This window comes from Elephas maximus, chromosome 19 (assembly GCF_024166365.1).
Source record: "Elephas maximus indicus isolate mEleMax1 chromosome 19, mEleMax1 primary haplotype, whole genome shotgun sequence".
NCBI classification, from domain to species: Eukaryota; Metazoa; Chordata; class Mammalia; order Proboscidea; family Elephantidae; genus Elephas; species Elephas maximus.
This window is the reverse complement of record NC_064837.1, coordinates 47,865,975-47,936,202: the sequence shown is the minus strand read 5'-3', so window position 1 is coordinate 47,936,202 and position 70,228 is coordinate 47,865,975. Positions and strand designations below refer to the sequence as shown.

General features: G+C 39.8%; 3 protein-coding genes across 3 annotated transcripts; all 3 read left to right on the top strand.

The window, feature by feature from the left end:
- Window positions 1–21,979: 21,979 nt before the first annotated feature.
- Window positions 21,980–26,141, top strand: KRT10 (keratin 10). Its single transcript, XM_049861350.1, has 8 exons — window positions 21,980–22,558; window positions 23,289–23,371; window positions 23,733–23,889; window positions 23,978–24,139; window positions 24,241–24,366; window positions 24,704–24,921; window positions 25,223–25,470; window positions 25,787–26,141. Exons 1-8 carry the CDS (start codon window positions 21,980–21,982, stop codon window positions 25,888–25,890), a joined length of 1,677 nt encoding a protein of 558 aa, XP_049717307.1. The 3' UTR covers window positions 25,891–26,141.
- Window positions 26,142–41,490: 15,349 nt separating this feature from the next.
- KRT28 (keratin 28) lies at window positions 41,491–52,106 on the top strand. The gene is made up of 8 exons (XM_049858825.1): window positions 41,491–41,904; window positions 42,717–42,799; window positions 43,332–43,488; window positions 45,970–46,131; window positions 46,214–46,339; window positions 49,840–50,057; window positions 50,926–50,981; window positions 51,964–52,106. Exons 1-8 carry the CDS (start codon window positions 41,491–41,493, stop codon window positions 52,104–52,106), a joined length of 1,359 nt encoding a protein of 452 aa, XP_049714782.1.
- An 8,630-nt stretch (window positions 52,107–60,736) lies between these two features.
- On the top strand, window positions 60,737–65,632 carry LOC126061940 (keratin, type I cytoskeletal 27). Its single transcript, XM_049858823.1, has 9 exons — window positions 60,737–60,801; window positions 60,832–61,210; window positions 61,682–61,764; window positions 62,159–62,315; window positions 62,578–62,739; window positions 62,840–62,965; window positions 64,366–64,583; window positions 65,198–65,247; window positions 65,365–65,632. The coding sequence occupies exons 1-9, from the start codon at window positions 60,737–60,739 to the stop codon at window positions 65,505–65,507; spliced, it is 1,383 nt and encodes a 460-aa protein (XP_049714780.1). The 3' UTR covers window positions 65,508–65,632.
- The last annotated feature ends 4,596 nt before the right edge of the window (window positions 65,633–70,228 follow it).

The following is a 70,228-nucleotide window of genomic DNA, read 5'->3' as shown; positions in this document are numbered from 1 at the left end:
TTCCATTACAAATGTGTTCAAGACACCTGAGCTACCCTGAAACCATTATGTTACTAATGATGATTAAATTTAAATAATTTCTGTAAATTTATTAGGAAAACAAAGAACCCCATGCTGTATTATATCTCTGAAAGTAATACTACGCTGGAAATTGATGCAATGGGTAAAACGCGGTTAGCATGCATTCCTAAAAAATAGTCCTTGAGCTAATACTAGAAACACACACACACACACAAAGAGGTCAAATCAATAATACTACAGATTTAGAAGTGATCCAAGTAATAGCAACTTAGGTAATAATGGAAGTGAAAACCTTGTCATCTAAGTTGAATGAATGTGTGACCCTTTAGCTTGTGAAACAAAAGATTTAGGGGGACAGGATAACTCTTCAAATATCCAAAAGACTGTCAATCAGAAAAACTATGTTCTGTGAGCAGAATAAACGCTATATTCTGGGTGGCAGATTTCAGTTCAATCTAAAGTCCAATTTTTTAATAACTAGAGCATCTCAAAAATGGAACACTTTGTGATACAATGAGCTTCCCGTCACTAAAAATATCCCAGTAGAGATGGGAGGTATTTGTGTAAGGCAGTTCTGCTTGGTGTTAAATATTTAACAAGAGAAGCAAGAAGGGAACTAACATTTGTGAGTATCTACCACGTGCAAGACATTTTTTACATGTTATCCCGGTAGATAGTCTTAAACTTCTGAGTTGGATACTATTTTTTATATGACAATACTAAGGCTCAGAGAGGTTAAGTAACTTACCACACATATAGTAAGCGGTAGATCTGGGATTTGAAACCTGGTGATGATCTCTAAAGTCCTTTGCAAATTGTATGCTGGTTGAAGCCATAACAGTATATGTGTCAGTGGCCTAGATAATTCCATTCTGGTCACTTCTGTTAATTTCTGTCTGGTAGTGTTTCTATCAGAGTATCTAGAAACTTTTGATCAAAGAGAATGTTGTTAGCCTTCTTCATGACAACAAACTAAAAATAGAAGCCATCCTACAGGTCCTTCCAGCTGAAATTCTGTAAATTTTCTGTACTTAGAATTTCTAACAACCCAAAGAGCTTCAGCTCACACGGGTCCAGTCTAGGCAACTGGTTGTGGCTTCTGGGTCAATGTTACCGAGAAAAATTCTGCTTCAGCAGGAAGGCGCATCATTGTCAATCTGTACTGTCTGCCATGGGTACAGGACAGGAGAGTGGCAGCAAGGATGTCTTGTGTTTGTCATCTCTAATATACACATTTCCCAAAACTATTTTTCCTTTTTCTTTTATCAGTTCTTGAGTGGATACAAGCTCCATATTGTTTTACTAACTAATCGTGGAAGGTAGTGCTTACTGCTATTGTTCCTAAAACCACTACTGGAGGATATGGAAATATACAATGAGGCAAGCAGAAGGCTGCCCTTAAGGCTGATTGCCAAGGATGATTCTGTTTTTGTTTCGTTTTATTTTTTAAAATATAAATTAGAATTACTTTGGAAAAAGTACCATAGTTTAGAATCTGTTTCTCAGCATTGCAGGTCCAGAAACTGAACTTTAACAGTATACCCAGAGGTAACCCAACACTCAACAACAGATTTAGGATCATTATATTATATTCACACAATGCAGGGTATATTATATTCATACAATACATAAATACAGATTTATGATCATTATATTATCTTCACACAATACTTGCTCATTAACAATAAGGGACATTTCTTCCCAAATGTTCAAGACCTCGTTCCAGAACACCCACTTTCCTGCTATTGAGGTACCTGGAAAGGTGGTTTAGGAATCAGTAAGTTGCTGCATAAGCACAGCTTTCAAGCAGAGGTCATTGGATAGACTTGAAGGACATTTCCTCCACATCCTACCAAGACCGTGAAATGTCTTTGTCCCACACTAGACAACTCCCTCCCCTCTCTAGTGACTGGATTGACCATTGATAAATTCAGCACCTCTCTCCCCAAAATGAAGCCAAAGGCAGCTTCCACGAATCCCTTTTTAATCTGAATCCCCTGCAGACCACACTCCCTATCCAGTTGTTTGGCCTGGGACATAAATTATATGTTGGTTTGATTAGTTCAGTTAGGAAGGCAACTATAGTTCCTTCACTTCTCAAATTCATAGTGACACCTCACTGTCACATCCAGACTTGTACCTGTAACTACCTCTTTCAAGTATCGGAGGGAAGCCCCCGGGTTCACAATGCATAAGGATGAGGTTCATCATTTTAAAAGTGCAAGGACAATGATACATACGTTCCAGACTCAATGCACATTCCACCACACTAACTCTTCTAAAATGTAGAATTTTAGTCATTTTTTAAAATGCATCACATGTCTACTCTTTATTATAAGTCCCTTATGATGAAGTTTAAATTAATCATCCAACAGGTGGGTCTCCTACATCACTAATTGAGAGTTCACTGTGTTTTGGGTTACAATTATTTCTGATTTCTCTCTCCTTCCAGTAACCTAACTTAGCTGTCTCACTCCTTGGCTCCCTGAGTGTTCTTTTGTTTCCCAGAAGGAAATGTATCCTAAGTACCTCTAAAGAGTTCCAAAAGTCTGATCCTTGCCTCTGTTTTCAAGCGTGTTCTACACCCAATAATCTTGTCTTCACTCCACCCTTGCTTCCCTCCTCATCGTTCTTTTTGTTATTTTACGCCCACTCGGAATGCTGCAGCAATGCAAGACACAGATGGCCTCATTCCATCCCCACCCTCTCCTTCCCTAATGACTGACAGTCTGGCTTCTGTGCACTAAACTGTCCAGAAAATTCTTGCTTCCATGTCTCCAAGGATCTTGTGGCCAATACCATGGGCATTTTTTCCAGACCTCATCCTCCCTGATCTCTCTGCAGAATTTGAAACTTGAGAACTAGAAAAACCTCCTTCTGGAAACTCCTATGGGTGAATCATCCATGCAGCAATCCATGCTGCAATTTCCTGAGACTTTTCTAGCCTACCAGATCACTCCTTATTCACTCCCTTTACTGGATACTTTTCCTCTCTACCTAGCTTAACTTGGAGGGTTTCCTCAATTTTTGGTCTTGGCCTTCTCCCCTTTTCTTTTCTCTCCCATAATATTCAGTTGTTCTCAAGGCTTTAACTCTCACCTCAGTATGGATGTTTCCTGGCCTTTAGCTCTCTCCTAAATTATTATATCAATTTCAATGTTCCCTTTAATTTGAAACTGTTTCGAGCAAATGGTCATGCTACATTATTCAAAAACTATAAAGACTGAGACTATATATATACTTCAGCTAGTGGTTTTGAGAGAATTCGGGTTCCAAAAGACAACAGTACTAATAGGGTCTACTCAAAATCGAAAACAACCAAATTGGAAAGCTACTCTGCTACTCTTGACATCTCTGTAGACTTTGACACCGCCAGCAACTCCCATCCTCTTGGAATTCTCTTCCTTGGTTTTCTCGAAACTTCTGTCTCCTGGTTCTTTTTTCTTTGAGCATTACCTCTCAAGCTCTTTTGCCTCTCCTTAAATGTTACAGTTCCTTGGTCTTTTATTTTTGGTCCTCATCTCTATCCATTCTCCCTGGGAAATCTCACCCAGTCTCATGGCTGCTCTTTGCGAGTAACTTCTAAAACCACACCTCTAGTTACAATTTCTCTCCTAAATTCCAGACCTACATTTACAACTGCCTATGGCAGTTCTATAATGCCTATAGGGTCAGTATGAGCCAGAACTGACTAGAAGGCAAAGGGTTTGGTTTGGTTTGGGTATGTAATATCTACACCTGGATGTTCACGGGTACCTCAACCCCAATCTTCCCTAACCTGCATTCATTATCTTTCCTACAAAGCCTGCACCATCACATTTAATGGCATTCTCCCAATTACAAAGTTAGAAATTTCCTATAATCCTAGACTCCTCCCTGTCCATTAATCTGTGGCCAATCAACAGTCAAGTGCCACTATTTCTATTGTCTTTGCTTCTCCTTCTTACTACCCCACTGCTACTTTCTTAAAGTTCTCATTGTCTCTTCCCCTGCCCCCAGACTTTTGCAAATCCTTGTATCTCGTGTTCCTGCCTCTATTTCCCTCCTATCTCCTGAACGAGACTTATTTCTCTCCAATGTATCTAGTACACTACCAAAAAAGTTAGCTCTCTAAAATTAAGATCATGTCCATCCTCTGTTATGAAGCCTTCAATGTTCTACTCCCTGACTAAGGGACCAAGTCCGAATTCCTTAGAAAAGTTTAAAGGCCCTTCCCCATTTGGCCCCAAACTAGTTTTTCAGTCTTATTCCTTGGCACTCACTTTCATAAACTATGCTCCAGCCAAACCAAACTTTTCACGTTCCTCAAATATGTCATGTAAATGTTTGTTGTTGCTGTTGTTAGGTGCAGTCGAGTCAGTTCTGAGTCATAGCAACCCTGTGTACAACAGAATGATCATTGCTACGCTTGAGACCATTGTTGCAGCAATTGCGTCAATCCATCTTTTTGGGGAGCATTCCTCTCTTTTGCTGACCCTCTACTTTACCAAGCATGGTCTTCCTTATTCATTGTCCAGCTTTCACATGTAAATGAGGTAATTGAAAATACCTTGGCTTGGGTCAGATGCACCTTAGTCTTCAAGGTGGCATCTTTGCTTTTTTAACACTTTAAAGAGATCTTTTGCAGCAGATTTGCCCAACGCAATGTGTCTTTTGATTTCTTGGCTGCTGCTTCCATGGACGTTGATTGTGGATCCAAGTAAAATGAAATCCTTGACAACTTCAATCTTTTCTCCATTTATCAGTTCATTTGTGGGAATTTTTGTTTTCCTTATGTTGAGGTATAATTCATATTAAAGGCTGTTGTCTTTGATTTTCATCAATAAGTGCTTCAAGTCCTCTTCGTTTTCAGCAAGCAAGGTTGTGTCCTCTGCACATCACAGGTTGTTAATGAGTCTTTCTCCAATTCTGATGCCATGTTCTTCATAGAGTCCAGCTTCTCAAATTATTTGCTAGCACACAGACTAAGTATCCTGAAAGGATACAACCCTAATACACACCTTTCCTGATTTTAAACTACACAGTATCCCCTTGTCCTATTGGAACGGTTGTCTCTTGACCTATCCAGAGGTTCCTCATGAGCATAACTGAGTGTTCTAGAATTCCTATCATTTGAAAAGTTATTCATGATTTGTTATAACCCACACAGTTGAATGCCTTTGGATACTCAATAAAACACAGGTAAACTTCTGGTGTTCTCTGCTTTCAGCCAAGATCCATCTCACATTAGCAACGATATCTCTTATTCCATGTCCTCTTCTAAATCCACCTTGAATTTCTGGCAGTTCCCCATCAATGTACTGCTGCAACAGTTTTCCATTATCTTCAGCAAAATTTTACTTTTGTATCATATTAATGATATTATTAGATAATTTTGACATTCTGTTGGATCACCTTTCTTTGGAATGGGCATAAATATGGATCTTTTCCAGTCGGTTGGCTAGGTAGCTGTCTTCCAAATTTCTTGGCATAGATGAGTGAGTACCTCCAGTGCTGCAGTCCTTTGTTGAAACATCTCAATTGGTATTCCATCAACTCCTGGAGTCTTGTTTTTTGCCAATGCCTTTAGTGCAGCTTGGACTTCTTCCTTCAATACCGTCGGTTCTTGATCATATCTTACCTCCTGAAATGGTTGAATGTCGACCAATTCTTTTTGGTACAATGACACTGTGTATTCCTTTCATCTTCTTTTGATGCTTCTTGCCTCGTTCAATATTTTGCCTATAGAATCCTTCAGTACTGCAGTTCGAGGCTTGGATTTTCTCTTCAGTTCTTTAAGCTTGAGAAATGCCAAGTGTGTTCTGTCCTTTTGGTTTTCTACGTCTAGGCCTTTGCAAGTTTCATTATAAAACTTTGTCTTCTCAAGCTGCCCTTTGAAATCTTCTGATCAGCTCTTTGACTTCATCATTTCTTCTATTTGCTTTACCCAGAACCACCCAGTGCCATCGAGTCTACTCGCTTTAGCTGCTCTATATTCAAAAGCAAGTTTCAGAGTCTCTTCTGACATCCATTTTGATCTTTTCTTTCTTTCCTGTTCTTTTAATTACCTTTTCTTTCCCCATGTATGATGTCATTCCACAAGTCATCTGGTCTTTTGTCATTAATGTTCAATGCATCAAATCTATTCTTGAGATGGTCTCTAAACTCAGGTGGGATATACTCTAGGTTGTATTTTGGCTCTTGTGGACTTGTTTTAATTTTCTTCAGCTTCAACTTGAGCTTGCATATGAGCAGTTGATGGTCTGTTGCACAGTTGGCCCCGGCCTTGCTTTGACTGCTGATTTTGAGCTTCTCCATGGTTGCTTTTCACAGATGGAGTCAGTCTGATTCCTGTGTATTCCATCTGGTGAGGTCAATGTGTATGGTTGCCATTTATGTTGTTAAAAAAAATGTATTTGCAATGAATAAATCATTGTTCTTACAAAATTCTATTATGCAATCTCCAGAGTTGTTTCTATCACCAAGGCCGTATTTTCCAACTACAGATCCTTCTTCTTTGTTTCCAACTTTCACATTCCAAGCACCAGTAATTATCAATGCATCTTAATTGCATGTTTGATCAATTCAGACTGCAGAAGTTGGCAAAAATCTTCATTTTCTTCATCTTTGGCATTAGTGGCTGGTGCATAAATTTGAATAATAGTCATATTAACTGGTCTTTCTTGTAGGCATATGGGTATTATCCTATCACCGACAGCATTGTACTTTAGGATAGCTCTCAAAATGTTCTTTTTGACAACGAATGCCACATCATTCCTCTTCATGTTGTCATTCCTGGCATAGTAGACCATCTGATTCAAAATAGCCAGTATCAGTCCATTTCAGCTCACTAATGCCTAGGATATCGATCTGTATGGGTTCCATTTTATTTTTGACAACTTCCAATTTTCCTAGATTCACACTTCGTACATTCCACATTCCAATTTTTAATGGATGTTTGCAGCTGTTTCTTCTCATGTTGAGTCATGTCACATCAGCAATGGAAGGTTCCAAAAGCTTTATTCTATCCACGTCATTAAGGCTGACTCACTTTAAGGAGGCAGCTCTTCCCCAATCATATTTTGAGTGCCTTCCAACGTTTGGGGCTAAACTTCCAGCACTATATCAGACAAGGTTCCACTGAAATTCATAAGGTTTTCACCAGCTAATTTTTTTCAGAGGTAGACTGCCAGGTCCTTCTCCCTAATCTGTCTTAGTGTGGAAGCTCAGCTGAAACCTGTCCACTATGGGTGACCCTGCTGGTTTTTGAAATACCAGTGTCATAGCTTTCACCATCACAGCAACATGCAAGGCACTCACCTGTCAGTCTGTGGTACCATGGTGGCTTGTGTGTTGCACGTTGCTCCATGTATATTTACACCTCCTATACACATGCAAGTCCCTCTAACTAGAATTTTCTTCCCTACCCAAAGAATTCCCATTCATTCCTTAAAACCCTTTCATGATTGCTGGGATATATGGTTGCCCACCCACTTTTTCCATCTCTCAGGTTCATTGGGAAGCTGTTTTGCCACTAATAGCTGCATACTGCTGCAAAGCAGGGCCTTTATAACTGTTTGAAATTTTAAAAAAATGGATGTGAGCTGCAAATTACTGTTTCTACAGGGTGTTGTGTGAGGTGTGTGTATTTTTGGTAGGAAACAGAAATTTTAATTTTTCTTCAAGACACTATATGTCCCTCTGAACTATAGGGGGCACCTGTGGGCAGGATTAGTGGGACAATGTATGACCCTCAGGACTAGAAGGGTAGGGTTGTTGGTGGGGGCAAAAAATAAAAATCCATACTACCTACCAAAAATTCAACAATACTCAATGATTCAGCAATACTTTCATTAATAAAAATGCATGGTTATCAACAAAAAACTCAAAAGCAGAAAAAAATTGGGTCTTGAAAGGGTTAAGAAGCCATTCATTTGTCATTTCCCTAAGTCCTCCAGTGACTGGTTTCCTTTTCTTGGTGTTTCATGTTCTTTATATAAACCTGCGTTATCAAATTTTTCATCTTATTTTGTAATTATTTGGTCTTGTCCCCTAGCTTTTCTCCCCTAAGATATGCCTTCCTTGAGGACAAGGACTGGATCTTATATATCTTTGTATCCTCAGGGCTCAGTAAAATTTCTGAAATATAATACGCATTATATATACATATGTGACCACTATGTGAAAATGGAGACGTGAGAGCCAAGTGATCCTTCCCTACGGAAGGTGAAGGGGGAAAAAATCTCAGAAACAAACAAAAAAAGAGCCCTCTTTATCTATAATTGAGTTTAAAGTCAAGTTGTAGCCATTGAAAGAACACAGAAAATCTTCTCCCCAAAATTTTTACCACCACAGCACCTGAAATTCACTTGTATAAAAGATGCATTTTTAAAATGTAAATAGCTGCAGTAATACCTTTCCACCCCACCCACCTTTATCAGTAAGTCACACCTTAGACTGAATGAGACTGATGAGATTGTTATCACCCTAGTACCTATTTGGGGTTATTCCTACAGCAGGCTGAGAGGTTTCAGGAGCTAAAGAGGAGGAAGTAGGGATATGGAGCACTTCAAGGGAGGACAAGCTAAACTCAGATTAGGGTACCAGGGAGCAACTTCAGAGCACAGGATAGCTGGGGTGGGAGCATGCTGCAGAGAGGAGGAGGTGAGCAAAACAAAGATCCAAATTCAGTGATAGAAACTTTGAAAGGTACAGGTTCCTCTACTCCTCCCCCAGAGACAAACACCCTCTCTCACACCCTCTTAGCAAGAGCAGCCCCAACTCTGACACAGGCTTGGCTCTTCAGAGGAACCGCTCACCTTCCACTGTTACTTACTCTTGTTACCTCTTGTAACCTAACTATTGTTTCCACCCACTGCCCACATTATCCTGCCTTGCATCTAATGAGAAGCCAAGGAAGAGAAGGGTGAACTGGTTTCTATAGTCCCAAAACGTGAGGCTGCCACAGAGGATTAGATCTCATCTTATTCTTCTACCGGATCCCACGTAAGATGTTCCCTTTCCTCCTACCTCACCTGCAGCAGTGAGCAGGCTTTCTGAGAGGAAGATTGGAAGAAACAAGCCCAGAAAGTTTCTGTAGGGCAAACATAACATGTATCTGGGAGCACTTTCCATCCTGTAAAACCTACAGCAATACACCTTAAAGAAAACTGAAGCCGAGGCCTGTCTATGAGGATGTCCCACCACTGTCTCCAAGAACGTAATTCAGTGCCTGCACTTCTAAAGCACTCTTTCTCCTGACTTCCCTATTCTGCCAACAGACCACCACTCTCCTGGTCACTCAGACAACTCTGATAAGTCGGTCTTGTCCACTTCAATATCCAATCAATAATCAAATAATTATTATTATTCTTTCAATTGGCTTTTTCTTTTTATTTCCACAACTGCATAGCCAGGCACTGTAACATTCTCCTCACTGATTTGCTCTCAGTCTCTCCCCAAACAAATTAGAACACCTTCATCAGGCTAATCTTCCCAAAGCAATGCTTTTCTTAAGGCATGGCCTTACTCAAAAGCAATCAGGAGCTCACACTGCTTACCAGTGGTTCTCAATACATTTTTCTTTCTAACGTGGCTCTAGGATACAAACATTCCCGATAATAACAATGTACCTGCTGGGATCCTTGGGAGAAGTGGATTCCGAATCTCAGGGTGGGAGTGTTAAGTTGTGTGTAATCTGAGAAACTTCCAATGTGATAAGTAGAACAATAGAGGCACATACAGAATGCTATAAACCAAAAACCAAGCCATTGCTGTCGAGTGGATTCACTCAAATTAAGGTAAGTCAAGGAGAGTTTAATAAAAGGACTATTTACAAAGGTGTGGGTATGGTGTAGGGAAGCCACCAAAGGTGGCTATTATCACCCCTGTGCCCAAAAGGACAAAGGAAGGTAACTTGGATAGAGAAGAAATCATACGAAGAAGGCCACGATGAGAGGAACCACGACCTTCAATGAAAGACCACAGCCAAGGTGTAGAGCAGGCCAGGGGAATAAATACCCCAAACTCATTCTTCTTCATCCCTCCAATTTCCTGATAGGGTCTTCAGCAGGCAAGCATAATGGAGGTCAGATGGCAAGGTTATCCTCCTGAAACAGAGAACAGGATAGAGAGGGGTGAAAAGTGAATCCGGAGGGACAAACGGCTTTGTACTATCAGCACTCAGTCTACATTTGTTGAATTAGATTATTACTGCTACATGTATGCAGACAATTAAATTCTAGGCTCTTATCTCATTTTTTTATCTCATTACATTAGTTCTCAAGTAGCTATCTAATGTTCTCATTGACAGGTTTTCTTGACACAGGCAAGTTTCTCTCTGTTACTGAAATATATACACTAAGGTTAAAAAAATTTAAAAAAAAAGTCCTAAATCTAACTTCCCAATAATCCACATCTCCTCTTGAAACCTTGACTAAAGCTGAGACACCCTCTGTCTTCCCAGGCACTTCTCCCCTCATCATTTGAGGGGTTCTTTAACATATCTGCACCTGTCACCCTCTCCATCCTGTGCACTAAGTATAACAAAATTATGTGCCCTTGGGGCCATGGGGGGCCAACATAGAAAATGAAAAACAATCCCCATGATGTAAGCATGGGGCGCTGCAGACTGAGATGGAGATCACAGCATAAGAGAACGCGGTGTCAGAGCTTCTGCTTGTAGGTATTTTGGATTTGGGGCATAGCCTAGGAGTCAAGGAAGGAAGGACAAGTGGCACAGAGAAAGTCTGAAGGGGAGGTGACCTCCTGAAGTTCAGAAAAGGCACCAGGAAGATGAGGGAAACTCTGAGAAGTGGGCACAGGAACAGGAAGGCTTCTGTGTATAGAGTAAGGAGCGAGTGAAAATAAGAAAATCCATGCCTTCTCTTCAGCCTACTCACCTACATGCACTCTAAAAAGATTAAATCACATTTTTTGGTTAAGCCTGGCCTTTTATATGGGAAAATTGTGATTTCAGTAGACTTCTGTCCAAAATAATTTCTCTCCACCTTCTCACCGAAAACTGAAATTCTTATCCCAAGGAGCAACCTTTCATTTCACAATTAAAGAAAAAAACACAAAAGACAAATTCTTGGGTACCTGGAATTCTTTCACACCATGCAATGAGTAAGGCTATATTTCTATTACACACACACACACACACACACACACACACACACACACAAAGGTTAAAAAACAAGAAAGCTCATCGTGTCAGATAAAGGGCAGAGATTCCAAACTACTGTGCTCAACTTTCACAAATGCAAGAAATGGTCAGCAATCTGGAGGTCTGAGTTCCACAAATCAGGACTGAAACAGAGAGTCAGGTCACTGAATACAAACAAGTCCTGGGTGTGAAGAATCACCTGGTGAGTATGATTGGGAAGTAGCACCAAGTAATGAACGGAGAGGCTGGAAAAGTGATGAAATCAGCAATCCACTAAAATTCTAGACCTTCTATGAAATGCTCAGTTCTTAAATTGTGTAAACTTACTCAAACCTAGACTATCATGCCAAATTGCACTTGCCATAAAATGATCTACCATTATGACTGATACATCTCCAACCCAGTCAAATTCATTATCCTCAAAACATCCATATCACAAGGTGTTTTGCAGAACAGCTTTGACGATATATTTTAAATATTAGCTAAACAAAGAAGAACATTCTTCAAACCTTCTTACGTTAAAAATTCCATTTTAGTTCATCTGTGAGTTCTATACCAGAAATCCACAATGAAGAATGGCTAAACTCCCAACTTCAGTTTCTTCATTTCAGCAGCTCTTTACTGGACATTTAGAGTGAGCAGGACATTGTGATAGGCAGTGTAAGGAATATAAAAAACCAAACTCGTTGCCATGGAGTTGATTCTGACTTATAGCAACCCTACAAGACAGAGCACAACTGTCCCATAGGGCTTCTAAGGAGCGGCTGGTGGATTTGAATTGCCTACCTTTTGGTTAGCAGCCGTATCTCTTAACCACTATGCCACTAGCATTTCCGTTAGGGATATAGAGCTGAGTAACACATGGGGTCGCTGTGAGTTGGAATCAGCTCAATGGTAACTAACAACAAAACTAAATATGTAGATGACTCCTTCCCACAGGAAGCTTACAGTCCCGTAAGGGTGAAAGTCTCCACTTCACTCGGTGCAAAATCAAGCCTGAACCAGCAAGGGCATTGAGCAATCAAATATATTTTTTAATTGAGTGATGGCTCAATTTTTTTAAATCCTCTGGAAACCATACTCCTTTTAACAGGTCTCTCCCAGTCACTACTAAAAAGAAAAAGGCGGCTTGTAGGCTAAGAAGGCTAGGCATTTGTAGCCCATTTGACCTGGATAGGAGAAATGGACTCTTATTGAAGTACGGGGAAAAAAAAACGATCGGCATTCTTGTTATCCTATGACCCCACTATTAAATTTCACCGTTGGGAACAGTTTTTCCTAATCAAGTGTGGTCACATAATACAGAGTTTCTGGGCTTCTACGAACACTTTTATGTGACAGCATAGCAAAGCCCTTAGCAAAGTGTCAAATTCTGAACTGTCATGTGTCTTCCCTTTTTTAAAAGAGTAAATCAACTCTACCCTCCCTTCCTAACAACCAGATAGCATAGAATCTTTTGCTACAACCCCACAACACAGTGTTGAAGTAGATAATATCCTTTAGTCTTCAAGTTACAGCACAGTTAAATTCAATTGCCAAGTTCAGCACCACTGGAAACTTTATAAATATTAACTTCCATAACTAAGCTGAATTAAGTGATTCTCGACGAAATGTAAGCCCACCCTAAAACAGAGCCCGTTATAATAAAAAGGTTGCACCCTCACCACTCTAATTTACATTTCAGTGAGAGTCTATGAAACCAGTTTAATTAAACATTTGGCAGTGAAAGATAGTGGTTAAGGGCCTGAGATCTAGAGAGAGACAGACCTGGCTTGAATTCTGGTTCGGCCACTGATTTATTAACTATATCACCCTGTGTACAATACTTAACTACTCTAAGTTTCAGGTTGCTCTTCTGTAAAAAGGGACTAATAATAGTATTTGCCTCATAAGGCTATTAAGTGAATAAGATGAAAAAAATGTATATAAAGCCCTTAAACAATGTTTGGGCAGAGTAAACGCTGAATAAACGTTAGTGGTGATAACAGTGAAAGCTCTCGTCACTCTTGCTGCTCTTATGCTTAGAGATATTTAGCGGCTATCAGTGTGGTGGGTTGTTGCAATATGGTTACCCCAATATAGGTATAGGTTGTAGGGTCTTCATCCTTGGAGAGTTTTGCTAAAAAAAAAAAAAAGAAAGAAAAAAGAACAAGAATTCTACTATCTCATATTTAGATTGAAGCATTTAAATTCCAAATGTCAAGGAAAAAATAACATACAACATCTTACAGTTCTATGTACCCATTTATTTATATCTAGGCTTTAGGACTAGAAAATTCTAATCCTTGCTCCACATTTTAACTAAATCTATCAGTTTAGAAAATATCTGTGAGAGATGCCAAAAAGTTTCAAAGCTTTGGGAGTCCAGAAGTCGAGATATTCCAGCGCAGCAGAACCCCTTCAGGTCATAGCTCACTGCGTAATTAATTAGGTACACACCATGCGTTCACCATTGTGCTCCCTAAGACGCAGAGTAAAAGTCTAAAAAAATATAGTTAATCTCAAAAATGGGTGTTCATTCGGTCTGGAAAAGCATTATAAAAGAATTAGCACTGCAATTATGCAGGGAGGTTAATTGCTGTGATTTGTTATTTTTAATGACTATTCTGAAGCTGAGGACAATCCTGCTTGAGAGTTAAGAACCTCCAGAAATCCAAGCAAGAGGGACCTTTAAGAAGTTAGGGAAAATCTAGACTGGGTATAGACAGTATCTACAAGTCTGATCTCTTTAAAGGCAGGAACTCTCACCTCATTAATCCATTTTCTTTCCAAATTAATGTATTTTTTCATCACAGATGTAATGGTAATAAGGAAAGTTGGTCCAGTCTAAGGAAAAAAAATCCCTTATCTTGTTACTTTTCTAAGTTATAGACTGGGAAATACTATTCCAGTCATTTCAACAGAGTTTTAAGAGTTATTCCTGGTGTTAAAGCAAAAGCTCTTAAGTTAGATGATCTGTGTTCAAATTCCATCTGAGTCATTTTATTGAATCATTTTTAAAATTAATTTCTGAGTGACAATAACACCTACCTCATAAATTTGCTGTTAGGATTTGGTGAGACAAAAATGCAGGTAAAGAGCTTAGCACAGGCCCTGGGACTAGTGAAGCCTCAATAAATCTAAGCTTTAATTATCTGAGGACTGGTTTTGTAAATGTTATTTTAATATTTATTTAATGGGCTTAATCTCGTCTTTGGGCATTACCAATCTTTAGCCTTGTGGAAGGAGGTCCCAGAATGGTTACAGTAAATTTGTTTCCTTTGCTGTTGTGGGTTACTTTTAAATGATTCTTTAATTCTATTCCTCCACCATTCCCACCACCAAAAAAAAAAAAAGATTCAGAAAAAGAGCTACTCACCATTTCCTATAAAACTGACAAGTTGATTTTTTTTAAGTATTTAAAAAAATCTCTAAACAATAAAATTAGGAGTTTAATTTAACTTCATAAGATTTTTTTCTTTAAATGTAATCACATGAAATATATTCATGTCCAGGTGGCTTTGAGGTGATCAATTGTGATAAGCAACAACAAATGGCTCTGAAGACTTTTCTTGAATTTATGAATGCGTAGAAAAATAGCTACTGAATTTTTGGCAACGTTCAATTTCGATATCTTACGACTGGAGTCTATAGAAATTTGTTTGCTTGTTTGGTACTTCATTTTTACTACTTGCATGAACACTAACAAAGGTATTATTTTTCTGCAGATAATTCGTAGTGAGCTATTTTTCATAGAAAGAAGTTAACTTAACCAAAAGAAAAAAACCTACAACACGCTAATGAAATTTAAAAGCTAAGGCATGTTGCATTTTAATCCTGGGCTAGCTAACTAGAAAACCAACTAGAATTGTCAATGTTCCTAATGCAAAAAAAAAGTTCCAATTTTAGAATATAACAACAGATATATTTTAGCAGTTTACTAGTATCAAGAGCATCTCAACAGATCCAAGACCAAAGGAGGGGAACTTTGATGAAAAAGAAAAAGTGAAGACCTAATTTTTTAATATACATACGTGTGTGTGTTTGTGTGTGTGTGTGTATAAATTGTATATATCCTAAGATATGTCTTTATTTTCAGATATCTTAAAATTCCTTGGCAGAATATTGGATTTCTTAGCATTTCTTAAATATTCTCAAATCTAGTAGTTCTACGATTCGTTTTAAAGCAACTAGCCTTTATTTAAAATATTAACTTGCACTATTGCCAAAACATATGGGACAAGAATTTAGAAAGCACAATAAAGACAAAGAAAAGAAAGCAGAAAAAGCCAGTGAGGCAATATAAAGCCATTCTGAGAGCAATGAGCATCTACTAGGTACAACAAAAGAATGTAAGGTACCCTCTCTTCTCTAAAGGAACTTAAAAATATTATCTCATTGGGAACAATAAGAAGGCCAGTATATTACATTATAAAATACTAGGTTGTATGGTGAAAGTCTCAAAAAGGAGATGGCATTTAAGCCAGAGCTTGGAGTTGAGGTAGAATTGTTTTAATGAGCAACAAGGTGGAAGAAGGGCATTCCAAGCCAAGAGCAACAAACAAACAATGATCTTGAGACAGCAATAAAGCATAGTGTCTTGGCCAAGAGTAAGAAGACAGAGTAAGGAAATGCTAACACATTTTCATTGGGTCATGGATGCATTATTATCCATATTTTACAGGGTAGTAACTTAGACACAGAAAGGCTGAGTGTCTTGCCCAAGGCTACACAATTACTTTATGAGGATAAAACAGCACTCCTTCTACTCCACCGCTCTTACTTACCATAGGGAGCATGAGGTTGAACAGAGTAAGGCAAGGCTATTGAAAAGATTTAATCTATCCACAAGAGAAATCCATTGTAAGTACTTGTATATGTTGATAAAGTGATGACAATGCTGTTTCAAGAAAATTACTATTGCAGCAGTTCATGAATTCGATCTAAGTGACCCAGTGCTGAGCCAAGAAAGCCACTGCAGACGCTAGTGAAGCAATCCATGGGAGAGATGGTGAAAGGCCAGGTTGGGATGGCTGCAGTGGGACCAGACAGAAACAAACACATCAAAGACAAAGTGACAAAATGGGTTACTTGGTGTATGTAGGGGACAAAGAAAAGAATTAAGTTAAACATGAAAACATTTATCATTCCAAAAAAGGAGATGGCACATTTATCACAAAGTTATCAGACTGAATACCCACCCCTACCTCCACTAGCCATTTTCCAACTTCTAATCCTCTCCTTTTATTCATTCATGTTTTTCTGGCCTACTATGACTCTAAGAAAACAGAGCTCACAGTAATACTGACAACAAAAATATTTATTAAGCACTATTCTGCACATGCCAGGCACTTTTCTAAATGCTTTATGTTTATTAACTCACTCAACCACCACTACAACTTGATACAGTAAGCAAATTATTACTTCTATTTTAGAGATTCTCCCACACGTCTGTCAGTTCGTCATACTGTGGAGGCTTGTGTGCTGCTGTGATGCTGGACACTATGCCACCGGTATTCAGATACCATGAGGGTCACACATGATGGACAGGTTTCAGCTGAGCTTCCAAACTAAGACTAGGAAGAAGGGCCTGGCAGTCTACTTCTAGAAAAAAATGCCCAGTGAAAACCTTATGAATAGCAGCAGAACATTGATATAGTTGCCAGAAGATGAGCCCCTCAGGTTAGAAGGCACTCCAAATATGGCTGGGAAAGAGATGAGATGAAGAAATTGAGTCTGTGTCACACAGTAAGTAGTGGAACCATGATTAAAATCCAAGCAGTCTGACTCCAGAGCCCACCTAACAACTCTGATACACTATACTCTAAAGCTTTCAGGGAGTTCCCATACTTTCATGGCTTCCATCAGAGTGCTGTCCCAGAAGTCACAGAAAAACTGTACATAATGGAAGTGTCTTCAGATTTTAGATACCTGAGTTTTAGAAGTTTGTCAATGAGAATACATAGCCTTATCAATGTCTTAAAGAACAACAACAAAAAAAAAAAAAACACTGCTATTGAGTCAATTCCAACTCATAGCAAACTCATAGGGTCCCCATGAGTCTTAAAATACAGTATTATATTAATTACTCAGACATCCGAAATGAGAGTACCAAATCCACCAAGCAGCTGCACAATTTTGCTTTACTTTGACTCTATGGACAGCAATCACAAATGCACATTCAGCAACTGGCACAAAGTCACAGAACATTTGGTAGAAAATGCCTGACTCCCAAACTTTGTGATAAACAATAGAAATTTCTCAACATTGAGGTCACCAAGCTTGTCCTCTTGAGACATAACTTACACTACCAGATTCGTCCTTCTGCAAATACCTAAATCATTTATTATATATCAGTTACTCAATCAAAGAAAGAAACTTACAATTAGAATTTTCAGCTAGAAACTCAAAAGAAGATTTTACTTAAAGCAAAATAATAGAAAAGATCCATATCCCAACTGTGAGACAAGTCAAGCTGATAACAAAGCTGAACAAATGTTTCAAGAGTCCCATACAAATTAACCACATGAGAATACCACCTATACCCATACTAACCATAACTCAATATCCAGAAGTAATTAAAGAAGAAATTGTTAAACTGGATAAAAGCATGAAAATAAAACACCAGTAGCAAAGGCATCAATTCCAGTATCAGTATACATCATGGATTGTTCCACCACTGCTGTACTAAGCCTGTCCTCTGGAAGGATGTCAATGTTTTCTGTCAGACCAATGGCCTTTCTTCAATATCCTTTGTCCTTGACCTCCAGTGACTACCTCACCTTATCTGGGTTCTCCCCTCCTTTGGCATCCATGATCCTCCCTCCCCTCCCCCAGTCCTAGGTGTCCTCCACTGCTCCTTCTGGGTATTACCCTCTAGCTCCACTTCTTCTTTCCAGCTCCTAAAGTGGATATCCTCAAAGTTCAGGCTTAGACCTTCTGCTCATTTCTCTGTAATCTTTTCCCTTAAGGGTCCTAACCACCCCAAGGCCTGTTGCTTTGACCTCTCTTCTGAACTCTAGTCCTACAACCAATTACCAAAAGGCAGTTTTACACAAAGTTCTAGTATCATCTCAAATTCATATGTCTTAAACCAAACTCAACTTCTCCCCAAAACTTGGCTTTACTATTCTTTTGTGTCCTCATGCCACACACACACACACACCCTCTCTCTCTCTCTAGACTGAGTTAGAACCCGTCTTGTACTCCCTCATCACTCTGTTCAAGCCTCAAAGGTAGCCCAGATTACCCTATAGTATAATCCCTCTCCAACTAGGTCGTAAACTCCTTGAGGAGCAAGAACCGTATTTTAGTCAGCTGTGTATCTCCAGATGGAGCCCTGGTGGCTCAGTGGTTAAAGCAATTGCTTGTTAACTGAAAGGTGGGTGTTTCAAAACCATAAGCAGCTCTGCGGGACAAAGATGTGGCAGTCTGCTTCCACAGACATTTACAGCCTTGGAAACCCTACGGGGTCGCTATGAGTTGGGATGGACTCCACAGCAGTGAGTTTGGTTTGGGTTGGGGCTTGGTGTGCCTCCAGGGCTTACCATATTGCAGGTGCTCTATAATACCTGATGAAGGGATGAATAAACAAATACTGATGATTTGCTCCAGGCAAACTGGTCCACTTAGAATCTCAACCTGCTTTGCATTTTACAGTCCCCACTTCCCAGAGCAGCCCTCTCTCTGCTGCTTCATGTACGGAAAAAGCCTGCCCATCCTTCCCACAACTCAGCTTAAATTTCACCTGCTTCATGAAACTTTTTCAGGTCTCCCCATTCCAACAGGACCTCTTGCTTGTAAGTCTTGCCATGGCAGTTCAGTGTCAGGAAAACAATATCATCTTTGAAGCTGTATTAAAAACCTGGCTCAAGCATAAACTTGCTGTTACCCTAGATAAGTTTCTAAAACTTGCTAAGCCTCAGTTTGTTTTCAGCTATAAAATGCGGTCAATAATACCTGTCTTACAGAACTTAGGAGAGGATGAAAAGAGAGTAAACCGCCTGGAACAGGGCAGATGTTCAGGGAATGTTAACTCCTCTTTCCCCAATCAGTAGCGCTTAAATTGACAGTATGGTATGTCTCCTCAGTTAGATATAATAACTGCAAGGTTCCTAAAGGCAGGGTCTGAATCTCATTCATATGTCTATCTTATAAACATCTACTAATGTGCTTTACATAGAGACACAATAAAAAAATTGGGGAATGTGCTTTACATAGAGACACAATAAAAAATTGAGAACAATGAAATTAGAGTTAGAAGGGATTTTGGCAATGAAGCGTAAATGACGCCAAGACCAGAAGTGGCGATCATAAATTTTCATCCCATTTAGTTGTAGAATTATTACATGGCACTTCTATGACTTCACTCATGTCAAAGGTTGCTTTCAACTGGTGACGGTGCATATAAAGACAAGTCAATTTCTCGAGTACACAAATTAATAAGCAATCTTTGGTAGTAGCATTAACCAAAACCCAACCCACACCCACTGCCGTCGAGTCACTTCCGACTCATAGCGACCCTGTAGGACAGAGCAGAACTGCCCCGTAGGGTTTCCAAGGAGCACCTGGCGGGTTCAAACTGCCGACTTTTTGGTTAGCAGCCTTAGCACTTAACCACTACGCCACCGGGGTTTCCAGTGGCGTTAAAGGTGACTTCAATGTTACCATAGATATTTGAAGGCCCTCTATATTTTTATTTGTTCCCATGCACTTTTATGCCAAGGTTCCCTTTCTCACATACTTTAATACTACTGTAACAGAGACTTCTTCACACCACTTGTTAACTAAGTAAAACCAGATTGAAAGTTTTGTATCTTCCCCCACTGAGAGAGGGAATAAAAGGCTAACGCTGAAGCAAAACTGGTAAGATCAGGAGCCCTACATTTGTGATAATCACAGGTAAAATCTATCAAAAGTCTTTTTAATTAAAATTTTTTCTTTCTTTCCAAAAAGCTTTTCATTAATATCAAGGCTTCAACTTCCTCTCTGAACTTACTGGGATCTTTTTTTCATTCCTGATTTATCATAGCGTCCCTTTACTCTGTGTTATCTTCATTGAGGATCAATTCCCATGGTTGGATTTTTTTTTTTTCCAACTACTGTCCCACTTGCATGTGCTAACAAGTTGGAGGAGCTGCAATTTGTTGGGTAGTAACTTCAGCTCTGACAGCCAAGTCCTCATTATGCACTCAACCACATTCCCTTTCCCTGCAGAAACTATTTCTGTAGTTTTCATAAACTGGAATGTGCAGCTATAAATTTAATGTGAAAAAGCAATTAATAATGGAAGAGCATGTGCCAAATATACTGTCCTTTCAACATTTTCATGATTCTAAGTTCTTTTTGGTTTGTTTTTTTCCAGGCAAATTCACTGTTACACAGAGTAGAGATTATATGACTAGATGTTGGCAGAGCAGGATAAGAGCCAAAAGCCAGGTTTCTAATCCCAGTTCAACCACTTATTACACATCTTTAGGCAAAATCATAGCCTCTTTCATCTTCAACTTCCTCTTCTATAAACTAGAGATAATGATGACCACCCCGACCTCAGCAGGTTGTTTCAGAGATTCAAAATCATTGCATCACAAAAGGTATTATATAACTATACAAAGTGTGTGAATACGGATATAGATATATATATATTTTGAATAACAGCAATGTCCTAGTCTATAATACAGAAAAGTATTTTATATCATATATTCAAGTTTCAATTAAGTGCTTTAAAAATTAAAATTAAATGCTTAAAATAGCCCATCTGTTTTACCAAATTCTGTGCTCAGTATCTCCAAGGAAATTACCTTTTCTATTGAGAAACAGAATCTGGCCTGGGGACATACAGGCACAGTTTAGGTAGTAATTTTTGGAGCAAACAGCATTCCTTGGTCTGGATTTATATGTTCCCAGGCATATCTTTTATTGGCAATCGTATCTAAAGTCTCCCATTTTAGTCAATCAGAACTTGGTATAAATAAAGTACTGGAGGTTAGTTCTTCATATCTCATGCCAAGAATTTCTGCATTACGATCTTCACAAATGGCTTTACAAAGTCCCAAAAACTCTAGAATCGTTTCGGGATTGTAGATTTTTTTTAATGTTAAAAATGATGGCATCACTAAATCACAAGATTCCTCCATCATTTCTTCCTCCCAATCTCCTAGGCAAAACATTAATATACTTCGATTTTCCAAAGAAATTAAAAGATTCCCTAACATGTACACACATTTCCTAAATTATGCTTTTATGGCTTTAACTAACTTTTTATATGTTGCACCTTTTGAACAATAATTAAACTGTTTAGAGTATTTTTTATTTTCTTTTAGGATGCTTAGCGTTTTCTACAAGATCCTTATCATACCGTGATTTTGGCACTTTATGCTATTTCCTGCTCCAATCCATTAAAACCATTTGAAGCATGAATTTGAAAAATCTTATTTTAGCTGTAATTTTATAGCTAAAATTTTTTATTGAAATTTTCAAACATTCTAAGCAAACCAAAGTAGTGCTGAGAAAAATGGATTTTAACAGTTGCTCAATGTTCAAGAGGTAAAAAGCACAACGAAAGACATGCTCATCTGAACTCCACCCATTTTCAATTTCAACATAGTAAATCTCTGGTTTGTTCCTAGGGCAAATTCAAAACTGGACATATTGGGATTGGTTATTAATGAAGATAATTTATGCAACCATAAGCCAAAGATGCTAAGTTGACAAAAAGAAAACCACGCCAGTAAGCAAACCCTAATACACCTGGGACACACCTTCTCAGTATATAAGGGCCTGTCACTGTCCTTGGATAGCAGCACTTCCTGAGCTAAACTCAACAGCATCGCCATGTCTGTTCAATACAGCTCAAGCAAGCAGTACTCTTCCTCCCGCTGTGGAGGAAGAAGTGGTGGTGGAGGAGGGTCATCCATCAAAATTTCGAGCAGCAAAGGCTCCATTGGTGGAGGATTTGGCTCAGGGGGGTTCAGCTGTGGCTCTTTTAGCCGGGGGAGCTCTAGTGGGGTGTGCTTTGGGGGTTCATCAGGTGGCTATGGAGGAATAGGAGGAGGTTTGGGTGGAGGTAGCTTTGGTGGAAGCATCTTCGGTGGGGGCTATGGAGGAGGCAGCTTTGGAGGGGGCTATGGAGGAGGTGGCTTTGGAGGAGGCAGCTTTGGTGGGGGCAGCTTTGGAGGATTTGGTGGTGGATTTGGAGAGGGCGGCCTTCTCTCTGGAAATGAAAAGCTAACCATGCAGAATCTGAATGACCGCCTGGCTTCCTACCTGGACAAAGTCCGGGCACTGGAAGAATCAAACTATGAGCTAGAGGGCAAAATCAAAGAGTGGTATGAAAAGCATGGTAATGTAGGCCAGCGAGAGCCTCGTGACTACAGCAAATACTTCCAAATCATCGAAGAACTTAAAAATCAGGTAGGGGGCATTTTTATATCCAACTTTACGCCTATTCACTAGTCATGTAATTCAGACAGATGAATCTTAAATTAAGCAGAATATGGCTGTTCACTGTGTTTTTCCTATGTTACTTTCTTGCTTCTAAAAATAATCTAGCCTTATCAAAAATGAATTGTGTGGGTATGGCCATGGAAATCTAACATGTGTTGTTTGTCTTATAAAATGGTAGATTACTGTAGATTACTGAAAATGTTTTAGGTTTAACAGGTGCATAATGAGTCCACAGTTAAAGTATACAGATCATTTAGAAATGTAGGAACTGAAAGGATTATTATGAGTCAGAATGAAACATTATTCAGATCGATAAGTACACTTACTGTGTACCAGTTTGGACTATACTTACTAAAGTATAACAAATCAAACCAAAGACAGGTGTCAGTTAAGTGTTTGCCAAAATACAATGGAAATAACATAGTATAACAAAGGGAGACACAATGGCAGGAGTACATTTATATAATTCCAGTTAGTTATCAGAAAGGGATGACATAGAAATAGAAGGTATAGGAACTTGAAGAGAACAAATGGTTCAAAGTTGAGCGTGTGGGTGAGCTTGTAATATTTTACATTTAAAATAAAACTTTCTCAAAGAATTTATAAGAGAACAATATAAAAACACAGTGAATCTATGGCATTATAAAAGTATTTCTGTATCTGATCTCCTTTTAAATAACTGTGCCTTTCCCTCCAGATCGTCAATCTAACAACTGAGAATGCCAATATTCTGATCCAGATTGACAATGCCAGGCTGGCAGCTGATGACTTCAGGCTGAAGTAAGCTAACTTAATATGGCACAATATTGTCACAATAGATACATCAGTTGTTTTTCATAATGGCTTTGGATGCCCCACAACATCATTTATATCTTACTGAATTCATTCAAAGTTAAATATTATTGTAGTTGCCTGAGAAATTTTCAATTTCAATACTACTTGTTTCACAATATTAAAGAAAATGTATTTAAAGAAACTGCTAAGCTACTTTGCATTAATCCACTAATATTTCTATGTGAATTAGTGTATGATAAATGTTGCCATGATGGAAAATCAACTCTATATTAACTTCTACACAGTCTCTGCCAAGATACACTTTCCTCCATAAATTATACCTACTACTTGTATCTTCTTGTTTCAGGTACGAGAACGAGGTAGCCCTACGCCAGAGCGTGGAGGCCGACATCAATGGCCTGCGCAGGGTGTTGGATGAGCTGACCCTGGCCAAGGCTGACCTGGAGATGCAGATAGAGAGCCTGACTGAAGAGGTGGCCTACCTGAAGAAGAACCATGAACAGGTGATGCAAAAGTTAAACTTCCTCTAGCCAAAAAAGGGCTCATTGTGGTCACCACAAAATCATTAAATCTTTCCTGTCCCTTGAACAGGAAATGAGAGACCTCCAGAATGTATCCACTGGTGACGTGAATGTGGAAATGAATGCTGCCCCAGGTGTTGATCTGACTGAACTTCTGAATAACATGAGAAGCCAATACGAACAACTTGCTGAGCAAAACCGCAGAGACGCTGAAGCCTGGTTTAATGAAAAGGTAAAGTTAATCTTCCTTCAGAGTGAAGCCCAAGGAGGTTTCGTTATCACTTCAGAATTTTCTCATCTTTCTCCCTTTTTTTTTTTTTTTTAACCCTCCAGAGCAAGGAATTGACTATAGAAATCGACACTAACATTGAACAAATATCCAGCTATCAAACTGAGATTACCGAATTGAGACGCACTGTTCAAGCTTTGGAGATAGAACTACAGTCCCAACTAGCCCTGGTATGTCAATAATTCTTTCTTGAAATGACCTTAACTTTATTACATAAACTTCCATGCTAACATAACAATAGCAACAATAAGACATATAACACAATAGAAAAATGCAGTTAGGCTAAGAAAGTAGAAATGAAACTGGAGTCCTTTGTCGGGGGGAGGGAGAAGCTTAGGAGTATTATTACTGACATTGACCTGAAAGTGCTGAGATGGAAACGCTGTCATTCCACATAAAACACAAATTCTATTCATTTTCTTTATTCGCCCGTTTATTGTTAAATTCAGCTTCACTGTACTCAATTAAACAATGAGACCACTAAGTCACAATATGTTCTCTTCTCAGAAACAATCCCTGGAAGCTTCCTTGGCAGAAACAGAAGGCCGCTACTGTGTGCAGCTCTCACAGATTCAAGCCCAGATTAGCGCTCTGGAGGAACAACTACAGCAGATTCGAGCTGAAATCGAGTGCCAGAATGCTGAGTACCAACAACTCCTGGATATTAAGATCCGACTGGAGAATGAAATTCAAACCTACCGCAGCCTGCTAGAAGGAGAGGGAAGGTAAATTGGGGGGTGGGGCGGGGGGGTGGGAAATCCCAAACTGTGCTTTTACCTAAAATCCCATATAGCAAGTTTTCTCCAAAATCCAGGGAGAACTGAAGTACCAAAAAAGGTGTCCGCAATCACAGTGGTAAATTCTCCGGCTTTGGAGATGTGTAAATAGAACCGTTTATAAGGATGGATTTAATATACATACTTGGCAGGGTTGTTTTTTCTACCACATGCTTTATTTTCTAAAGTAACGGTCATCGGTCCACGGTCGGCCAACGTTTAACTGAACATAACCCTCCTCTCCCGGCAGTACCGGCGTTATCTACTACGGCGGCGGGCGCGGCGGCGGGCGCGGCGCCGGAAGTTCCGGCGGTGGCTACGGCGGAAGTTCCGGCGGCGGTGGCGGCTACACCGGCGGCAGCTCTAGCGGCGGCGGCCAGGGAGGCAGTTCCGGCGGCGTCCAGACCGGAAGTATAAGCTACAAGGTTTCCTCCAGCTCCTCTACGTCTGTTGGAGAGTCTTCATCAAAAGGAGCAAGGTCAGCAGAACCCAGCTGGGGTAATCAGAATCAGTTTTAAATTTCTGTGGTGATTCTGGTGCTTTTTCAGTTGTAGAACTGTTTTAAAAATACAGACGTTTTAGAGAGGGTTCTCAGTTGCTTTTTTTTTTTTTAATTACTGACACCGACCTTGAAGAAAGAATGGCAGTTTAAAAGCTATGCCTTAAGCATTGTTTTTTTTTTTAAGCAGCGCAAAAAGTTGCGTTTTCTTCCTTTTTAATTTAATGTAGGGTTTTTTTTTTAAGTATTGTTAAATTAGCAAAGACTCCTGCAAATTGTTTAAATTCCAATTTCTTTTTCATTATTCACCAACAGATACTAACAAGACCAGAGTAATCAAGACGATTATTGAAGAGGTGGCACCTGATGGTAGAGTTCTTTCGTCTATGGTTGAATCAGAAACCAAGAAACACTATTAAGCCGCATCAAGAGGAAAGAGTCTCCCCTCACAAAGGCCATTATATATAAACGCATGGAAAACAAAATCTCCAAGAAAACACCTCAGTCTTAATGGTCTATGGAAACAGGTTCACTTCTTGAAAGTAAGGTGTCTAAAAGGTGTTTCGTGGATTCTGTATTTCTTCTTTTCACTTTACCAGAAAGTGTTCTTTAATTAAAAGAAAAACTTTCTATTCTCATTTACTGATGAATTTCAATAAACTTTCTTACTGATGCAAACTATCCAATTTGGTCAGAATTGTCTTTGTTTCACTTAGATAATTTTTTTAACATTAAAATTAGTAAGCTATAGCATTTGAAGATTGATTCATCCAAAAATTCTACAGCCTGAATTACTGTAATTATGATTTCTCTGAAGTAAGTTTTTAAATCTTGTGTGCACACACTGTCAGTAAGATCACTGAATAAAAAGTCTGTGAGTCACCACTCGTATTCTTTCTTAAAAACACACAATATGTGGAAAGCTCACAGCTCTCTGGCTTTAAACTATTTAGTTCTTAGAAATTTTTAAATATCCAAAATAAGACCTCCAAAATAAAATTAATTGGAAATTTCACATTTTCTAATTACATGATTTTTCACATTTTTCTGCCCTCGTTTTCTTCCCATTACTGTATTGCTTCTCAATTGTTGTGACCTTAAGAGATAACTCCTAATACTTAACAACTCAGTAAAATCATATCGCCCCCATCCGAGTTATTTGGTGTCTAGCAAGTAAACTTGAGAAGCACTATGAGGACATGGTGATGCCAGTATGACCAAAGAAATACCTCTAGGTCCTTGCCTTTCAGTCCTGCCCAGTGGTTAGTACTAAACACCTGATACAGGATCAGCCCAGTCACACATCCCTCAACCAGGAGTAAAATAACCCAGCCTTACCTTACTTAGTACTTCGCTAGTATACTGGGGCGGGATGGGAGGGGGGTAGAGTTATCTATGTTCCTAAGACCATGGCTGTGTTCCTTGGTGAGATCCTGGTTCACCTGTGTCCACTAAGTAGCGCCTTCTTTGGTATCCTTGCTTGAACCCCAGTTTCCCCCAGGACCAGAGCCCTAATCCCCAGGCCGTTTGTGTGGGACACCTTCTGCTAGGTAGACCCTATTCTCTGTACCCAAAATTGATGAGCCCTATTTCAGTGGGGGTGCACTTCCCTATATCAAGCATCCATAACCTACCTGGCACCAAATATTACAACTTTTTTCCCGCTTCAGTTCATGTGCTTCCTTATCTGTGGAAATCTACCAGCCCACGTCTTGAACAGACACTTCGTATGCAAATAAGCATGAAAATATGCTCAACATCATTAGTCTTTAGGAAAATACAAAGTAAAACCACAATAAGATACCACCATACAACTATTATTAGAATGACTAAAAGAATTAAACTGACAATCCTAAATGTTGAAGAAGATACAGAGCAATTGGAACTCTCTACATTGCTGATGGGAATGCAAATTTGTGGTTTCATAGTTTCTCATAAACATAGACTTAATGTATGACCCCGCACTCCTAGGTGTTTACCCAAGAGAGATGAAAACATTCGTCCACGCAAAGACCTGTAAAGGAATGTTTAGAGCAGCTTTATTCATTATCACCAAGCCTGGGAACAACCCAAATGCCCATCAACTGTGAGTGATACAGCCATACGGTGAAATACTTCTCAGCAATAAACAAATACACAACATGACTGAATTTCATGTTGTGTATTTCAAGCATGATTGAATTTCACGTTGTGTATTTCAAGCATTATGCCAAGTGAAAGAAGCCAGATCCAAATGGCTGTATACTGAATCTTATTTTTATGAAATTGTACAAAAGTTTAAACTACAGGACTAGAAAACAGATCAGTGTTGGGGCAAGGGTGTGCAGTTGGTGGGGACAGAATACGTCTACAACAGGACATGAGAACTTTTTTGGAATGATGGGAATATTCTGTATTTTGTTTCTGGTGGTACTCATACAACTGAATTTGTATAAAATTTTATTTTATGTATATTATACCTCAACAGTGAGCCCTAGTGGCACAGTGGTTACAGCGTTCAGCTGCTAACCAAAAGGTCAAAGTTCGAACCCACCAGCCACTCCATGGAAGAAAGATGTTGCAGTCTACTTCAGTAAAGATTTACAGCCTTGGGGCAGTTGTACTCTGTCTTACAGGATCACTATGAGTCGAAATTGACTCAACAGCAATGGGTTTGGTTTTGGTTTTTTTATACCTCAACAAATCTGACTTTAAAAAAGAAAAGTGAAAATCAAAAACAGTGACCGACTATTTAGCTTTATATTTTTCTAGTGCGTTGTTGTAGTTGTTGTTGTTAGGTGCCATGGAGTCAGTTCCAACTCATAGAAACCTTATGTGGGACAGAATGAAACACTGCCCGGTTCTGCACCATCCCCACAATCGTTGCTATGCTTGAGCCCATCGTTGCAGTCATTGTGTCAATCCATCTCATTGAAGGTCTTCCTCTTTTTCACTGACCCTCTACAAAGCACAATGCCCTTCTCCAGGGCCAGGTCCCTCCTCATAACATGCCCAAAGTACATGAGATGAAGTCTTGCTATCCTCCCTCTAAGGAGCATTCTGGCTGTACTTCTTCCAAGACAGATTTGTTCGTTCTTCTGGCAGCCCACAGTATAGTCACTATTCGTTTCCAACACCATAATTCAAAGCTTCAATTCTTCTTCAGTCTTCCTTATTCATTACCCAGCTTTCACATGCATATGAGGCAATTGAAAATACCATGGCTTGGGTCAGGAGCACCTTAGTCCTCAAAGTGACACCTTTGCTTTTAATGCTTTAAAGAGGTCTTTTGCAGCAGATTTTTACAATGCAATACATTTGTTTAATTTCTTGACTGCTGCTTCCATGGGCATTGATAGTGTACTAGATGTGGAATTTTCAGTTTCAAAAAATAAAGCTTGTACTCTGGGGATTGTAGAGCATGAAAATCCCTTTACAACAAAAAATATAGCACATGTGAATAGTTTTCTTGTAATGGATATTTTAATGAATACATTTCAGAAAATACATTCTTAATCTATAGAACCTGGAGATGAATTAAACTGAACCATAGTCTGTCTATCATCACAGAAATTTATACTTGCATAGCTTCTTATTATAAAGAAAAGACACAATCTTTAAAATTTCTCCTCCTGGCTCTCCTGGAATTTTGTTTTGGTAGTTCGTTTGGGAATGTTGATGAGTAATGTTTGAAGGAAGGACTGGGTTGCTTGTCGTGGGAAGAGATAAAAGGAGTTGGTAGGTACTTGCTACTTGACTGATATCAAGCCAAAAGAAATACAAAGACTTCAGAGTAATTTCTCCTCTCACTTCAGTGTATTCTTCTAAGGCTTCCTGTGTTAAGATCTTTCTCCGGCTTGTCTCACTCAGAAAATAATGAAATAAAACTCTCGCTACCACCCATCACTCATTCCTTTTCACCCACTTCTCCCCAAGCCCATCTATCATCATTCTGCTTTTCTAATAACTGGAATTACTATAAATTATCTTCATGCTTAGTGAAGACCATAGCTCACAGTAAGCAGTAAAATATTTATTGGTTGATCATTCAATCAACAGTGTTAGGCACTGTGCCAGGCAATAGGGATAAAATAGAGAATCAAACACAATCCCTCAAAATGCCTATAAGTAGTAGAAACAGACAACGGAGTGGAAACGACTAGATCGAAGTAGCCCAGGTTGCTATGGGAGCTTTTAAATGCAACGACACTCCCTAAACAACTGAAGTTATTCCCTAGTAACCTCTGCTTTCGGAATTATCTAAGGAGTAGTTACATACACATTCAAATTAAACTTATTATCATTTCGTATTTCTTTCATTTACCCTGTCAGTCCAGTTTATTTCCTTCCTCAAAAGTTGGAGAAAAGGCCAAACTGTCACATCTTGGAAGGGACACCTTGCTTTACAGTGTTTGTGGAAAATATGTTAGGGTGGCATGAAATAAATTAATCACAATGGATTTCCACTCTGTCCTTAGGGTAAAAGCCATTTAGACAGTTACAAGATTCAAATGTTCGTAAAATATCAGAATTTTAAAAATATAAGATACTTAGGCATCAATTTAACAAAAGAGGTACAAAATCTGTACACTAAAAACTAGCAAAACATTGCTGACAACAAATAAAGAAATCTAAATAAATAAAGAGATATACCTTGCTCATGAATTGGATGACTCGGTGTAGTTAAGATGTCAATTTTCTCAAAGTTAATCTACAGCTTTAACACAATCCCAATAACTTTTTTATAGAAATTGACAAGCTGATTCTAAAATTTATATAAAATTGCAAAGGATCTAGAATTACCAAAAGCAATCTTAAAAAACAGAACAAAATCAGAAGCTTTACTTTACCTGATGTCAAGATTTGTCATAAAGTTACAGTGATCAAGACAAGGTAGTATTGGCAACAAGTTAGACACAGAGCAACAGAGTAAAGAGTTCAGAAACAGACCCGCACATAGTTCAGAAACAGACCCGCACATACGAAGTAGACTGATTTTTCAACGAGGTGCCAAAGCAATTCAATGGGGCAAGGAAAATCTTTTCAGCACGTGTTGCTACAACAACTGGATATCATTTTGGGGAAAAAAATCCTAATCTCACATCACGCACAAAAATTAATCCGAAGTATATCACAGGCATAAATATAACATGCAAAACTATAAAACTTACAAAGCAAGCACAGAAGGACATCTTCATGGCCTATACCAAGAAAAAAAACCTGTTGCTATCGAGTTGGTTCCAACTCGTAGTGACCCTATAGGACAAAGTAGAATTGCCCCACAGGGTTTCCAAGGCTGTAAATCTTCACGGAAGCAGACTGCCACATCTTTCTCCCTCAGAGTGGCTGGTGGGTTCAAATCACTGACCTTTCGGTTAGCAGCTGAGCACTGAACCACTGCACCACCAGGCCTCCTCTTATGGCCTATAAACCAAAAAAAAAAAAAAAAAAAAAACCATTGCCATTGAGTTAATTCTAACTCTTAGCAACCCTATTGGACAGAGTAAAACTGCCCCACAGGGTTTCCAAGGAACAGCTGGTGGATTCAGACTGCCGACCTTTTGGTTAGCAGCCATAGCTCTTAACCACTAACACCACCAGGGTTTCGTGACCTATAGGAGTAGACAAATATCTCTTGTAAATGACACAAAAAATTACACAATAAGTAAAATAATTTTTGACAAAGTAAATGTGGTAGGCAGCTTTTAATATGGCCCCCAAAGATCCCCACCTCCTGGTATTCACTTCCTATAATCTCCTTCTCTTGTGTGTGGGCTGGTCCTAGTGACTTGCTTCAAAAGAACAGAGCATGACAAAAGTGATGAGATGTCACTTCTAGAATTAGGTTACCAATGGCTGCCTTCCATCTTGCTGACACTCTCCCTTTCCTTCTTCCTTACTCTTTCTGATGAAACAAGCTGCCATGTTGTGAGATGCTCTATGGAGAGGACCCATGTGGCAAGGAACTGAGGGAGGCCTCCAAACAACAGCTCGTAAAGAGCGGAGGCCTCAGTCCAACAACGCAGGAGAAACTGAATCCCACCAACAATCCCCTGAGTGAACTAGGAAGTAGATTCTTCCTAACAGAGCTCTGAGATGACTGAAGCCCTGTGAAAGAACCAGAGCAGGGAACCCAGCATAGCCATGCCAGATTCCTGACCCACAGAAACAGTGAGATAATAAGTTGTTGTTTTAGGCCAGTAAATTTTGGGGTAATTTGTTATGACACAATAGATAACAAATACAATAGACTTCATCAAAATAAAAAACTTCTGCTCATCAAATGACACTGTTAAACAAATGAATAGTTAAGCCACAGGCTGGGAGAAAATATTTGTAAAACATATACTTGACAAAAGACTCGCATCCAGAATATAAAAAGAACTCTTAGAATAAGGATAAAAACAATAAAATATTTCAAAAACTCTATTCCATTGTCCACTTCAACCATTAAAATGCCTCAGAAATGCCAGCATTTTGGTAGCCAAACCACATCTACAAGATTTCCTGTTGAATCCAATAAAGAAAAGATAATTTCTCAAACCATGCATTCCAACTGGAGTTCAGAAAAGACAATCACCATGTACACAGCCCTCCAGCCAACACCTGAGTCCTGAACTCTTCCTAATCATAGCTGTCCTTCTACCCACTATTCGGCATAATAGACAAAACTCCCAATATTGATGTTGTCAACATTAACAAGCCATGACCAATTACCTACGTTCATTAGTAGCACTGGTGAGTTCTCTGCTGCGATGGGCTAATGAATTATTGTTATACAATTATTCACAAATGTCTTATTTCATAGTGACATGACATTAAGCTGTGTGATCATTTTTCAATACATTGGCATTATCGTTAATGAATTTGGTAAAGATTCGTCCAACTATCGGCAGTATAAATCACCACAGTAATCTAAACAAATTTTGAGATCAATTGCCAAACAATTCACTTTAATAAAGGATTGTGCATCTACCATGTGCAGGATGCTAGTAAGTGGCAAGGACTTACCACAGCAAGTCTTCACCTGTTTTATCAAGAAGTGATATGGAAGAATAGTAACACCTTGTATGAGCATAGATCTTTACAATCTTTAATTGATTTACATCTCCATGTGAAAATCATCTCCAGAATGACGCAAGGACATATGTAGGGCTCAGAAAGAGTTAATGACTTGCCCAAGGCCTTACAGATAGCAGGTGGCACAGATAGGTCTTGAATCCAACCAGGCTTTCTAATTCCAGATCTAGAGCCTCTTCCTCTAAAGTAGTGGTTTCTAGACATTTTTTACTGCCGGCTCGTATGGGTAAAAGGTACCCTGGTGGTGCAGTGGTTAAGAGCTTAGGCAGCTAACCAAAAGGTCAGCAGTTTGAATCAATCCATCAGCTGCTCCTTGGAAAACCTGTGGGACAGTTCTGCTCTGTCCTATAGGGTTGCCATGAGTCGGAATCAACTCAACGGCAACAGGTTTTGGTTGGTTTTAGTGGTAAAAATACTTTGAGTGTGCACTCTCAGAATGTGCATAGTTACTTATTTACAGACATTTCATATACATCATTTAAGCACCAACCTCCTTCCCCCAAACAAACAAAAAACCCCGTTGCCATTAAGTCAATTTTGACTCACAGCAACCCAACTCTATACGACAGAGTACAACTGCCTCATAGGGTTTCTAAGGCTATAATCTTTATGGGAGCAGACTGCCACATCTTTTTCCCGCGGAGCAGCTGGTGGGCTCCAAGCACCGACTTTTGGGTTAGCAACCTAGCACTTAACTACTGCGCCACCAGGGTGCCTTCATTTAAGGACAGAGGACACAAATCCATATTTCAAATAAGCTTCTTGTTAACTTCAAAGTTTATTAGCTGATTTTCTGTGAAATGGAATATGATTATACTGATGATCGTATTACATTTTACCTAATAATATGGCTGACAAAAAAAAATCTTATTAGAAGTGGAAGGGTTTCGGCTCTCTCGTGTTTTATTCATGCATCCTTGCCCTATTCTATTATCTCCCAATTGCTGTTTCTTTGCAGCTGTCTATCCTGGAGGGTTCATGTCATTAAAACCAGCAAATAAAATCTGTAAATACACTTGACTGGACATACGTAAACTTCAGTGTCTCAGTATACTGAAAGCAAGTAACTGAAGATGTCACTTACTTCACTCAGTTCTCACGGTGGACTACCCACTATTTTCCCAGAGTACCTCTGGAGTTGACTAAGATGAATGACTGACACAAATGAATTCAGAGAACCAGTGTCATTCCTATATTAAGCGTTGAAAAAGCTTAACTTATTTCTTATTTTCTAACATAAGAGTTTTAAATAGAAATTCTGAAGTCTTTTTCCTACAACCCAACGGGTTGTCTTGTACCTCCTAAGGGTCCATACCCTACTTGGACACCAGTGCTTTATAGTACCCAGCTCTTCTCCTACCAATTCTAGGTCAGTAATTCTCAACCTTATCAGACCTAATGCTCTGTATTTTAAAACAAATATTTTTACTCACTCCCTTTACTATCCAGAAATGAAATGCATAGAGAAAATAACTTTTAAACACACAGGTTCCTCACACATCATATATACATATATATATATATTTCCTACATATGTATATGTACATACATGTGTGTACACATGTTTATGTTTATAACTGTAAATGTAAAAAGACAAACAAAAGGAAAGTTACTTATCATCGAATTGTTTACATTTCAATATGGAAATGTTCAGCTACACAACCATATAAGAAAACATAACCAAGTAGTCAAATGACTGCACCTATATGCAGAATCAACATGAATGCAACAGCCGCAAATGAAGACTAATAAAATATGAGCTTATTGTTGACTAAATACCATGCACAGCAGTGCTGTTAGCAATGGGACTTTTCAAACACCTCTTGATAAAGTTTAGGACAAAATAAAGCATAACTTTCTCTTGATTTACACAGTTACACTCTTGGAAAACCCAATTAAAACCATACAAAAATTACCAGAATTAGTTTCCAGACTCAGATAATTATAAACAGGTTTTTCACCTTCACAAATATTCCAAAGGAGATTCAAAAGTCATACGAAACACAGGACAACTCGTTGGGCAGGGAATCACGCATTTCAGAACCTCATGCCAGTAATATCTCCTATCATTTTGATGAACAATACACACACACACACCCACACACACATCTCCAAATGCACCCTAGGGGGCAGTACTCCTTCTACTGAGATTCAGAACTAGGTGCTTGTGTATCACTAATTCCCACAGGAAAAACATTGTCAACATGTGTTCCCCAGGAACCCTTTGGGCAATCCTTTTATAAACTGGACGTAATCCTGGTGAGAAGGGGACCGTGTCTGCCTTACTCATGCCTGTATGCCCAGCCTCTGTCACGGTTTCCAACATACAAATAGCTAAGGCTCAACAGATACATTGGTTAAGCAAATGACCAAAAACTGAGCAACCTAGAAGTGAATGAATGACCTACAAGATCACCAGGTCAAATCCAGTGACTCTAAGGTTAAAAGAATGAGAAAAGGAAAGAGCACTCATACCACTCAGTTCTCCCTTGTGCCAGGCACTTGGCTAGCTCTCCGTCTTCATTATTTCTTTCCTGGTAAATATCAACACTCTGTTACAGGCTGTCCGTGATCTTTGGGAAGGGTGCCCCCACCTAGTAACAGTCACTCATTCTTCAGTAGGTGCATCCCATAACCACAACTCACTCTACGTCTGGTGATTGTAGGGGCATAGGACACTAGATTGTGACTAGTGAGGACACTTCTAAGTGCAAATCTGGGTTGTGCCACTCAAATGCCTTTTGATTCATTCACTGGGGCTACTTGTTCTTCTGTTTCTCAGGGACTAAGAGAGAAGGTAAGGACTGAATCTGGCAACTCCCTACAGTAAATCGGTAAAAGCTGTAAACACTGTTGCAAAGAGAACCCTCCACCATGATTGTTGTTTTCAGGTGCCCTTGAGTAGATTTAGACTCAAGTGACCCCATGTGACAGAGTAGAACTGCCCCATGGGGTTTTCTAAGCTGTAGTCTTTATAGAAGCAGATCAACAGGACTTTCTCCTGCAGAGCCGCTAGGCAGGCTCGAACTGCCAACCTTTCTGCTGGCAGTCAAGCATTGCGCCACCAGGGCTCCTTCCACCACGATTAGAACAGAAGCAAGGTGGAGCAGGAGTAGCTGTATCAGAGAGAGGGCGCAGCTACTGAACCACTTCTAAGGCTTGGTGCACAGTTGTGCCCCACCAGGAAAAACTTTTAAGAACAATTATAGGGAGGAGGGGAAGGATTTGGAATCCCTGGGGCTTTAATTGAATGGACCTCATCTTGACTTGATTACATCTACAAAGACTCTATTTCCAAATAAGGTCACATTCATAGGTAGCAGGGTTAGGATTTCAACACATCTTCTTGGAGCACACAGTTCAATCCAAAACAGCTTCCCATTGTGCTTAGGATCAAATTTCGAAATCCCTAATCTAGCCAAATAAGGCTCTTCGTGGGCAGCCCCCACCGTTTTCTCTCCCTGCACACTTGACACCAGCAAACACAGATCTTCTTACAGTCTTTGAAGGCCCCACTGTCTTCTCTCCTCAGGCTCTAGCAATCCCCCACCCCACAGAATGCCCCTCTGCCCCTCTGCCTGGCAATCACTTTCTCATCTTTCAGGGATCTGCTTAATGTCATTTCCTCAAAAAGATTTCACTCAGTCTAAATTAGGTTCTTCCCATAATCATCCATGTTCCGTCCTTCCTAATATTTAACACACTTTAGAATTTTACAGTTATTTGCTTAAGGCCCACCTCCCACACTAAACAGTAGGTCCCATAAAAGATGGGAAGGTGTCTGTCTTCTTCCCCTCTGCGTTCCCAGCTGTCAGCACAGTGCCTAGCATGCATTAAGTATTTCTTGAATGAACAACAACAACAAATGAATGATACCTATAGTGATTGCATAGCTACAAAAGTTTTATTATGCTGTTAACTAGAAATTCCAAAATCAATTTTTTAATATATCTGTTATTCATTAAAGGAGTTTTGCATTGTTTGAGTTTTACTTTTCTACCTGATTTTAAGGTAGTTAAATATACCAAAAGAAATGTTGTACTGAGTCAGAAGACCCATCCTGAAACTGACTCACCCAGGTTTGTGCTCTGTGTCTTCAGTTTCCTCATCTTTAAAACAGGCAAAGGAAACCTCTCACTTTCTAACTCCCAGGCTCGTTGTTAAGGTTCAGATAAGATAAATAAAGCGCCTTCCAAGTAGATTCAGACTCATGGTGCCCCTATGTGTGTCAGAGTAGAACTGTCATAGGGTTTTCAATGGCTGGTTTTTTTCAAAGTTGATCACCAGATTTTTCTTCCAAGGAGCCTCTGGGCCAACTCAACCTCCAAACTTTCCATTAGCAGCTGAGCGCATTAAACATTTGCACCACCTAGTGGAAGCTATAAAACAGAAACGGAGATTCCAACTCACGGTGACCCCAGGTGTTACAGAACGGAATTTTTGTGTAGGGTTTTCCTGGCTGTAATTTTTACAGAAGCAGTTCTTTCTTCCGTGGAGCTGCTGGGTGGGTTCAATCCGCCAACCTTTAGGTTAGCATCAGATTACAAACCGCTCGTGAGATCCAGGCCCCTAGGAAGATGTAAAAAAAAGCACCATATAAATGTAAGAAAACCTCTTCTTCGTGTTCATCTTGATTTGGGACTTGAGAAAATGTTGCGGTTGCTTCTAAGCATAGGTCTAATAGCTTCCAGCTGAGGGCGCGCAAGTGTCAGACTGAAGTAGAGGACCAGCCCAAGCATGGGAGTGGTGCGACAATGTTCATTTGAAGACAAACGCTGCCACCTGGTGGAAGTGGAAGGTCAGGGGCAAGTGTGGTTAACAACATGGGATCATGAGGGGTGATGACAGGTGCCCGCTGAAGAGAGGAGAATCGACTTTTTTAAATGTATGTTTTTAAAACAAATAACTTGTTTTCTTTTATGTTGTAAAATCTTCTCTTGGAAATAATATTTTTACATATGCAGGATTTAGGCACGTTACACCAATTACCTACTTATCTAACTAGTTACAGTTAATCAGACTCTGAAGACATTTGTAATTCTTTATATATTTTAATATTCTAATTTTTAATATTTAAATATTCCAGATAAAATTAATTTTACAATGCACACAGCATGTTAAGATTACTGATGGGACTCTATAATGTAGATACTTGTATTAGCATGTGTCCTTCAGAGTCATTATTTACATCTAAAGTATGCTCACGGTGCCAGAATCTCAAGGCCATCTTGAACATGCTTGTTTACTCTGAGGAAATTGCTTAACGTTTCTGGGTCTCAGTTACCTCATCTGCCAAACAAAAGGACTGAATTAGGTGGCATCTAAAAAGGTCCTGCAACTTCACCCAGAGAATGCATTTAATTGCCATCCAATGACAGCCATGTTACCAACTAGCCAGGCTTCAGGCTGCTGCCACCAATGCAGTCCTAGAAGGCACCCCTGACTGTGCTGGTGGCAAAACAACTTTATATCTGTCTTCCCCACAGAACCTAAAACGGAGGCCCTCCTATGCTACCATCTTCACCCCCACCCTTCTTGGCTACCACCTCAAAGGGATGCTTCTCAGGTCACTTTCCTTGGCCTTTCCTCCTTTCCTTTCAGTTCAGTCTCCTCCCACATACACCTCTATTTATAACAACAACAATAATAATGGCTGCCATTTATTGCATGCTTTCTGTTTGAGGCACTGTTCTGGTCACGTATTTTTCCCAATTCCATGTACTTTTTCTAAACATTCACACCTATTCTTCATCTTCATCTGGGACGTTCCACCGGCACCTCAAACCCAGTTGGTCCAAAATTGAACTCAGAACCTTCCCACAGACATTCTTCCACGTGTATTCCCTATTTCAGCTAATCAGTCTTATCATGGTTACCTCAGTGTCTGAAATCAATTACCTAAGTTGCTATTGTTGTTAGAAGTTGGTTCCTGACTCATAGCAACTCTGTGTACAACAGAACAAAACACTGCCTGATCCTGTGCCATCCTCACAACTGTTGCTATACATGAGCCCATTGTTATAGCCACTGTGTCAGTCCATCTCATTGAGGTTCATCCACCTTATCGCTGACTCTCTATTCTACCACGCCTGATGTCCTTCTCCGGGGACTGGTCCCTTCTGATAACATACACAAAGTATATGAGATAAAGTCTCACCATCTTCACTTCTAAAGAGCATTCTGGCTGTACTTCTTCCAAGATAGATTTGTTCATTCTTCTATCAGTCCATGGTATAGTCAATATTCTTCGCCAACACCATAATTCAAAGGCATCAGTTCTCCAGTCTTCCTGATTCATTGTTCAGCTTTCACATGCATATGAGGTGATTGAAAAATACCCTGGCTTGAATCAGGTGCACCTTAGTCCTCAAAGTGATATCTTTGCTTTTTAACACTTTTTAAAGATGTCTTTTGCAGCAGACTTGCCTAGTGCAATGCACCTTTTGGTTTCTTGGCTACTGCATTGGTTGTGGATCTAAGTAAAATGAAATCCTTGACAACTTCAGTATTTTCTCCATTTATCATGATATTGCTTATTGGTCCATTTGTGAGTATTTTTGTTTTCTTTATGTTGAGGTGTAATCCATACTGAAGGCTGTGGTCCTTGATCTTCATCAGTAAGTGCTTCAAGTCCTCTTCACTTTCAGCAAGCAAGGTTGTGTCATTTGCATAACAAAGGTCATTAATGAGTCTTCCACTAATCCTGATGCCCAGTTCTCCTTCATATCGTCCAGCTTCTCAGATTGTTTGCTCAGCATACACATTGAATAGGTATGTTGAAAGGATACAACCCTGACACACAACTTTCCTGATTTTAAACCATGCAGTATCCCTTTGTTCTGTTCGAGCAACTGCCTCTCGGTCTATGTATAAGTTCCACACGAGCACAATGAAGTGTTCTGGAATTCCCATTCTTCACAATGTTATTCATACTTTGTTATGATTCACACAAAACACAAAGACCTAAAAGTCATCCCCAAATCTGTCAACTCCAAGTCCTGTCAACTCCATCCAAGTTCTGTCAACTTTATCCCCACTGCCTTTATTCTTTCCACCTGGACAATTGCTCAAAGGTTATAATTGGCCTTCTAGTTCATTTTAACTTGATCATGTTGCCATCTGCTTTTTTATTGAGTATGCATTCCAAACTCTTTAGACTAGCCCAGAAGGTTAAACACAATCCTGACCATAAACTTCTTAAAGAGAGTAACCATATCTCTTCCATCTCCGCATTTAGTACCACGTCTTCATTTTTGCATTTAGCAGAGAACGCCAGACATAGTAGCCATACACGTTAAATAAAGGAGTGAATCCAATACTTCAGTCGTTGTTCAAAGTAATAAAGAGGGCACTACAACTGGGGTGAGACCGAGGAGTTTACCAGGATCATGTTGCTGTTGTTAGGTGCCATCGCGTCGATTCTGACTCATAGCGACCATATGTACAACAGAATGAAACACTGCCAGGTCCTGCATCATCCTCACAATTGTTATGCTTGATCCCATTGTTGCAGCCACTGTGTCAGTCCATCTCGTTGAGGTCTTCCTCTTTTTTGCTTACCCTCTACTTTGCCAAGCATGATGTCCTTCTCCAGGGTCTGGTCCCTTCTGATAATGTGTCCAAAATATGTGAGATACAATCTCACCATCCTTGCTTCTAAGGAGCATTCAGGTCGTACTTCTTCCAAGATTTGTTCATTCTTTTGGCAGTCCATGATATATCAATATTCTTCGCCAACACCACAATTCAAAGGCATCAATTCTTCTTCCGTCTTCCTTATTCATCCTCCAGTTTTTGCATGCATGTGAGGTGATTGGAAACATCATGGCTTGGGTCAGGCACACCTTAGTTCATGACATCTTTGCTTTTTAACACTTTAAAGAGGTTTTGCAGTAGATTTGCCCAATGCTATGCACCTTTTGATTTCTTGACTGCTGTTTCCATGGGTGTTTATTGTGAATCCAAGTAAAATAAAATCTTTGACAACTTCATTTTTTTTTCCATTTATCATGATGTTGCTTACTGGTCCAATAGTGAGGATTTTTGTCTTCTTTGTGTTAAGGTGTAATCCATTCTGAAGGCTGTGGTCTTTGATCTTCAGCAGTAAGTGCTTCAAGTCCTCTTCACTTTCAGCAAGCAAGGTTGTGTCATTTGCATAACGGAGGTCGTTAATGAGTCTTTCTCCAATCCTGATGCCCTGTTCTTCTTCATATCCTCCAGCTTCTCAGATTATTTGCTCAGCATACAGTCTGAACAGGTATGGTGAAAGGATACAACCCTGACACATGCCTTTCCTGACTTTAAACCATGCAGTATCCCCTTGTTCTGTTCCAACAACTGCCTCTTGATCTATGTACAGGTTCCTGAGCACAATGAAGTGTTCTGGAATTCCCATTCTTGGCAACGTTATCCACAGTTTGTTATGATCCACACAGTCGATCACCAGGATCATAGTTTTTAAAATAATACACTTTTGCTCTAGTGATATAAAATATCTGTTCTGTAGTTTCTGTTGTTAATTTATCTCTGTAGTAAATGAGACCCTACTGTAGGTGACGGTACCCTATCACAATCATGCTTAACTTTTAAAACTTTATAATACCCTGTACCAAATAATGACGGTATATTTCTAGGGTCTAGATGAAAGTAAAGAATTACTCACTCAAAATTAGAGTTAAAATAATGAACTTAATATAGAACTAGCCTTATTATATTTAAGATAACAAATATCCTGAAGCAATACCCAAGGATGTTAGACATTAATTATTTTTTAAAATCCCCCAATTATACATAATTTCATGCTAATCAGAATGATGCCATTTCTCTTTTGGCAGCATCACTCAAATAGGAACACCCCAATAGTTGTGTATAAAAGCCCAAAGAAACCAGCAACACACAACATTCTGCCCTCCTTTACATTACAGCTACCCACAGACAAGGTGGACATTTCTCGTAAGACCATGTCTCTCCGATTTTCTAGCAGATCCAAGCATATTTGCTTACGACCTGGAACTGGGTCTGTCAGACCACCCAGTGGAGGTGCTGCTGGAAGTGGTTTTGCCTGTGCCTTGGGAGGGGGCTTGGGCAGTGTTCCTGGTGGGAGCCATGTTGCTGGTGCCCTTGGAAATGCTGCTTGTGTTGGCTTTGCTGGAAATGAAGGCAGACTCCTCTCTGGGAATGAAAAGGTGACCATGCAGAATCTTAATGACCGCCTGGCATCCTACCTGGATAACGTGAGAGCTCTAGAGGAGGCCAATGCTGAACTAGAGAGAAAAATCAAGGGTTGGTATGAAAAATATGGTCCTGGATCTTGCCATGGACTTGATCATGACTATAGCCGATACCACCTAACCATTGAGGATCTTAAGAATAAGGTGAGAAATCACAAATTTGGAACTAATCAAAATATTAAAAACTAAGAATTACCTAGCCAAAGGCACAGAACTGCAACTGAAAATGTTTCTAAACTGTTACTTGTCATTTATATTGTATCATGTTTATTTTTTTGATAGTTCTTCCTTTTAGTTAGGGAACCCTGGTGGTGTAGTGGTTAAGTGCTATGGCTGCTAACCAAAAGGTGGGCAGTTTGAATCCACCAGGCGCTCCTTGGAAACTCTGTGGGGCAGTTCTGCTCTGTCCTTCAGGGTCACTATGAGTCGGAATCGACTCGACGGCAACAGGTTTTTTTGTTTTTTCCTGTTAGTTAAAAATAAGTATTTTGATTTATAAATTTCAATGTATTTAAAATGTTACTAGCTCGGCTGCTAATGAAAAAGTTGGAGGTTCAAGTCCATCCAGAGCCACCTCAGAAGAAAGGCTTGGCAATCTTTCTTCCCAAAAGTCAGCCTTTGAAAACCCTATAGAGCACAGCTCTACCCTGACACACATGGAGTTGCCATGAGTCAGAATCGACTTGATGGCCACTGGTAGAGTAGTTCCATTTTAAATGTGTATTTTGAAGAATATTCATAGATAAGAAAGGACTACATTCTAAGAGGGGCATGAACAATGCAAGAAGAACCGTATCTGTAATTTTTTTAACTTACATTGAAGACATTTTGATTATTACTTAAGGAAGTAAATTTTTTTATACAAAAGGTTAGTTGTGCAACCCTTTTTATTTCCTAAAACAATAATTTCATAGAGCAAACTTACGTGTTGCTTTCTCCCTTTTGATTTCTTCTAGATTATCTCTTCCACTACGGCTAACGCTAACGTCCTTCTGCAGATTGACAATGCCAGACTGGCTGCTGATGATTTCCGGCTGAAGTAGGTGGTTGAAAATGATGGTGCTCTGGAAAAAGCATCCTACCTATTTGATTTGTTAAATAAAATTTCAATTGTATCTCAAGCAGAATAAACTATAACATAAAAGATAAAAAGAACAAGGGATTGATGTTATAATATTATAATCCAAGTATACTGAAATTTTCTACGTATTTATTACATCCTTGGGCCAAAATATCACTGCCTTTCTGTGCCTGTCTAGCACAGCGCCAAGCACGAAGTGGATGCTCAGCAAATATTCATTGACTAAGTAAAAATATTAACTACAATAAAATCCTCAAATGGTATGTTTTTATTCTGTTGGGATACACTATTAGAATGTGTGCAACTGAATAACGGCTGATAATCCTACTCAGAATTGGGCAAGGGGTGGAGGAACATTTTTTGTACACATTTTTATTATATTTAGGTCCTAATTCAATTTCTAATTGTCCGTTTAAAGCAACTGACATTTTATTTTTTGATTCCTTGAGGTAGTCTAACTCGTGCTAAAATTCATTTCATGCCCTGCAAGGTATGAAAACGAGCTCAGCCTTCACCAAACCGTCGATGCAGACATCAACGGGCTCCGGCGAGTCCTGGATGAGCTGACGCTCTGCCGGACTGACCAGGAGCTGCAGTTCGAGTCCCTGAGTGAGGAGATGACATATCTCAAGAACAGCCATGAGGAGGTAGGAGAAGCTTTACTTCTGGTCAAATCGTAATTCTGTACCTCTTAAATGCTTTTGTTTTTATTACAAAAGTAATTTATGCTCATTGTAATAATTCAAACAATACCAGGGCATATAAAGAATTCCATTTTCTCCCACTCTGCCCCCAAGTAATAAATAGTAACAATTTGATCTGTATCCTTCCATGTTTTTAGACTGATGTAATAATCCATCCATTTTAAAATAATACATTATTTTTGCTTTAATACAACCATAAACACTTTGCCCTTGAGTCCATTACGACTCATAGCAACCCTACAGTAGAGTAGAACTGCTCCAAAGGGTTTCCAAGGAGCAGCTGGTGGATTCCAACTGCCTTTGGTTAGCAGCCATAGCCTTAACCGCTGCACTACCAGGGACCCTTCATACAGCCATCTTTCTTTAAACCAGATTATTTCCTTCCGAGGGCCATCTTGGGGTCAATCTTTTTGCAAAAAAACCTCTCAAACTAGGAAAAAATATCAATGTACCTTCCACTTAAGCACATTGGGTTTATTTTAGTATTTAACTTTGCACAATAATAACCTGATTATTTGACACTTAATACCAGATAGCTTTACACCCCCCCTCAAAAAAAGATTATGCCAAAAGTAACTCCAAAAAGTCTCCAAAACAATGGATGAGAAATTAAAAAAAAAAAAACTATGATGTTTATCAGAATTTTATAGAGAGAGAGAACCCTGGTGGAGTAGTGGTTAAGGGCTACAGCTGCTAACAAAAGGTCAGTAGTTCGAATCCACCAGCCACTCCTTGGAAACCCTATGGGGCAGTTCTACTCTGCCCTATAGGGTCACTCTGAGTTGGAATCAATATGACACCAATGGTTTGGGTTTTTGTTATACACACACACACACGAACTATGACAGGAAGTGCCACATCATTGAATGGAGATAACTAAAACATCGTCTCCTTGCTCCAAATGAGAAAATGATGAGAGGGGGAAAGAGAAGGGATATTAAAATGAAAAAAGTTAAAGTACAAGGGAAACAAGGAGAAGGAAGAGAGTCACCAAGCAGAGCTCTGGAAGAGTCAGACCATCAGATAGTAGAAGCAAAAGTGTGAGAAGCAGACCCATGATTTGTAGAGAGGGTGGTGTCAAGAAAAGAAATGGACACCAGGGAAGGAAGAGAAGAAATAGCAACCACAGCAGGTCAGCAAGCTGGGGGCATCATGGAAGCACTAGGATCACACAAGAGAATTCATTGTCCCCTTCAAAGACATACCAGTAGAAAGAGGCTACCTTTGAATGCACCAAGGATAGAGGAAAAGAGTCACTCACATCTCAACATCCCGTGAGGGTATTATATTTTCCACACTCACCGGTGACCAGTGTCCTTAGTGATAACTTTAAGTAGTTGATTTTCTAACTTTTATAGTGACAAGAAATTTTCTTCAAATTGAATCTTACACAAAATTCCAAAACATGGAAATACATTACTCAGTGGTTTCCTTAGGCAACGTAAGTCTTTTTACTTTCAGTGGACACAAGAAAGCCACTGATCTAGATCACAAAAAAATGGCTTAAGAAAGTAAAGTTACCATTGTAAAAACCCATCAAAAACTGTTCAGATGAAAAGGTTAGCGACCTAAAGAACAGAAGTTCAGGTCACTGGTCTGTTCATTTACCCAGAAAGCCATTCTCTGATGAGGTTAGACAGCTTAGTGATTTCACCTGGGACATATCCTAAAATACAGAGGCCATAGAGTGTAATTACTAAGGGAAGATGCTCTGTAGTTAGCGTGTCCTCATTCAAATCCTGGCCCTTCCCAATACTAGATAATTTAAGCGAGTTACTTTACTTCCGTGTGCCTCTATTTCCGAATCTGTAAAATAAATCTAGTAATACCTAGCTCATCCAAAACCAAACCTGCTGCTGTAGAGTCGATTCTGACCCTATAGGGCAGAGTGAACTGCTCCCTAGGGTTTCCAAGGACCACCTGGTGGGTTCAAACTGCCAACCCTTTGGTTAGCAAACAAACTCTTAACTGCTAAGCCACCAAGGTTTCTACCTACCTCGTAAAGACGTTAAAAGTCTTAAATGAGTTAGTGCATGTAAAATACGTGTTAGCTGTCGTCTCTAAGACAAAAGCTCACAGAGGGCTCTATCCCTATCAGCAAGAACTCTACCTGACAGTCAAAAATTGTGTGTTTAATAACTCTCTGGTCTTTGTATCTCATCCTCATTCAAAAGAATAGAGATCTTCTCTTGGGATACTGTGACTGCTTATTGTTGTGGTTGTTTTAATTAACAAAAGAGTAACTAATTAAATAGATGATTGGCATGAATATGGATAGAATAAGTCAATTAAAAATTTGTGTGCCATAAATTGTACACTCGAACCTAAGCCACAAACTTTGAGACATAATGTTTTTAAAAACTCTTCTCAGACTGCATGCAGACATAAGATGCCCCTAAAGATATATTCATGTTCCCCTCCCAGGAAGTGAAGGCTCTGCAGTGCGCCGCTGGAGGCAACGTGAACGTGGAGATGAACGCGGCCCCGGGGGTGGACCTCACCGTCCTGCTGAACAACATGCGAGCTGAGTATGAAGACCTTGCAGAGCAGAACCGCAGAGATGCTGGGGCCTGGTTCAGCGAAAAGGTGAGACCAGCCCAAATAGCCCTGCCCATGTCCCTATGGTGGTGACAGACCTCATTTAACCTGTGTATGCCTGGCTTCCCAGAGTGCCATTCTGCAGCAGCAGATCTCGGATGATGCTGGCGCAGCCACCTCTGCCAGGAATGAGCTGACAGAAATGAAGCGCAGCCTGCAGACCCTGGAGATCCAGCTGCAGTCCCTCCTGGCAACGGTAGGCAAGAGCGTGGCTTGGCTTGGATTTTGTGTTTCTAAAAAGCCTAAGAGGAAACCCTTCCTCCTTTACCTACAAATACTTAACTGAGTGCAGAAGAGAGAAGGAAAAGACAGACACAGAGATGCTCAGTTTAAGACAGTAGAGGTATATGGTAAAAATTCACCACAAATAGTTCAAAAGAAAAGTTTAGCTACATAAAGAACTTAAGTTCAGGTCACTGGTCTGGTTATTTGCCCAGAAAACCATTCTCTGACTAGGTCAGGCAGCTTAATGATATGACCTGGGACATACCCTAAAACAGAGAGGCCATAGAGTGTAATTACTATGAGAAGATGCTCTATAGCTGGAGTGCCCTCGTTCAAAAAGAGAGACAGACAGAGCATTTTTTTCCTCCTTGAGATCACTGAAGAGTCCCTGGTGGTGTGAATGCACGTGGCCGTTACCCAAAAGTTTGGTGGTTCAAGTGCACCCAGTGGCACCTTGGAAGACAGGCCTAGTGATCCACTTCAGAAAAATCAGCCACTGAAAACGCTATGGAGCACAATTCTACTCTGACCCACAAGGGGTCACCATGAGTTGGAGTTGACCCAACGGCAACTGGGTAACTGGAGATCACTGAGGATGTCTTTCCTGGCCAACACCCAGTCGCTTGGTGCCCATTTCATTCAAATAACCAATGCTTCTTGTGGTTCCTTCCTTGAGTGGTTCCTCCTAGCCCCGCAGAGCAAGCAACACCAGAATTGCTCCCCCTGCAAATTAAGTGGCAGGCCTCCTGCCATGTGGCCACACAGGGCAGAGCCAAGTCTCGAACCAGCATCTCCTAATATTTATGAGGACATATTAAAAGCCATACTGTACTTTCCATCAGGCACCAAAAAAGAGGGTACACATCTGCATCCCAAAAGAATAGCGTCAGCCTCTTCAACCCCAGTGTCTGGGGAGAGGTCCAATCCCCACACACCCCACAGAACCTGGCATTCGCAGGCACCCAGATTACTTCAAAGGTTACCATGGAGACAATTCAAGACTAAAATCAACCTTCCCTTCTGGGGTGTGATGTGGCGGCACCCAAAAGGATTGATTTTGAGGATTATGGCACACTTGTGGATGAAGCGTTCCCTGTCCTCACAAGAGTTTCACACTCCCTGAGGCCACCAGATGGTGACACAAAGAGAACAGGTCTATTACAGAAATGAATGCCGCGAGGCTGGGAGGAAAAGATGACTCAGAACAATGGAAAGATTCTATTCTTACTTAGGCACCATAAAAAGGCTTTCTTACTTCTATACAATATGTAGATGGAAGACTTGGTTTTTACCATTGAATGACTCCAACTTTACCTTCTCACCTTTATCACTACTGCCAGATGGTATTTGAGACCCTCCTGGCCACTTGGAGCTCCAAGAACCCTCCTCTGTTCCCCATTTCCTTCTTTCCTGCAACTCAGATCCTAAGGACACTGTCCCCGCTGCTATGGCCTGAGCACACATCTTCCCTCTTATTTCTTAGCTAGGTTGAAGGAAATAAATTCCTGAGACCCCAGATCAGAACTGTAAGCATTTTCACATGGCGACCCCATGTGTGTCAGAGTAGAACTGTGTTCCATGGAGCTTCCATGGCTGATTTTTCAAAAGTAGTTCGCCAGGCCTTTTTTCTGAGGCGCCTCTGGGTGGACTCAAACTTCCAGCCTTACAGTTAGCAGTTAAATCTGTTAACCATTTGCACCATCCAGGACTCTACAAGAGTGTTAGCAACCATAAAAAGGGATGCCATGTGAGAATACATCATCAGGAAAATTACAGTTTTGAAGTGCCAAGCAGACACCACATGGGCATGCTGTCCTGGGCTTCTCTTACCACTTGTTGCCTCACCCTCCCCACAGGCATCCTGTTTGCCTTCTACATCTATGCCCTGGAGAGCCAGCTGCACCCAGCACCACCCACATAATGTTGAAGTTGGTGGTTCTCAGCCCATTAGACCCAATGTCTGCCCTTTATGATGAATATTATATAATTCCCCTTTCACAATCCTAAAAGAGCCCTGGTGGCGCAGGGGTTAAAGCACTTGTCTGCTAACCAAGAGGTCGGCAGTTTGAACCCACTAGCCACTCCTCAGGAAAAAGATGTGACGGTCTACTTCCATAAAGATTTCAGCCTTGGAAACCCTATGGGGCAGTTCTACTCTGTCCTGAAGAGTTGTTATAAATCAGAATCAGCTTGACAGCAGTGGGTTTTTGGTCTACAATCCTAGAATGAAATCAATAGTAATATAAATTAGTAGTACACAAAATTTAAAAAAAAAAAAGTAAAATGCCACAACTGCAATAAAAAGAAAGAGTACAAGGGCAGCATTTTAAAACAAAATGTACATAATGTGTAGATAATTGGACCCAACTACTCTATAACATGTAAAGCAACAGAAGCTTTTACCTTCTTTTAACAAATAAATTTTATTTTAAACTGTTTAAGATCAGGAGTCACTCCACACAAGAAATAAAGGAAAATGAAAGAGTGGAAGCGTGGGTGGACACTAAGATAACAACTAATGTCAAGAGAAGTAATAACTGCCCAGACGTATTTATATACGATAAGAGAAAGAGGAAAATTACCTTAATTGAAGTAGGGATAATGCGCCAAGACAAATTACAGACTATGGAAGTAGAAATGAGGACGTCTAATACTCATACGAGTAGTGTCAAAATAAAGACCTGTTTTTGTCTTATGAGATGGAGAATGACAAAGTATCTCAGAAAATATACCTCTTGTCTTGAAATTCCACCCATGTTAAGGCATTCAGGAAACCCTGGTGGCGTAGTGGTTAACTGCTATGGCTGCTAACCAAGAGGTCAGCAGTTCAAATCCACCAGGCACTCCTTGGAAACTCTATGGGGCAGTTCTACTCTGTTCTGTAGAGTCGCTATGAGTTGGAATCGACTCGATGGCAGTGGATTTGGGTTTTTTTTGGTTTAAGGCATTCATTCAATCTCAAGTGCTTAATTAAAAGGCCTTTGGTGGACGGCAGAAAATAGAAGACAGATTAGGGGAAAAAAAAAGAAAAACAGCACAAAAGGCCTTGGAAAAGTGGTGGGGTAGGCCTCTGGACAGTAGAAGAATATGACTAAAAGGCAACAGGTGACACAAAATAAGCATATAATTTCAAAATATAAGTTTTCCAGGGTAGATTTCTTATCACGCTACCCCCTAAAATCTTTAATGTATAGGTTGGCAATAATATGACATATTGGCTAAATATCATGATTGTCTAATGGAACAGCCAGGAGTCCCTGGGGAAAAAGGTCACCAGTTCCACCTGACCGGTACATGTCAGGTCATCCAGCATGCCTAGTCCCCACCTAGTAAATGCCAATCATGTCACCTCCCCTACACACACTTTACTGTGACAAGACCCACAAACCCCAAAGCTCGCTTGAGAAACAGGAGTCTACAAAGTCTTCAAAGGCATTTCATCCCTTGCTACGGCATCTTTCCCGTCCACAGAAACACTCCCTGGAGTGCTCCTTGACCGAGACAGAAGGCAACTACTGTGCACAGCTAGCACAGATCCAGGCTCAGATCGGGGCCCTGGAAGAACAGCTGCATCAGGTCAGAACCGAGACGGAGGGTCAGAAACTCGAGTACGAGCAGCTGCTTGACGTCAAGGTCCATCTGGAGAAGGAGATCGAGACCTACTGCCGCCTGATAGATGGAGATGGAAAGTAAGGAAAACCATGTGGATACTCACTTTTTACCTATTTTACACCAGAGCCACATGCTCCCACTCGCTCGCCACACCTCCAAGCCTGTTATTTTTCATTCCCACTGCAGAAAAGCCTGTATCTCTTCCCTAAGCTGTCCTCTCTTCAATATGTTGTACATCACAGTGTCTTCCTCACCTGCCTCAGGTGGCCACAATAGTCCCTGCAGATGCTCCCACTCATTGTCCATGTTAATTATTGTGGATTTCAAGATTCTCCCCCCCAGACTTTACCCTCCTTTCAATTCATTCCTAATATCTCTGCCCCCAGTCCCTGGATGGCACAAACAGTTAAGCACTCAGCTATAAACCAAAAGGTTGGTTTGAAATCACCAAGAGGCGCTTCAGAAGAAAGGCCTGGGAACCTTCTTCTGAAAGATCACAGACATTGAAAACCCTATGAAGTAGTTCTACTCTGAAACACATGGGGTCGCCGTGAGTCAGAATCGACTCAACGCCACCTGGCTTGTTTTTGGTTTTTATTTATTTATTGACACATACACCCCCAGGCTCCATAAATAAACGCATAAGTACGTATTCAATCTCTTTAAGCTTTAAATTCCTGGGCTCACAAAAATCGAACAGTAACAAGTTTTTTTTTTTTTTTATTCTCTAGTTTTTTTTTTTTTTAATTCTCTATTTAGATTATATTTAATTACTTTCAGCTCCTGCACATAAAATTTTGAATATTTTTCTCTATGGAAAACAAAGATCTCTTTTTGGCACACAAAGCTCACTTGAGTTTATATTTATCGATTGACTCAATGACTATTTCTTAAGTGATAGTAAAAAGAAATGTAAAAGATAAACTTCATTTATTTATTTTACAGTTCATGTTCCACATCAAAGGGCTTTGGATCAGGAAACTCAGGGGATGCATCTAAAGGTAAAAAAAATCTATTTCTATTGTAGAAAATACTTTTTTTTTTAATTGTGCTTTAAGTGAAAGTTTACAAATCAAGTCAGTCTCTCATACAAAAATTTATATACACCTTGCTATATACTCCTAGTTGATCTCCCCCTAATGAGACAGTACACTCCTCCTCTCCACTCTGTATTCCAGGGTCCATTCAGCCAGCTTCTGTCCCCCTTTGCCTTCTCATCTCCCATCCAGACAGGAGCTGCCCACGTAGTCTCGTGTCTACTTGAGCCAAGAAGCTCACTCCTCACCAGTATCATCTTCTATCTTACAGTCCAGTCCAATCCCTGCCTGAAGAATTAGCTTTGAGAATGGTTCCTGTCTTAGGTTAACAGAAGGTCTGGGGACCATGACCTCCAGGGTCCTTCTAGTCTCAGTCAGACCATTAAGTCTGGTCGTTTTACTAGAATTTGAGGTCTGCATCCCACTGCTCTCCTGCTCCTTCAGGGGTTCTCTGTTGTGTTCCCTGTCAGGCGGTCATCATTTGTAGCTGGGCACCATCTAGTTCTTCTGGTCTCCGGCTGAATGTAGTCTCTGATTTATGTGGCCCCTTCTGTCCCTTGGGCTCATAATTACCTTGGATCTTTGGTGTTCTTCATTCTCCTTTGCTTCAGGTGGGTTGAGACCGACTGATGTATCTCAGATGGCCACTGCCTAGCATTTAAGACCCCAGACGCCACTTGCCAAAGTGTGTAGAAAATACTTTTATCTTGATGGCAATGATACGCTATATCAGCAATCTATATTTAAGTAATTTTAACTAAAGTGTTCTAACTTAAGCTAGTATTTTAAGTGTCTAACTTAAACTAATATTTTAAGTGAGTAAAACTATCCTAAACTCTTTCATCAAAAAAATATATAATCTATTCTATTACCACCAGCAAGGGAATTCTTTGTCATGTAATCTTTTAGGTTGAATTGTGTCTATTCACATATGTTTTATTTCTAGATTTATCCAAAACCACACTGGTAAAGACGGTGGTTGAAGAGATAGATCAACGTGGCAAAGTTCTTTCATCGAGGGTTCAGTCTATTGAAGAAATGACATCCAAAATGACCAATGGCAAGATAGAACAAAGGATTCTGTTCTAGATTTTTTTTAGAGTGAAAAAAAAAAAAATGGAAGGAAGGATCCTGCACAGCTGCATTCTGACATATATCAAGCAGGACAAAAACACTTTCTGTTCTTAAAGATCAATTACTTAGCAAAAAGTGTCTATTTTCCTAGTTAATTTTCCAAGATGTTGGGTGTTTGTTTTCGAACAAGTAAAACTGATGTTCACTCATTTCCATTCATTCGTGACTAAATAAATAATACTTTGTAATTTTTTTTCTATGTCTAATTAGCACTCAGCTGCTAACCAAAGGGTTGGTGGTTTGAACCCACCAGCCGCTCTGCAGGAGAAAAAGATCTGGCGATATGCTTCTGTAAAGATTACAGCCTTGGAAACCCTATGGGGCAGTTCGACTCTGTCCTATAGGATCACTATGAGTTGGAATCACCTCGACAGCACACAACAACAACACATTCATAGGGAGAAATTTATGGAACATATCCCTGGTGGTGTAGAGGGTAAGAGCTACTACGGCTGCTAACCAAAAGGTCTAGCAGTTCAAATCCACCAGGCACTCCTTGGAAACTCTATGAGGCAGTTCTACTCTCTCTTATAGGGTCGCTATGAGTTGGAATCGACTCGACGGCAGCGGGTTTTGGGTTTTTTTTTTTTTATCTTAATTGCGTTTCACTCTGGTTTCAGTCATAGTCAATTCCACATGGACTATAATGACACTTAAACATCAAACATTCACTACGCGTGATCTTTAAATCACACTGTGTCAGCATGGGAGGAGCCCTGGTGGTGCAGGGGTTAAGAGCTTGGCTGCTAACCAAAAGTTTGGCAGTTTCAGCCTTGGAAACCCTATGGAGCACTTCTGTTCTCTCACATCGAGTCACTATGAGTCAGAATCGACTCTGTGACAACGAGTCTGGGTTTTGCTTTTATGTCTGCATGGGTAAATAATCTGGAAAAGTTCAGAAGTTCTCCTACAACTGAATAGTTCCACCGCTAAATGGCACTTTCCTGGGATTTTTGCCTATGAGCCTATCTCTAACTCTCCTGGGGATCCAGATACTTCCCAGGAAACCATTCCCATATAAACGTGATGATCTCTGGAAAGATCCACAACAATGAGCTCATGTTGCAACTAGTCAACTCAGCCATAAACCCAAACCTGTTGCTGTTGATTTTGACGCACGATGACCTTATAGGACAGCGTAGAACTGCCCCATAGAGTTTCCAAGGCTGCAAATCTTTATGGAAATAGACTGCCACATCTTTCTCCCTCGGGGCAGATAGTGAGTCGGAACCAACAACCTTTCAGTTAGCAGCTGAGCACTTAAGCGCTGCACCACCAAAACCCACTGCCATCGAGTTGATAGTGACCTTGTAGAGCAGAGTAGAACTGCCCATAGGGTTTCCAAGGTCATAAATCATTACGGAAGTAGACTGCCACATCTTTCTCCCAAGGAGCAGCTGGTGGGTTAGAACAGCCAACCTTTCGGTTAGCAGCCAAGCCCTTAAGCACTGAGCCACTAGGGCTCCTACCGCACCACCAAAAAAAAAAAAAAAACCCGCTGGCTTCAAGTCAACTCCAACTCATAGGGACCCCATAGGGCAGAGGAGAACTGCCCCATAGGGTTTCCAAGGAACTGGTGGTGGGTGGATTCGAACTGGTGACCTTTTGGACAGCAGCCGAATGATTAACCGCTGTGCCACTCAAAACGAAAAAAACCAGACCCATTGCCGTCAAGTTATTTCTGACTCATAGTCAAACTGCCGAACTTTTGGTTAGCAGACATAGCTCTTATCCACCACGCCACCAGGGTCTCCTTAACTCAGCCGTAGACACTATCTAAATGAATGATCGTGACTGTGTTCCAATAAATTTGAACTGCAAATAATTTTAGGCATCATGAAATACTAGTCTTCTTTTGATTTTCTTTCATTCAAAAATGTAAATACCATTCTTAGCTCTTAGCTCACGGGCTATACAAATAGAGGTGGCTGACTGGATATGGCCCACCAACCCCTGTTCTAGAACTTAAAATCTCACGAGGTTGATAAGCACTATGGTTATTATGTCTTTCTACCTTTCTGGATCAAAACTTACAGTTGGAATTCCCAACAAATATTAAAGTATGTAAAAGAAGAGTGTTTCATTTATTTCTCATTTATGTGGCCTGATTCCAATGAAAAGCTCCAGTGAGGGAAGGAATTCTAGCCAGCAGTCTTGTGGGAGTTCAAGGAATGTAAAACGATGAGATAATTATAGACACTTGAGCCAAAGTCATCAAATAAACAAATAATACTAATTCATGGGGAAATAACTTCCCAAATGTGCATTGTACAGGAGGAGCTACATAATTTGTGGAGCCCAGTACTGAATGAAAACATGGGGTCCTTTGTTCAAAAATAGAAAAAAGGTGTTGTTAAAGTTACTACAATATAACCTTTTTCTTTTCTTCTGTAGTCACGTTCTTGCATTATGGTGTTCCTTTTATTTGCTATTTAATGCTATTCTAAGTAAGGAAAAATTAAAACTTTAAGTTATTGGCATGAATTTTACCTCTCTTTTTGGTATAATGCAATGCCAGTTTTAAATGCAGATGTAAGAACATTTAATGTATATACAGAATCATTGAAATTACACAGTTGGTATTTCACAGCTCATCACGCTATTTTTGTGAGCATTTTGTTCTTCCCAAAGCAGTGGAAATGCTACACGAAACAAACTCAGCTGTTTTTAGTTCACTTCTTTACATGCACACTGAAAGGAAAAGGAACTCTAGGTTGCCCTATCTTTCCTTTTCTTTCTACATCACTATTTTCAGCATAGTATTTGGATAATAGCAGGAAATAACACAAGTAAGAGGAGTCCCTGAGTAGTATACATGATTAACACACTCGACCGCTAACTGAAAGATTAGAGGTTCGAGCATGCAGGGGTATCTCAGAAGAAAGCCCTGGAAAATTTACTTCCTAAAGCTCACAGCCATTGAAAACCCTATGGAGCACGGTTCTACTCTGACACACATGGAGTCGCCATGAGTCAGAATTGGTAACTGGTAACACAAGTAAAGAAGTATATGAAGGGCTCCTTGGTCATACATGTTTCTTAGAACACCACTGCCTTCATTCTGCATTCAAAGCAAGTCGTGGTTTGGATGGAAAACGTGACCTCTGTTTTATGATATTCTATTCATGTTTCAAATATGCAATATTTTGGTTATTTCTACAGGTATTAATTATAGGTAGTTTCTTTTTTTTGAAGTGCTCTGCAGCTTCTTTTATTTTCTCTGTTTCCCGAAGTGCTATTTTTTTGTTTCTTTGAGTCTCTGTCTTTCATTTTGGAGTTTTTTTCAATCTATGGTGATCTTTGAAATTCTGTTCCTCTTCAAGAGTAAGGCTTTATTGTACACGAACAGATATATGCACACCCATGTTCACAGCAGCACTGTTTACAATAGCAAAAAGTTGGAAGCAACCAAGGTGCCCATCAATGGATGAATGGATAAACTATGGTATAGTCACACAATGGAATATTACGCATCGATAAAGAATAATGTTGAATCCATGAAACATTTCATAACATGGAGAAATCTGGAAGACATTATGCTGAGTGAAATCAGTCAATTGCAAAAGGACAAATATTGTACAAGACCACTATCATAAGAACTGGAGAAACAGTTTAAGAAGAGAAGAAAATACTCTTTGATGGTTATGAGAGGGGGGAGGGCGGGAGGGAGAGGGGTATTCACTAATTAGATAGTAGATAAGTTTCATTTTAGGTGAAGGGAAAGAATACACAATAAAGGAGAGGTCAACACAAATGGACTAAACCAAAAACAATGAAGTTTCCTTAAAAAATTGAACACTTCAAAGGCCAGCATAGCAGGGGCGGGGATTTGAGGACCATGGTTTCTGGGGACGTCTAAGTCAATTGGCATAAGAAAATCTATATAAGAAAACATTCTGCATCCCACTTTGGAGACTGCTGTCTGCGGTTTTAAACGTTAACAGGCGGCCATCTAAGATGCACCAATGGATCTCAACCCACCCAACAAGGAAGAATGAAGAACACCAAAGGCACAAAATAATTGTGAGCCTAAGAGACAAAAAGGACCACATAAACCAGAGACTACATCAGCATGAGACCAGAAGAGCTAGATGGTACCTGGCCACAACCGATGACTGCCCTGACAGGGAACTCAACAGAGAAGCCCTGAGGGAGCAGGAGAGCAGTGGGATGCAGACCCCAAATTCTCATAAAAAAGACCAGACTTAATGGTCAGGCTGGGACTGGAAGAACCCTGGAGGCCATGGACCCCAGACCTTGTGTTACCCACAGGCAGGAACCATTCCCAAAGCCAACTCTTCAGACAGGGATTGGACTGGAATAGGGGATAGAAAATGCCACTGGTGAAGAACAAGCTTCTTGGATCAGGTCGACACATGAGACTATGTTGGCATCTCCTGTCTGGATGGGAGACGAGAGGGCAGAGGTGTCCAGAAGCTACCCAAATGGACACGAGGACGGAGAGGCTCTAGAGGGAAGTACTGTGCTATCTCATCAGAGGGAGAGCAATTAGGAGAGTATAGCAAGGTATATGTAAATTTTTGCATGAGAGACTGACCTGATTTATAAACTTCCATTTAAAGCACAATAAAAATATATATATATATATACCATTCCCCCCCGCCCAAAAAAAAGGAGTAAGGCTTTAAACTTCTGGAAGCTCTGTGTGGTGGGGTCTATTTCACTCTAGGGTGTGCTGAGCTTCTTTTATGAACAGTACTCAAATAGTCGTATCTGCAGGTCTTTTCTCTATGACTCTCCAGCTTTTCAGGGAAAGACCTCACAATCAAGGCTGGCTATATAATTTGCAGGGCCTGGTGCAAAACTGAAAACACAGGGCCCCTTGTTCAAGAATCAAGAAAAAGCTTAGTTAAAGACACTAAAGCATAAAGCTTTTTCCTTTAAAAATATTTTATTACTGGTACTAGGGGTACAAGTAATAGTAATGCATATGTAATGACATAAACTTACAAATAGCGTCACAATTTTATGTAATACAATAAATGATAATACTTTATTAATGTGACTTATTGATTGATCATCAGATTTTTCTGGACTGCTTTTCTACAAATTCATATTTTGTTGTTGTTGCTGTTAGGTGCCGTCACGTTGGTTCTGATTCATAGCGACCCCATGTACAACAGAACGAAACACTTCCCCGTCCTGCGCCATACCCACAATCGTTATGCTTGAGCCCATTGTTGCAGCCACTGTGTCAATCCATCTCATTGAGGGTCCTCCTCTTTTTCGCTAACCTTCTACTTTACCAAGCATGACATCCTTCTCCAGGGACTGCTTTCTCCTGACACATGTCCAAAGTACATAAGACACAGTCTCGCCATCCTTACTTCTAAGGAGCATTCTGGTTGTACTTTTTCCAAGACAGATTTGTTCATTCTTTTGGCAGTCCATGATATATATATCCAATATTCTTCGTCAACACCACAGTTCAAAGGCATCAATTATTCTTCTTCCATCTTCCTTATTCATTGTCCAGCTTTTGCATGCATATTATGCAACTGAAAATAGCATGGCTTGGGTCAGGCGCACCTTAGTCTTCAAGGTGACGTCTTTGCTTTTCGACACTTTAAGGAGGTCTTTTGCAGCAGATTTGCCCAATGCAACACGTCTTTTGATTTCTTGACTGTTGCTTCCATGGGTGTTGATTGTGGGTCCAAGTAAAGTGAAGTCCTTGACAATTTCAATCTTTTCTCCATCTATCATGATGTTGCTTATTGGTTCAATTGTAAGGATTTTTGTTTTGTTTATGTTGAGGTATAATCCATACTGAAGGCTGTGATCTTTTATCTTCATTAGTAAGTGCTTCAAGTCCTCTTCACTTTCAGCAAGCAAGGTTGTGTCATCTGCATAACGCAGGTTGTTAATGAGTCTTCCACCAATCCTGATACCCCATTCTTCTTCTTATGGTCTAGCTTCTCGGATTATTTGCTCAGCATACAGATTGAATAAGCATGGTGAAAGGATACAATCCTGATGCACACTGTTCCTGACTTTAAACCACACAGTATCCCCTTGTTCTGCTTGAACAACTGCCTCTTGACCTATGTACAGGTTCCTCATGAGCACAATTAAGTGTTCTGGAATTCCCATTCTTCGCAATGTTATCCATAATTTGTTATGATCCACACAGTTGAAAGTCTTTGCATAGTCAATAAAACACAGGTAAAAATTTTTCTGGTATTCTCTGCTTTTAGCCAAGATCCATCTGACATCAGCAATGATATTCCTAGTTCCATGTCCTCTTCTGAATCTGGCCTGAATTTCTGGCAGTTCCCTGTCAATATACTGCTGCAGCTGCTTTTGAGTGATCTTCCACAAAATTTTACTTGCATGTGAAAATAACGACATTGTCCGATAATTTCCACACTCAGTTGGATCACCTTTTTTGGGAATAGGAATATGGATCTCTTCCAGTTGGTTGGCCAGGTAGCTGTCTTCAAAATTTCTTGGCATACAGGAATGAGCACTTCCAGCGCCAATTTGTATCAGGTCATAAAAATTTATATTTTTAACAACTTCATTTTCAACCTAATTAAAAGTGATGTCAGTTGTTCTTGGCAAATGCAAGCTCTCAAATAAATCCTGGTAATTTTAATTTTAAGAAGAAAACAAAACAGGTGGAGAGAGCAACATGAACAAAGGCAAAGAGGTGGGCTAGGGGAATAGTAAATAAAGGAATGGACAGGCCTGGTAAGGTAAGACCTATATCAAGGAGAGTTTTAAATGTCATGCAAAGGGGCTTCATCTAGCCTCTAAAAAAAAAAAAAAAAAAAAGCTGATGGAAAATCATTGAAGATTTTAAACAGGAGGAGAGTGGAGAAAGAGAAGAGATACTCAGTGACTACATATTACTGACAAGGATAATTGTTTTACACACTTAACTACCATTTAATCCACACAACAACACAAGTAATTTCTCCATCTCAGAAATAAAAAAAACTAAGGCTCAGAGGAAATGAACTTAGCATTGGTTACACAGCTAGAAAGTGTCAGAGCTGGGAAAAGAATGCTAATATATCTGGTTCAAGCGCCCAAGTTCTTTCAGTTATATGAATGGTAGTGTACTTCAAGAAGATTACCTTGGCACCTGACTATTGAGCATGATGGTAAGAAAAAAAACTTAAAACCAGAAATCCAATTAATATCCCAATAAGATCAAGTAAGATTCTAATAATGGAGTTAAAAAATAATGACAAAGGGAATAGAAAGGAGAAAACAGTTTCAGGAGATGCTGCAGACGTAGATTCAATAGAACCTAGTCACTTATTGGATGTGGACTGATAGAAGATGGCAATAATAAAGGTTTCTTAATAATTCTGAGCATGACTTAGGGTAATTCTACCAACAGCTAATCAAGTGTTGAGTTGGCAGTCACAACAGAACATTCAGATAGAAATTTCTGGTGGGCATAGTAAGATGTGGATCTAGAAACAAAAAGAGGCCAGTGGTAAAGACGTAGATTTAGAAATTATTCACAGAGCAGAAGACATGAGAAGGGATGAGATCACCACAGGAGAGTATGTAGAAAACAAGAACACCAAACACAAAACTATAAAGAATGACAGGAGCTATTAATGGAAGAGAGAAGAGGATCAACCAGAGAGGTAGAAAAGTACCAAACGTTACCAAGAGGTTGTAGAATAAATATGAAAAGCGATTATACTGAAGATGTGGTATGATTTGTGACCTTTGAGAGATGAATATCAGTAAAGTGGCAGGACCAGGAATTTTTTGTAGAAATCGAAAAAAGAAAATATGTAAAAGAAAGAAATGCAAAAATGAGAAATTTAGAGCTAGAAAGGGAACACAGAGGCCAACTGTTGGAAGTCTATTCTCTTCATTTTACAGATGAAAAAACTGAGGGCCAGAGAGGTTAACCAATCCCCTTCCTGGTTAGCAACCAAGATTAGACAAAAAACCAGTAAAGATGAAATGGTAGCTCCAGAGGGTTAAGGATCAAGGCAAAAATTTCTGTCTCCAAAGAAGATTCCATGTAAGTCATTAATTCCCATTTAGGACCTGGCCTATGCTATAGGCCCATGGTCTCAAATTGCTCTCAACATACCTGGAAGAAAGATCATATTATCCACAGCAAACTAAGACTATGATGCTTCACTTGCTGGAGACAATGCAATGTGTTGGCTTGGGCAAAGAAAGGAGAAATTCATTTATTACACTTTCTTATTCTTAGAGGGGTTTTTTATTCCTGAAGCCTGGAAGACAGGAAGAATTACTCATACTAAATTTGACCTGCATCACTATAATAAACTTGATAATACTCCACCCTGTCCCATTCCAGAGATTAAAAAAAAATAACCCCAAGGTAACTATCCATCTACAGAAATTGACACAGTAGGGTAAAGACAGTCATTACAAAAAAAAAAAAAAATGTCGCCCAATTATGGATAATTCATGATGAGCTGGCAAACATCATTTTGCTATGGATAGCAAAGTTTGTCCAGAAACACCCTAATAATGTGTATATAAAAGCCAACTAAACTGTTCAAATAGGGCATTCACCATCAGAGCTTCACTCTAGGAACAAACGCTCCAGTCTAGACACCATGTCTGTGCGCTTTTCTTCAGCATCCAGACGGCTGGGCTCGTGTGGAGGAGCTGGCTCTGTGAGGTTCTCCAGTGGAGGAGCTGGCTCTGTGAGGCTCTCCAGTGGAGGAGCTGGCTTTGGGGCTGGAAATGCATGCAGTGTGCCAGGCATTGGAAGTGGCTTCTCTTGTGCCTTTGAGGGCAGCTCATCGGCAGGAGGCTATGGCGGGGGGCTAGTCGGGGGAAGCGCTTCCTGTGCTGCTTACACTGGGAATGAACACGGCCTCCTCTCTGGCAATGAGAAGGTGACCATGCAGAATCTCAATGACCGCTTGGCCTCCTACCTGGAGAACGTGCGAGCACTGGAGGAGGCCAACGCCGACTTGGAACAGAAGATCAAGGGGTGGTATGAGAAATTTGGACCTGGCTCTTGCCGAGGTCTTGATCATGATTACAGCAGATACTTCCCAATAATTGAAGACCTCAGGAACCAGGTAAGAAACATAATGTCATGAGTGTTAACACCCATGAGTGTTTAGCCACACACATACACAAAATGTATACGCTATGGCAAAGAGCAGAGCTTTGCTCTCAACTTATAAGTGTTAGTAATACATTATTAATATTAAAAATAACCTATCTTAAAGCTCTAATCTTTGAATATGGCCTACCGATTATCTGGTATTAGATAAGCATGTTTATGCTTTTAGTAATGTTAAAATATCAAAAACTGCCCAGTGTCTCCAGCTATACATTTATCAGCTTTTCCATAGTTTTTTTTTATGGGCGTGGTGGGGTGTAAAAGAAGCCATATGTAAATGTCCCATTTTCAAAAGAATCAACATATTACTGAAGACAGAATGCCAGAAATATTAGTTTAATTTCAGAAGTGACTTCATTTCAAGGAAATTTGAAATGATTTTTTTTAATATTTCCTTGCTCTTATCTGACTCTTCATTTATCAGATAATTTCTGCAACTACAAGTAATGCCCATGTTGTCCTGCAAAACGATAATGCCAGGCTAACAGCCGATGACTTCAGACTAAAGTAAGTAACGCTGAAAAGAAACAGAAAAAAGCTACCTAAGCATTTCCTTCTTTTATTTAGATTACTTCAACTCCGCTCAGTGCTTTACTTTTGTTTGTTTTAAACCAAATGCATGTTGGAATGACTAGCTGAATTGCAGGCTGGAGCCTACTAGATTATGTGTTTGGGAAATTCGGGGCTAATGTAGATGAATGCCAAGGTCATACGAAAGAGAATTTTGAGTATTCCATTTCTCTTTCTTCCAAGAAATAAATGGATTGTTTTAAGGGTGCGCTAACTGAAGTTTTAAGTGTATTTTAACAGTTTTTACCTCAAAGCTAAGTTTGAGCTTTACAGTGATCTAAAAAGTGATTTGACTAATGTTACGGACGGAACTTGCAAACATTTTTCTAAGGTTTGAAAACGAACTGGCCCTTCACCAGAGCGTTGAGGCGGATATGAACGGTTTGCGCCGGGTCCTGGATGACCTGACCTTGTGCAGAACTGACCTAGAGATACAGCTGGAGACTCTCAGCGAGGAATTGGCTTACCTCAAGAAGAATCACGAGGAGGTAGAAGCTCTTCTTCCCTCACTTCCACAATCCACCTACCTCCCTACCAAAATTTAAGATTCATTTCAGATGAGAAATGTATCATCTTCAATTAATATTTAAGAAGGACCTTGTCAAATTCTCCATATGGCTTGGATTGTTTGAAATGTTTCTATCCACCCCCCTCAAAACAAACAAAAAAGTTTCTAAGCATATGGATCCTGTCCCTTTTGCTCTTTTAAAAATATTCCAATCCTAATTTGTTTAACCAAAACTCTTCCAGGAAATGAAGGCTCTGCAGTGCGCCGCTGGAGGCAACGTGAACGTGGAGATGAACGCGGCCCCGGGGGTGGACCTCACCGTCCTGCTGAACAACATGCGCGCTGAGTATGAAGACCTTGCAGAGCAGAACCGCAGGGATGCTGAGGCCTGGTTCAACGAAAAGGTAAAGCCACACTACGGCGCACTTACGTGTTACATGGTTAAGCCATTAGCACGCCTTATCACACCTCAACACGCCTTAACATACCTTAACACGTTTTCAGAGCGCATCGCTGCAGCAGCAAATTTCCGACGATGCTGGTGCCACCACCTCAGCTCGTAATGAACTTACTGAGATGAAACGTACGCTTCAAACCCTGGAGATCGAACTTCAGTCTCTTTCAGCCATGGTAAGTGAAAATCGCAACAGATTTGCTTTAGAAATTAAAAAAAGAAATTAAAGACAGCTTTCTTCCAAATGACATTTGATTTTAGTTTTTAATCACTACAGTGCTTGAAATAGGATACATTTGCATTCTGCCCACTAGAATCCTCTTTCCCTGAAAATTCCACCTAGATGCTAATAATTATGAAACGTTAGAAAACAGCAAATACACTTATTTTGGGATACTTGAAAAATAAGTTTTTACCCTGGATCTTCTCTTCCCAGTCCAGTGATCAAAATCTGCAGTCCACGGTGAGCAAAACTTCTTTTGCACCCCTCCTAGCGTCTTCATCTTGCATGCCTCCTGGCCTCCTAATTAAGAGCACTTCCAGGTTCCTTCTTAAGTGGCAGGAACAAGAAGCCAAGTAGAGCCATGAAGGTTGTCTATAAAGCTAAATATGCATAATGATAATAATAACCTTTTTCATTAAAGGTTTACCCAGCACTTTCGCCCACATATGAGCCTCACAATGACCCTGGGGCATGGGCAGGGCAGACATTATAACCCATGTCATTATTTCCTGAAGAAGAATCCGAAATTCAAGAAAGTTAAGTGATTTGCCCAGAGTCCCACAGCTGGATACGAAGGAGGCCAAATTTCTCTCCAAATTTCCTATCTCCAAATTCCGTACTTTTCCCACTAGGACTAGTAAGCCTCCAGAGTTTATCCACAGAAAAGACTGTGAATATGTATGAAATTGGGACTTTATATAAATACCTGTAGATGAAAGAATGAGGCACTCTCATCTCTGTTCAAAGTAAAACTACAGCAAGTGTCCCTCTGTGGATCTACATAAACACATTTGGATTCACAAGCCAATGAATCAAACTATTTAAAACCTTAAAAAGTAATTATTTTCTTTGGGTCATTCCACTTTTGGAAAGTTTATGCAATTTACTATAGGATTTTTTTTATATAGAAGAACTACAATCCTCATGAGACAAGGCCATTATATGATTAGAAATGAGGTAATAAAAGGTGTAGGGGAACTTTCATTCCCAGGGAAAGTAACAAATCCTGCCAGACTTTGAAAGCAAGGCTATGTGAGCAGTGGGGTGGTGTCTTTAGACTGTGCCCTGTGAGGAAACAATTTCATCTTTTCTAACCCACCTGGCCATGTGAGTAACATTCACTACCAACTGTGTCATTCTCAAATAGAAAAATCGTATGACATCTAATAGAATTCTCAAACAGAAAAATCGTATGACAACAATTAATCTTGAACATTGGTATGTTTTGGATGAATGTGGATATTTACAATATGTAAAGATAACTCTTCTAAATATCTCTTAAGTGCATGCCTTGCCATATTCTGAAAACAATATGTGACATTTTCTACTAAACCATGTCTTACAAATCCACAGAAACACTCCCTGGAGTGCTCCTTGACAGAAACCGAAGGCAACTACTGTGCGCAGCTCGCACAAATCCAGGCTCAGATCGGGGCCCTGGAAGAGCAGCTGCATCAGGTCAGAACCGAGACCGAGGGCCAGAAACTCGAGTATGAGCAGCTCCTTGACATCAAGGTCCATCTGGAGAAGGAGATCGAGACCTACTGCCTCCTGATAGATGGAGAGGATGGGTGTGTACTGCTCTCATTGAGAAACAATTTATTTTAAGGTTATTAAAAAAACACTAAGTGCCATGGAGTAGACTCCAACTCATAACAACCTCATGTGTATCAGAGTAGAACTCCGCTTCATAGTGTTTGCAATGGTTGATTTTTGGAGGTAGATTGTTAGGCCTTTCTTCCGAGGCACCTCTGGGTAGGCTCAAACCTCTAACCTTTGTTTAGCAGCTGAGTGCTTTTGCACCACTGAGGGACTCCCAAGGTTATTAAAGATTATTTAAAATTAAGCACAAAGTATGTACAGTTTAAGCCAGAACTCGACAGAATTGTCTTGTTTTGTCGGGTCTCGCAGCTTTTACGCCTTTGACAGGGTGTAGTCTTACCACTTTTCTGTCGATCTCTGTTAGTGGAAAATATTTGAGTTTTGCTTCTCTGACAAGTTTCCACGTTACACATGTTCCAGGTTTCACAGGTTTTACTGTATCTATGATCCAGATCATGTGTACGTAAAACCCCTTGTAGTGTTATTTCAGAATTTAGTGAGCTCCCATCTTAAGTCATTGTTTTTCAGTTTCCTCAACAAAAGACAGAAAGAAATAATTAATGCAAACTCTATATTTTTACAGCTCTTGTGTTAAATCCAAAAGCTATGGAGGACCAGGAAATCAGACAAAAGGTAAACAAAAGTTGTATTGAACATTCAGGGCTCACTCGTATATGTTTCAAATAATGAGTTAATTATTCCCCATTTATGAATTTGATAAATTCCAATAGCTCATATGTGTCATTCTAGATCCATCTAAAACCACCATGGTTAAGACAGTTGTTGAAGAAATAGACCCCCGTGGCAAAGTTATCTCATCCAGAGTTCACACCATGGAAGAGAAATCCACCAAAGTCATCAATGCCAAGAGTGAACAGAGAGTGCCTTCCTGAACTCCAGCCCCTCCAAAAGAAAAAAAAGAGCAGGTCCCTAAATTAAGCTGCCAAATTGAAACTAGGTTCCTAAATAAGGCCTCTTATTTTTCTGCTTTTCTTTCAATGAATTAAGACAAATGGTTTTTAGAATAGTAACATTTCTTTGATTTTCTCTATGGTGGTGTTTCAATAAAAGTTCTTCCTGTTGCAAGTCATCTTCACTGGTTCTGATTGATCTTTGCATTTTGAATATACCCCCCAATTGAAGCTGAAACTGGTTTTCCAATTCTTCTCTTTAATTCAATGGTCTTCACAAGTCAGGAGTAAATTTAACAGGTAGACTAGTTGGAGTCTTTTTCACATCTCTGTAAAATTCGAAATCTTCCTTCACATGCTAAGCTACAGACAATGAGGATAAAATAGTCAATAAAGTCCGGTCTCTGAGCTCAACACACTCACAGAAGTGGAAATAAGGAATTGAAGAACTGGAAATATCCTAAAAGTAAAGAACACCTATAAATAGTGGAATTTGAAGGTAGAAGGAAGAGAGAGAGTCTAGGGGAGAATGGTAATTGGAGAATTCCAGGGGGGGTCTTAATCACGTCTCCATGGGGGTGGGAATTCACCAGTACTCAGATTTTGCCACCCAAGACTAAAGACCAATGTGTCTCTCTTTCAAGTCAAATGTAACTTTCAGTGAAATAATATTTTGTGTTTACCGTCAATGAGCCTACCTCTCTAACTTGTGGGTCAAGGTTTGGTGAGGATCACAGGGGTGTAAACTCAGCAAAAAATTCTCCATAGGCTTATGTGAGGGTGAGGGAATTGGCTCTTCCATCCCAACCCGGTAACAGGATGACTAATGGCAGATTTTCTCTGTAAACAACACTGTATTACTGAACTCTGCAGAACTGGCTCAGGACAGTTGAGCTGCAATAACTTAAAAGCTGTCTTCCCTCCTCTCTTTCCTACATGTGCTTAATAGCATCCAAGTGACTCTAAGGCAAAACCTTGGTGGTATAGTGGTTAAAAGCTATGGCTGCTAACCAAAAGGTTAGCAGTTCAAATACACCAGGCTTTCCTTGGAATCCTTATGGGACAGTTCTATTCTGTCCTATATAGTTACTATGAGTCAAAATCAATTTGGCGTCAATGGGCTTGTTTTTGTTTCTTCACACCATATACCTTCATAAACCTATAAGCAGTTGATCAAAATCATAAGAAAACATCCTATCACATGGTTCCTTAATTAAAATTTTTGTCAGATTTATTTATTATTTTGAGATACCTGACCACCAACCAGTCATGCATCAGGGAATAAACTCTTTTAACTAACACAGGAATGAGTGGCTATATTCCGGACTTTTTAAGATAACTTCCAGGAAAGAATCAATAATCATTGATAACCAGCACTTACTATGTTATAGGCACTGTTCTAAGCATTACTTAATCCTTGGAACAATTCTATGAAGTAGGTACTATTTATCACCCTCATTTTGCAGGTAAGGATACTGAGGCAGAGAGTGGTTGAGAAATCTGCTCAAGGTCACCCTGCTGATAACTAGAGGGGATGGAGTGGTAATCCAGCCAGTGTGGTTTAGAGTCTATGTGCATAATCACTACCTAATACCATGCTAATTAGAGCCTTGGAGTCCCTGCGTGGTGCAGATGGTTAACGCTCTTGGCAGCTAATTGAAAGGTTGGAAGTTCAAATCCACCCAGAGGTGCGTTGGAAGAAAGCCTGGCTATGTACTTCCAGAAAATCAGTAATTGAAAACCCTATAGAGCACAATTGTACTCTGACACACGGGGGATTACCCTGAGTGAAAGCCAACTCTGCAGCAACTGCCACTGTGTCAACTCAAACACTTGTGTGAGGAGAATGCTGTGACGCCAACTTCCTTCTAGCGAGAGACAGGATAAAAACCTAAATCCAGTCAGTCCGATGTTAAATAAAATCGCCAGAGTTTCATGCTTCGAAAACAAACCAGGGAAGCCATTTTGTGGGAGGAATTTGCTCACCAGAATCCAATTCTCAGAAGAAACTATGATTCCAGTGACAAAACAAATCTCGTTCACATTCTACATTTGTAAGCTTATCTAAACTTAGCTAACAAATGTAAATGTGAATTTTAAACACTGACAAAAGACACTGAAGTCTGTTTGAAATAAAACATTAAATTTGTCAGGGGAAAAGCTAGTATAAGACAATTAGAGTAAGACAATGTAATTAAAAAAAAAAAAAAACTTTATCCAGAAATGAGGAGATATTAACACTCCATAGCTCCAGCTTCAATTCAATTAGTTTGAGCACCTAAAATACGCACATTATACAATGCTCTAACACCTAGTAGATTCTCAAGAAATGATAAACGGCTTTCTCCTCCCTCCCTTTTTTTAGTTGTTGTAAAAATACGTATAACACAACATTTGCCAATTCAACATTTTTCAGGTGTGCTATTTAGCAATTGATCATGCTGTGCAACCGTCACAAAGTGGTACATAAATAGCTGTTTCTTACCATGAAAAATAACTACTCTCAGGAAAGAAATATATAGAGAGAAGTGGCCCACAGAATGTTAAATCTAGCCCATACTCTAGAAAGGAGTAAACCCCCCGAAAAAAAAAAAAAAACCAAACCGGTTGCCGTCAAGTCAATTCTGACTCATAGTGACCTTAAAAGACAGAATAGAACTGCCCCATACAGTTTCCAAGGAGCCTCTGGTGGCTTCAAACTGCATACCTTTTGGTTAGCAGCCATAGCTCTTAGCAGCTACACCACCAGGGCTTCCAAAAAGGGTAAAGCATACCTAAAATTTTATAGTAAGCATTAGTTTAGAAGAAAGGTGTGATTAAGAAAATTCACGAGACTTGCCCTTATGAGTAAACAAGGGACAACATTTCAAGGAGTTAAGCGTCATACATTCCAGTCCTGCTTTAATACAAAAATGCTTTGTGATCTATGTTGTCACTTAGCTTCAGAGCCAGCTCATCTCCAAAATGGTTATAATAATATATGCTTAACTTATTTCACAAAAGATTGTGAGTTAATTAGTATTTGTAAAATACCTAGAGATAAATAGATTATGTTAATAACACTTTGCAATCTCATAATAGCTCTTATTCAAGAAACTCCAGCCTTAGAAGCTATTACACTAACAAGGCACTCTGTTTTTCAGGACTTATTCACAGGAAACATGAACCTGGTCATGACAAAATCAATAACAAGGCTGTGACTGTGAGCCACATGTCTTAACCTATCATTTGTTGTTCTAAATATTTACCAGCAGTCCAAATTACAGTTTCCTGGTAATTATCCTAAAATATTTTTGATCACGTATCTCTATTTGCAGATGACATGATCTTATACACAGAAAACCCTAAAGAAAACTACTGAAACTAATAGAAGAGTTCAGCAGAGTATCAGGATACAAGATAAACAAGTTGGATTCCTCTACACTAACAAAGAGAATGTCGAAGAGGAAATCGCCAAATCAATACCATTTACAATAGCTCCCAAGAAGATAAAATATTTAGGAATAAATCTAACTAGAGACATAAAAGACCTATACAAAGAAAACTACAAGACACTACTGCAAGAAACCAAAAGATACCTACATGAGTAGAAAAACATACCTTGCTCATGGATAGGAAGGCTCAACATTGCGAAAATGTCTATTCTACCAAAAGCAATCTACAGATACAATGCAATCCTGATCCAAATTCCAATGGCATTTTTTAATGAGATGGAGAAACAAATCACCAACTTCATATGGAAGGGAAAGAGGCTCCAGATAAGTAAACCATTATTGAAAAAGAAGAACAAAGTGGGAGGCCTCGCACTACCTGATTTTAGAACCTATTATACCACCACAGTAGTCGAAACAGCCTGGTACTGGTACAACAACAGACACATAGACCAATGGAACAGAATTGAGAATCCAGACATAAATCCATCCACATATGAGCAGTTGATATTTGACAAAGGCCCCAAAACAGTTCAATGGGGAAAAGACAGTCCTTTTAACAAATGGTGCTGGCATAACTGGATAACCATCTGAAAAAAAATGAAACAAGCCCCATGCCGCACACCATTTACAAAAACTAACTCAAAATGGATCAAAGACCTAAATATAAAATCTAAAATGATAAAGGTCATGGAAGAAAAAATAGGGAAGATAACCAGGAACTCTTAAAAATCAAACATTTATGCTCATCCAAAGACTTCACCAAAAGAGTAAAAAGACTACCTACAGACTAGAAAAAATTTTTGGCTATGACAAATCCGATCAGCATCTGATCTCTAAAAATCTATATGCTACTGCAAACACTCAACAACAAAAAGACAAATAACCCAATTAAAAAATGGGCAAAGGATCTGAACAGGCACTTCAACAAAGAAGACATTCGGGCGGCTAACAGATACATGAGGAAATGTTCACGATCATTAGCCATTAGAGAAATGCAAATCAAAACTACACTGAGATACCATCTCACTCCAACAAGGCTGGCATTAATCCAAAAAAACACAAAATAATAAATGTTGGAGAGGTTGTAGAGAGACCGGAACACTTATACACTTCTGGTGGGAATGTAAAGTGATACAACCACTTTGGAAATCTATTTGGCACTTCCTTTAAAAGCTGGATATAGAGCTACCATACAATCCAGTAATCCCTCTCCTTGAAGTATATCCTAGAGAAATAAGAGCCTTCACACGAATAGATATATGCACCCGC

Excerpts from the sequence above, each read along its gene's own strand:
- KRT10 (XM_049861350.1), top strand. The coding sequence starts at position 21,980 with ATGTCTGTTCAATACAGCTCAAGCAAGCAGTACTCTTCCTCCCGCTGT. Across the intron at positions 22,559-23,288 it reads TCGAAGAACTTAAAAATCAG|ATCGTCAATCTAACAACTGA; the intron begins GTAGGGGGCATT and ends CTTTCCCTCCAG. Across the intron at positions 23,372-23,732 it reads GCTGATGACTTCAGGCTGAA|GTACGAGAACGAGGTAGCCC; the intron begins GTAAGCTAACTT and ends TTCTTGTTTCAG.
- KRT28 (XM_049858825.1), top strand. The coding sequence starts at position 41,491 with ATGTCTCTCCGATTTTCTAGCAGATCCAAGCATATTTGCTTACGACCT. Across the intron at positions 46,132-46,213 it reads GGGCCTGGTTCAGCGAAAAG|AGTGCCATTCTGCAGCAGCA; the intron begins GTGAGACCAGCC and ends CTGGCTTCCCAG. Across the intron at positions 50,982-51,963 it reads CTCAGGGGATGCATCTAAAG|ATTTATCCAAAACCACACTG; the intron begins GTAAAAAAAATC and ends TTTTATTTCTAG.
- LOC126061940 (XM_049858823.1), top strand. The coding sequence starts at position 60,737 with ATGTCTGTGCGCTTTTCTTCAGCATCCAGACGGCTGGGCTCGTGTGGA. Across the intron at positions 60,802-60,831 it reads GGAGGAGCTGGCTCTGTGAG|GCTCTCCAGTGGAGGAGCTG; the intron begins GTTCTCCAGTGG and ends TGGCTCTGTGAG. Across the intron at positions 64,584-65,197 it reads CTGATAGATGGAGAGGATGG|CTCTTGTGTTAAATCCAAAA; the intron begins GTGTGTACTGCT and ends ATATTTTTACAG.